General features: G+C 44.7%; 1 pseudogene; it reads left to right on the top strand.

Annotated features, from left to right (window-relative positions):
- Positions 1–48030: 48030 nt before the first annotated feature.
- On the top strand, positions 48031–62796 carry LOC126455751 (dual 3',5'-cyclic-AMP and -GMP phosphodiesterase 11-like; annotated as a pseudogene).
- Positions 62797–72089: the final 9293 nt, after the last annotated feature.

The raw sequence follows: 72089 nt of genomic DNA, 5'->3' as shown, positions 1-72089 counted from the left end.
TTCAAGCGTCGTGTATAGCAAAGACATCTGTCCGAAGGCTTATGTGCACATCTGCAGCACAGCACACTGGTACTGAGAACCTGGCCTCGCATCACTGGGGTTCAGATTCCTGCCTGATTATCCAGATTTGGCTTTCCTGTTGTCTCCCTCGATGTTCGTTGCATGGGGAAACAGTCCATTTCCTTTCCCATGTCTGTCCTATTAGAGCTTGTTCTCCGCCTCTTGTGACCTGGCCGTAGACTGGACTTTAAGTCCTAATAGTGGAACCTTCCTTCATTCTGAATTTCTCAAGTCTACCGCAGTGGGCTTTCGTGAGACGTGTGGCAGGAGTGACTCTTCCGGGGAAGAGCGCCTTGACATTTTTACAACAAACCTCTTGCCGACGCACGTTCTTTCTTGAAGAGTGTACCGTCTCGACCCCTGGATGCCTCAAATGACTATATAACATGACATGGTGCAAATTATGATTAGTTATACATAGGTGTATCATAATAAATATCGAAAATTGAGACATGTGATTAGTAAATATAATGGAAGTAAAAAGGTCCCGGTAAACACTCGGTCTCGTGATGTTTTATCCCGTAAATCATGGCAAAACAAAAATGGAATGCTAGACTGCACTGTGCCTCAGAATACTAATTGTGCCGCGGGGGGTAGGCGAACGGTCTGGGGCGTCTTGTCATGGTCCACGCGGCTTCCCCCGTTGGAGGTTCGAGTCCTCCCTCGGGCATGGGCGTGTGTGGCGTCCTTAGCGTAAGTTGATTTAAATAATGTGTAAGCTTAGGGACCGATGGCCTCAGCAGTTTGGTCCCATGAAACCTTACCACAAATTTCCTAAAATACTAATTGTTCTGAGTTGGGATGAATCACAGAGGCTGTAACGGGAGTGAAATTGATCATGTTTAGTTTGCAGTTAAGATAGGATTGAAACAAAACTTCCCGCTGAAGTTAATTCTGCGCGTTGTTAATGTATTTTGCCCTTTGTGATGAAACCAGGCTCACAAATCGCTGTAGGAGAGCGCTGTATTTGACCGTATTGAAATAACCGAACTTGGTATAACAAACAATGTAGACTGCAAGTTGTAAAAGAAATAATCCAAATATGTACATGGTAACAAATTGATGGCGCGTAATAATCACATTGTCCTACTTTTACCTTCCAACGGTATTCAACTGCTGAGACCTCTAAGAAACTTGTACAGACAGTTAGCGGTATTTAAGGTACATATTTAATAAATAGTAAGTCATTTTAACTCATCAGCAAGATTATTCCTCATAATAATTTACAGCTACAAACATGAAGGTCTGAAATGTATGTAGACAGATGAAACAATGTGAAGTAAGTCAGAAGGACACTAAGGAACTTCCCTTGTTTCATGTAAAAGAGGAACGAAATTATTCCGTTGACTCTAGTGCATCGAGTACAAGGATATACATATCTTTCTGCGTGATTCGCAATCAGACGATAAAATTTGGTTTGTAATAGTACACCAAAGACTCGTTTGCATGTGTGTGGTTGTCAGCCGCCACTGAATTCGGCGTGAAATTTTGTGACTCCAGATGTAGTTGAATCGTATATTTTACGATTAAGTCTTCATATAATGCGTCTGAAACTTCACCTGCGTTCGGGACTGTAGTAGGTGCATGGTGAGACACCGGCACAGTTTGGAGCTGATGTGACACGCGACAATGTGGTAAAAGATGGACGACAATGTGGTGAAAGATGGACAAGTCGAGAGTGGCCTGAGCCTTGTATTCCAAGGTCGCCTGGCCTCTGTCGTTTGCACCCTTCTGTGTGGAGACATCCCAAACGTAAAATGTACAGCATCCTCGTCGATAATGTTCAAGAACCAGACAACAGAGTGCACAGACAGTCTTATGATCTGCACGTGTCTGAAACAAGTCGTAAGCCACTGCAGAGACGAGAGCAGTACTGCATCAAAACACAGGGACGACTCGTGGAGCGGCTGCACTGGAAGGTACGAGTCTACAGGAAACTCAAACGTGTGACATGCTGAATGTAGCCCAGTTATGTGCACATGAATATTACAATATTATACTACGGTTTTTTGGAGGTAGGGGAGTTAATGTGGAGTACTCAGTTTCATATTATCTGTTGAAGTTAATTTCTGATACCTTTGCTGTGTTATCGATAGTTCCGATGCCACAGCGTAGGTGCACGCTCGCAGGTTGGCACTACGAGAGCGGACCAACTACGCCGACCACAGCGCCCTCTAGCCGACGCTGTGGAGCTCAATGAGCGCCACTCTACTTTCTGCCCAGTTGATGAAGAGCAGACGACCTAGCAAATTAGCTTCGACTTCATAGGGGGCTAGCCATTACAGACTTTGCCTTTGTTACTTCAATGATGCTACATGGACAACGGCTACTAACCTATGTGCTCATCCTTACGAAAAGTTACGTATATGTCATTGACTAATATTCTCTATTAAATGTGCTTTCACTTTACATGCAACCTCTTAGAATCCAACCTTACCCGGCGCATACATCACCACCTCCACCGATACCACCTCCTCCCCAACACCCAATGTGGCTTTAGACCTTCCTTCTCTGCCGATGACCCTCCTACGCCTCACTGATCTCCTCTCCCTCCAGCTTAGATCCCGTCTCTCGGCCACTTTTGTCTCCCTCGACCTGGAAAAGGCCTGCGACCGTGTCTGGCATCCCGGTATCCTGTTTAAACTCCAGACCTACGCCCTTCCTGTCAACTACGTCCGTCTGATTGCTTCCTTCCTCTCCCGCCACCCCTCCTATGTTACCATCCATAACGCCGATTCCCACACCTTCTACCCCTCTGCAGGTATGCCCCAGGGGTCTGTCCTCTCCCCTCTCCTCTACCTCCTGTACACGGCAGATATGCCCCAATCCCCCCCACGAGTACATCTCCTGCAGTATGCCGATGGCACCGCATTCCTTGCCCTCGCTCCTACCCTCCAACGGTCCCAACGTCTTCTACAGAATCACCTTGACCTTTCTGCCACATAGTGTAACCAGTGGCTCCTGGAAATCAATCCTTCCAAGATCCAGGCAATCATCATAGGTCGTACCACTCGCTCCTTCCTGCTCCTTGATTTCTCTCTTACCTTCTGCGCCTGTCCTGTCCGCCTCTGCCCCACCCTTACCTACCTTGGCCTCACCATCGACCGTCACCTCACCTGGATTCCTCATCGCCGCTCTATCCAATCCAAAGCCCACAACCACCTCTGACTACTCAAACTCCACTCTGGCTGAACATGGGGGTTGAACGCCTCTACCATCCTCCACATCTACAAATCCTTAATCCATCCCATCCTCTGTTATGCCAGTCCCGTCTGGATATCCACCCCCCCCCCCCCCAAATTCTGTAAGTCCCTGCAGATCCTCAAGCTCCATGCCTCCGTCTCGCTTTCTGTATATGCTCCCTGTCCCCCACACGGATCCTCTACGACCTGATTCCTTTCCCACATCTGCTCCTATTCCTCGAACATATCCACATACTCTACACCTCCCGCTGCCTTGATCCTCCACATGCCCTGGTTGCTCTTCTCCTCCCCAACCATTGCCCTCTCCCGTTCCTTCACTGTTGTGTCCCCCTACCCTCCATTTCTACACCCTTCATCTTCTATCCCAAGGTGACTTCTGTCAACTCCCCCTCCTGGACGATGCCCTCTCTCCCTCCATTTATCCCTCCTATCAACTCTGATCCTCACCTCCCCCTACCTTCCTCTGTCCTTTTCCTGGTCTCCATCTCCCCCCTTCCATACTGTTTTCCCTGCTTACCCTCTCTCTGCCTCACTTCTCTCCCCGGAGTCCTTTTGCCTTTCCCCATTCCCTCACACGTCTGCCCTGCACCCCGCCCCCCGCCCCTTATGAGTCCTCTGCCTCTTTCAGTTCTCCCACTTTAGTTTTTCCTCTCCTCCCCCTTTTTTCCCCTCATCTGTCCAGGTCCCCCTCCATCTGCCCTTGGCTGTGGTGTGTCATCTTCGTACCGACTTTTTAGTGGAGTGTCTCCAGTGATCGTTAAGTGTTGTGCGTCTTTTCTGAAGTGTTGCGAATGAACATCATACTGTCGCGCTGGGTGTGATTTTTATAACTCTTGCGAGCAGAAAGCAGACTGTCGCATTTTTTTTTTTTTTTGATTGTCTGTCTACTACTTTACCTATCTGCTTCCTGTGTATTTTATTAGCATCGCCCACCCTTTGTTTTATGTTTTAACTTTCTTAAATTTTCCTCCGTTTTACAATTTAAGTCACCGCTTTATCGCCTGCTTTTAGTGTTTCTTATCTGCTTATGTTTTAAAAATTTTGTAGGCTGAAGAGCAGCGTACAAAGCTGCTGCCAGCCCGTCCATTTCTGGGGCTATCGAAATTCAATAAAGGAAAAAAAAACCAGTTACATGTAGTACCGAAGTCCTTTACCTCTCCTGATCCTACTCGCTTCCTTCATTCGGTCTATTTTGCAGGTCACAGGAGCAGACCCACGCGCCGCCTTCCAAGTGGGATACAAAATTTTCTAAATATTCCTGATTGAAATTGACTTAATTCCCCAAAAGACATTTACTGATTGTTAAACAGTTAGTAATTAATATTATAAAACCTTTTATCGTGTCTGCTGGTGGAAAAGCTTCTGAAATGGTAAAACGGTGCATAGAAAATTTTTACTTACTTATTAATTCCACCATCTGACATCAGATTCCCATCAGACCAACGAGAACGCTGACCGACGGCATAAATAAAAGTTTGGTAAAGTAAATGTCAACTGGGCCGGCCGCTGTGGCCGAGCGGTTCTAGGCGCTCAGTCCGGAACCGCGCGGCCGCTACGGTCGCAGGTTCCAATCCTGCCTCGGGCGTGGATGTGTGTGATGTCCTCAGGTTTAAGGAGTTCTCAGTTCTAGGCGACTGATTACCACGGAAGTTGAGTGCCACAGTGCTCGGAGCCGTTTGAGCCAAATGTCGACTGAACACAAGTAGAGTTCGGCTGTGGCCACCGAACAGTTCGTCGGCAAGTCTCCTTTGCTCCAGCCTGAGAAACGTCTAAAATACAACATAATAAATTGAGATGTGGCCTTACTGGAAGATAAAAGTAGGTTTCTTGATCCAGACACTGCTGTTACCGTTAAATTAACGTAATTATTTAACCAAAAGTTACAGATACGAGAGCGATATTTACATTTTATGAGACAGCAATCAATAACAAAATAGAGAGAGAGGAAACAGCAGCACAGCTCCTGCTTTAATACAGTCGAAACTAATTTCGGCGACTGCCTTCACCTTGCTGCACGGACTGTCTTTTATAATGTTTCGGTATATAAACATTTCTCGAACATTCTTTATACGAACAGTAAGAAGTACGTTTTTTGTTTTAAATTATGACCTTTTCGCCTTAACTTTAAGATTTATTTACACATAGGAAATTTACTCTTAACATCTTCTAGCATTAATTAAACGTTTGGGGCATATTTTATTAATTATTCAAAAAGTAACATTTCTGGCACTAATATAAAAGTGGGCAAATACTTTTCAAATGCATATGTATTATCAACGACAGTACTTCGTACTGAAATAAAGTGTCAATTAGTAACCACACACACGCAGTTATCTCGCTAATGGCCCGTTTGTAGACTACATTTTCATATATTTTTACTTGCGTAAGTTTTTTTCTGTTCACTATCATAAGATACGAGTATAACTGATCCGGACAAGTGTGGGCGAGTCCCAGTAGAAATGTTTTTTGAAAACGTTATCTGAAGCTATAAAGTAGGAATGCAACACTAGTTTACATAATGATTAAATAAAAACTAGATGAACTCTCATTTTATTCGAAACACTGTACAGGTTCTTTACTTTACACCCAACTACTGCAATAATATCACAGTAATGGATAATAGGCGTTCAAAAATGGTTCAAATGGCTCTGAGCACTATGGGACTTAACATCTGAGGTCATCAGTCCCCTAGAACTTAGAACTACTTAAACCTAACTAACCTAAGGACATCACACACATCCATGCCCGAGGCAGGATTCGAACCTGCGGCCGTAGCGATCGCGTGGTTCCAGACTGTAGCGCCTGGAACCGCTCGGTCACCCTGGCCGGCAATAATAGGCGTTGACAAATTAAAATTGCAATACATATTCAAAGGTTACATTTAACAATCGTGAAATACGAGGAGCCTCTCCTAGGAGTCGTCAAGTGAATTTTATTTGGTGTTTCGGCGAATGTTTACTGTCTCATTTCTGGAGTGTGTTACTGCAGTCGGCCCAAACAAATGCTCCTCATCACATTTTTCATGCGGCGCTCAGTGTTTGTTACAAAAAAAAAAAAAGTTTTTTAAAGCGGAATTTTACTTGCCTATTCGATAGAATGGTTACAAATTAGTCTGGTGCCACATTCGTTTTGACGATACGTACAGCAAGACACGAAGAACAGCCAGCCTTGTGCTCCAGGAGCGAGTGAGCAGCGCTGCTGCATGGCTGCAGCAGTTGGCTCGGACCCCGGCGGTGCTGTCACTGCTGAAGTACTGCTTCTTCTTCGTGCTTTTATGTCCCTGTCAATACGTAAAATTAAAACGAATATCGCACTAAACTAATTCCGGACCGCTCTATCCAATGAGCATGTAAAATTCTGCATTGAAGAATTTTTTTTTTTTAATAGGAAATAAACTGACTCTCTCCGTCCACACAGGTCGTCTCACGGGAGACGAGATGAGCGGCATTTGCTGGGCCTAACTACTCAATGAAAAAGCGAAATTGCAAATATCCGTTGAAACACTACAGAAGACGACCCTGACGACGCTTAGGAGGGACATTCTGTGCATACTGAGCATATAAATTACAGCACGCGTTCAAAAGTAAATGTCTGAAATTTATATGCTAATCTTCCGTACAGTGTGACGCACTTTATCATTTATTTGCTGCCGTCATTCGAATCGAGAATGATGTGGTGCACAGCTGCCCAAGGGGCACTAATACGTGATGCTGATACCATGGCAATATGTTCATACGCAGTGTCTGTTGACAATGTATTAACGGAGGGACATATTATTCTTGAGACTCTTTTGTACACTATTCTTTTATCACTTGTTGCACCACTTTTAGCGTAAGATGATACATTTTATAGCATACATTAACGTCAATAAAGTTTGTAAGTATGTCCTATTTTCCTCTTACGTTTGACTTCTTAACGATTGATCTGCTGCCTGTACGTTAACTGATGTCACTGATCCTTGTTCTTTGTTGAAACTTCCTTGCACCTCGTCCATTCATCCGTCCTCACATTTTACTAAATGAACAAAAAGTGCTGCTCTTCTTTCGACCTCCTCTATTTCCTCTATCAGTCTTATCTCGCACCTATCCCAGATGACGAGCAATATTCAAGTATTGGTCGAACGAGAGTTTTGTAAGTGATCTCCGCCATCTCATCTCATGCACTAAATTTGCTGTACTGGGGAGAAGCACTGACGAAACAGCGGAGCGATAGTTTTTGTTGATTTCCTGTCGGAGAGATCACAGTTCGTAATAACTGACGGAAAGCCATCGAGTAAAACAGGATTTCCGGCGCCCAAAAGGCAGTATTATAGGCCATTTGCTGTTCCTTATGTATACAAACGACTTGGTAGACAATCTGACCAGCCGTCTTAGGTTGTTTGCAGCTGATGCTATCGTTTATCGACTAATAAACTCATCAGAAGATCAAAACAAATTGCATAACGATTTAGAAAATATATCTGTATCGTGAGAAAATTGGCAATCGAAAAGTCTGTCATCCACATGAGTGCTAAATGGAATCCGTTACACTTCGGCTACACAATAAATAAGTCAAATTTAAGGGCCGTAAATTCAAGTAAATACCTAGGACTTACAATTACGGACAACTGAAATTGTAAAGAACACATAGAAAATGGTGTGGGAAAGGGTAACCAAAGACTGCGTTTTATTGGCAGGACACTTGGAAAATGTAACAGATCTACGAAGGAGACTGCCTACACTACGATTGTGCGTCCTCTTTCAGAATACTGCTGCTCGGTGTGGGATCCTTAGCAGATAGGACTGACGGAGTACATCGAAAAAGTTCGAAGAATGGCAGCACGTTTTGTATTATCGCGACATAGGGGAGAGAGTGTCACTGAAATGATACAAGATTTGGGGTGGACATCATTTTCGTTGCGGCTGAATATTTTCACGAAATTTCAATCTCCAACTTTCTCCTCCGAATGCGAAAATATTTTGCTGACACCTACCTAGATAGGGAGAAACGATCACCTAGATAAAATAAGGGAAATCAGAGCTCATACGGAAAGATATAGGTGTTCGTTCTTTCCGCGCTACACGAGATTGGAGTAATAGAGAATTGTGAAGGTGGTTCAATGAACCCTCCGCCAGGCACTTGAATGCTATTTGCAGAGTATCCACGTAGATGTAGGCCGTGTGCTTGTTCTACTTTAAATCACTCTTCGTAGATACTGGAGCATGCTTTGCGGTTGTCTCTGCATCCTGTGATTGATCGAAAGTGATGCATTAGAAGAAGTAAATATTTGCAAAACTCTGTACACTCGTGTACACTATTTAGTCAAAAGTATCCGGATACCTCTATTTAATGCACCGGGTGTCACGAAAAGCGGGGAGTATTGAGTTGCGAATGTAGAAGCAGCCTGAGCAGAATGGGTCGGTCAGGGGAGCTGAATGTCTTCCTACGTGAACCAGTCATTGGATATTAGCAGAACAACAAATCGATCAGGACATTTCAGTCTCTCTAAAGCTGCCCAAGTCGACTGTAGATGATGCGATTTCGGTGTGAAAACGTGTGGTGGGGGAACAACCACACCTGAACAAAGATCACCTGGATCTCATGTACCGACGGACAGGGTCCGCCGAACATTGCGCAGGGTGGTGATAAAAAATCACACGGACTCAACGGAAGGAACAGCTCGTGAGTTACAGAATGCTTGAAGCATCCCGGTAAGACGACTGTGCGTAAGGTGTGAAGAATGGGGAACAGTTGTCCAGCAGCACATTTCTGTAGCCAGTTGTAAGCGACACTCCAGATGGTGTAAAGAGTGAAGCCACTGGACAGTGGAGGGCTGAATGATATGGAGTGATGAACTTGCTGTGCCATGTGGTAATCCGATAGAAGCTCTGGAGGACGTTAACTGCCATCATGTGAAGCTGGACAAGTGAAGTACGGCAGAGACTTTTTTTGTGCTTAAGTGTGATCCCCTAATTGCGCTCAGGATGATGCTAAATGTGGAAAGGTATGAACACGTTGCTCAGCATTGTATACTGAGTACAGTACGCGAACAGTTTGGAGGTGATGACTGTATCAGGTTGACAACGCCCACTGTCATAGAGCATCACTTGTGAGGCAACTATTTATGGACAACAACGTTCCTTAAATGGCCCGACCTGACCTGCCAAGAATGCTGATCTGACTCCAGTGGAATATATCTGGTGTGAATTAGGACGTCGACAGCGCTCCGGACCCCGGCGTACATCGCTACCGCGTGTGGTTTCGGTTCTTGAAGAAGAATCGGCTTCCATTCCTCCCCAGACATTCAGGCACCTGACTGAAAGTGTTTCCAGCAGAGGTGAGGCCATCGCAAAGCACAAAGGCCGAGGCTGGGCACACCAAATATTAATGTCCAACAGTAAGTGCCAGATGGGATATCAAACAGGGTGCCTATAATTAAAGTTACAATTCGAAAACGCTGTAGAAAGAGAACCACTGCCCACAATGACGTCAAATCAGAACGTTATATTATTGACGCTGGGGGAAACGTCGTGGAACATTACGCCTATAAACTCAATCAGAAGTAATAATCAGAAGTAATACGGATTAAGATCATGTGATCTGGAGCGCCAAGCTGTATGGCAGCCGCTTTACTGGCTGTGCAATGGGTGGATCAGTGCCATCTTGCAAAAAAATAATCCGACCAACACATCCACGTTGTTGAAGGCCTAGAATGACGGTGGTGAGGGAAATGCTCTCATAGCGTTTACGGTACGTCACCAAGCGCACGTAGCGTGACGGTAAAGATAACAGGACCTGCAGAATTTATCTCCTCGATAAAAATACAGCCCTATGTTAAATGGTGCCGTCAACCAGCACCACAGAGTAACCTTTGCAGATTGAACTGATACTCGTTGATGTGCGTGCTGATTTTCCGTTGCCCGTATTCTACAGTTCTCCGTATTGACATGTACTCGGAGATGGAGCAGTCACCATAAGTGCTTTACCCTTCAGCGTGTGATCCTTCAAGGAGACAGTGATGCTGGGCGTCTCGGAGGCAAACTGGAGAACAGTCGTGTGCCGTACGTTTGTTGGTGTGCGTATTCTGACGCTTATAGGTCACCTGTTGCTAAAAGTTTTCGTCGTTTCGTTTCATCCCCCGTCGTTTCCCCTTCGTCAATAATATGCTGCTCAAATTCGACGTCATTCTGAGCAGTGGTTCTCTTGATAGAGCGTTTTGAAAGTGAAACTCTAGTTGTGGACACATGTACACTACTGGTCATTAAAATTGCTACACCAAGAAGAAATGTACATGATAAACGGGTATTCATTGGAGAAATATATTACACTAGAACTGACATGTGATTACATTTTCACGCAATTTGGGTGCATAGATCATGAGAAATCAGTACCCAGAACAACCGCCTCTGGCCGTGATAATGGCCTTGATACTCCCGGGCTTTCAGTCAAACAGAGCTTGGATGGCGTGTACAGGTACAGCTGCCCATGCAACTTCAACACCATACCACAGTTCATCAATAGTAGTGACTGGCGTATTGTGACGAGCCAGTTGCTCGGCCACCATTGACTAGACGTTTTCAATTGGTGAGAGCTCTGAAGAGTGTGGTGGCCAGGGCAGCAGTCGAACATTTTCTGTATCCAGAAAGGCCCGTACAGGACCTGCAACATGCGGTCGTGCATTATCCTGCTGAAATGTAGTGCATTATCCTGCTGAAGTGTAGGGCTTCGCAGGGATCGAATGAAGGATAGAGCCACGGGTCTTACCACATCTGAAATGTAACGTCCACCGTTCAAAGTGCCGTCAATGCGAACAAGAGGACACCGAGACGTGTAACCAATGGGACCCCATACCATCACGCCGGGTGATGCGCCAGTATGGCGATGACGAATACACGCTTCCAATGTGCGCTCACCGAGATGTCGCCAAACACGGATGCGACCATCATGATGCTGTAAACAGAACCTGGATTCATCCGAAAAAATGACGTTTTGCCATTCGTGCACCCAGGTTCGTCGTTGAGTACACCATCGCAGGCGCTCCTGTATGTGATGCATCGTCAAGGGTAACCGCAACCGTGGTCTCCGAGCTGATAGTCCATGCTGCTGCAAACGTCGTCGAACTGTTCGTGTTGTTTTCTTGCAAACGTCCCCATCTGTTGACTCAGGCATCGAGACGTGGCTGCACGATCCGTTACAGCCATGCGGATAAGATGCCTGTCATCTCGACTGATAGTGATACGAGGCCGTTGGGATCCAGCACGGCGTTCCGTATTACCCTCCCGAACCTACCAATTCCATATTCCGCTAAAAGTCATTGGATCTCGACGCGAGCAGCAACGTCGCGATACGATAAACCTCAATCGCGATAGGCTACAATCCGACCTTTATCAAAGTCGGAAACGTGATGGTACGCATTTCTCCTCCTTACACGAGGCATCACAACAACGATTCACCAGGCAACGCCGGTCAACTGCTGTTTGTGTATGAGAAATCGGTTGGAAACTTTCCTCATGTCAGGACGTTGTAGGTGTCGCCACCGGCGCCAACCTTGTGTGAATGCTTTGAAAAGCTAATCATTTGCATATCACAGCATCTTCTTCCTGTCGTTTAAATTTCGCGTCTGTAGCACGTCATCTTCGTGGTGTAGCAATTTCAATGGCCAGAAGTGTATATGTAGGGACTAGTGTGAAGAGCCTTCGATCTCCGTCAGGTCTTCGCGCATATCGCTACAATTCTGCGGCGGTTATCGTCCGACTTTGCTATATCCTTCGACGCCCTCTGTGAACTGTCACACGGGACTTCGAGTGCTGGTCGTCAGATTATCAACACTGAAAAGTGAGAACACAACGTTGGGGCAAGCCGGCTGACAGTTACACATTTGTCGGTTCATCGTGTTGAGGACTCCGTCCCTCTATATCTCTCTCTCTCTTTCCCTTTCCCTCCCTCCCTCTCCCTCCCTCCCTCTCTCTCTCTCTCTCTCTCTCTCTCTCTCTCTCTCCCTCTCTCACTCTCACTCCCTCACAGACACACACACACACACACACACACAGAAACAGTTCCACCAGTTTGTTCTCAAACAGAGTGCAGTCCGCGAGACAGCGGCCACCGCCCCCCGTCCCCAGCGCCGGCCGCCGGCTTTTTCGCGGCCCCACCGCCGCCGCCGCCGCCGCCGCCGCCGCCCACCTGTCAGCAGCAGCAGCGGCCGCCGCCTCGCCGCCCCGCCTCCGGCGCCGGGCAGCGTGACTAATGAGGGCGGCGTGGCCGTGACGGGCTGCCAGCGGCTGGGGGCGGCGGGGGCGGCGTCGCCCACTAAATGCTTAATTACTGCTGCGGCCGCACGCGGCGCTGGCAGTCGTGCACGGTCGCCACTAACTGCTGGCGACAGCAGGCGCGAGTGTGTGTGTGTGTGTGTGTGTGTGTGTGTGTGTGTGTGTGTGTGTGTGTGTGTGTGCTCGCTCCTGTCTTCCACAGCACCATTCCAGCAAGAACGGCGAAGCGCAGAGGCTGTCCCAAATGGCCAAAACTGGTCCAGTGAGGAACATGCCGATCCAGGCTACATAAATACACAGTGAAACGACAAGCGCTTTCAAGGTCGTAGACTGTACTGACATTCATAATTTAAATAAGACCATTTACACTAAGATAGTTTCTGACATGTGTAGTTATGTGACTGAAATGCATTCACAGCAACCTATGTAGGCTGGGTGACAGCGGCCCTGGCGTCTGCCCATTCTGCACTGCATTTGCTGACGTTTACACTGTCACATCTCGTACTTCCTGAAGTCCACACATCAGTGGCAACACCTGTTGACTCCTTTGCTGTCAGGGGTGACACAGCCCTACAAGGAAGGTACAGTTTTCAACTCCTTTATTTGTCGTAGTATGACATTGAATCCAATGTTGTAACAGCACAATAAAAACTGTTACAGACAATAGCAGATAGTGACCTCGTTTAAATAATTCTAGTTCATTAACCAATATAGGCTGTAGCGGCCCTCGTTTCCAATAATTTTAAAACAAGGTTTGTAACCCTAGATAAAATCTGAAAGCTGAAGTTTTTTCACGGGATAGCCGCGCTGTTAGGTACCTAAAATTAAAGTCGCCTGGAAATATCGCCACCGCGCGGGATTAGCCGAGCGGTCTGAGGCGCTGCAGTCATGCACTGTGCGGCTGGTCCCGGCGGAGGTTCGAGTCCTCCCTCGGGCACGGGTGTGTGTGTTTGTCCTTAGGATAATTTAGGTTAAGTAGTGTGTCAGCTGAGGGGCTGATGACCTTAGCAGTTAGGTCCCATAAGATTTCACACACATTTGAACATTTTTTTTTTAATATCGCCTAACAAGTACAAATATAATTACTGGGCGCCTTGAACACGCATCTGACTAGGCGAGTAACGTCCTAAAGTTCCTGGCGTCACTTGACTCCAACGAACAGTCTACAAAGTAAGTTTTGAAACAAAGAATTATTAAATGCCATTGAAACCCACTGAAATCAGCAATAAAAAGAAACTCTACACTTTTCATATAATTGGAAATAAAAAATAAAATAATTACACTTTCACCTCGGGTAGTTGTAAAGAATATGACGAAATACTAAGCAAAGATAAAATCACATATTCTTTAAAGATAAATAGACACTACGCCTCGTAATATTGTCTCACTCTGACCGTTTTTGAGAAGTAATGAAAGGCACACGTCAGACAGTCCAGAGCCGCTACAGAACAACGACTGCCGAATACATTGGGCGGGGTGCCCGATGAGGGAGAGGGGGTTTGACGAAATACAATATCGCTTAACAAAAGGGGATTTGGGGTCCTCCACCGACAAATTGGTAAAACTTGGTGTTGCTTTTGTGGTTTTTGGTAACTGTTTTGGAGTTCAGGGTAAAATAAAACTTATTTTAACATGGGATATTTTATAAATTACATAAACCACAATAAAGATCAACTGACAACAAATAAGTTTTCTTCAATTTTCTCGATACAGAAGATGACGTGAATGTACAAACTTGAAGTTGACACGAATATAAAAAAAAATTCTGTAACAAAATTCACTGCATATTTCCGTCTTCAGTCCAATTTGTCATGCTCATTCATCTCTGTTTCTTTTTACTGTATATGTCAATGATATTTTCAGTGTCCATATCTATTTTTTATGGATATTTGCAAGAGCCAATCCATTTAGTCTCACCTGCCCCGTTGTGTTACGCAAATAAGTCTTTATTCGTCTCAAAGTAGAGAAGCTTTGTTCAGGCGTGCTTGTGGTGACAAGAAGAGCCACAAATATCTGAAGTGAAAAATATGCGTTTGGGGAAAACTGCTTGCCACAGTTCATTAAAGCTTCAGTTGCTGTTTCACGTCTTTTACTTTCATCAACCCATTTTTTCTTCCATACTTTCTGTTGTGACTTGGCAAGACAGCCAAGCCACTAGGAGAGGAAGCAGAAAGGCACGCGTCTAAGCTCACGCAGGCTGGCGTGAGGTCTGGAACAGGTAAGGGAATGTATAGTAGCAAAGAACGTAAGTAACTACTGGAACACTTAACTTTAATTCATAATTGGTGAACATCGGTCTGACGGTACATGTATCACAAGACAAATAGCAAATGATAATGGCGCCTTGCTAGGTAGTAGCAAATGACGTAGCTGAAGGCTATGCTAACTATCGTCTCGGCAAATGAGAGCGTAATTTGTCAGTGAACCATCGCTAGCAAAGTCGGCTGTACAACTGGGGCGAGTGCTAGGAAATCTCTCTAGACCTGCAGTGTGGCGGCGCTCGGTCTGCAATCACTGACAGTGGCGACACGCGGGTCCGACGCATACTAACGGACCGCGGCCGATTTAAAGGCTACCACCTAGCAAGTGTGGTGTCTGGCGGTGACAACACACTTTCAGCTCTCCTTTCATTAATATGCATCCAGTTCGTGTTAATAAATAAGAAGACCAGAATGAGATTTTTACTCTGCAGCGGAGTGTGCGCTGATATGAAACTTCCTGGCAGATTAAAACTGTGTGGCAGACCGAGACTCGAACATGGGACCTTTGCCTTTCGCGGGCAAGTGCTCTACCAACAGAGCTACCCAAGCACGACTCACGCCCCGTCCTCACAGCTGTACTTCTGCCAGTACCTCGTCTCCTACCTTCCAAACTTTACAGAAGCTCTCCTGCGAACCTTGCAGAACTAGGACTCCTGAAAGAAAGGATATTACGGAGACATGGATTAGCCACAGCCTGGGGGATGTTTCCAGAATGAGATTTTCAAAGGCAAAGGTCCCGAGTTCGAGTCTCGGTCCGGCACACAGTCTTTATCTGCCAGGAAGTTTGAAATAAGAAGACGCCCATTTTAAGTTAAATGATATTTCTTGGTTTGGATAGTAAGCTATTTGCCGCTCTTATTCTTTTGTTAAAATGTGTTTGAAATATAACACATTGCAACCTTTATTGCTACATAATTATAAAAAAATGATTGAATATGTTGAAGTAGTCATTTTATCCAATGTAATATAATACCCCACTGGGAGGGGGGGGGCAGGGGGTGTGGCTATAGCCTCCATAGCACCCCCCTTCCACGGCCCCTGGTTCTGGGGGTTGCCGGTTCATGTTCTTGAAACGATAGTGACAATGCCACCATGGACCAATACAATTTAGTGAGATTTTATATATCAGTTTAAAAATAAACAACACTTGGAACGAAACACGGACAACAGGTTGCTGCAATGAAGCCTGTTGCCATGGTACATTCTCCCAAATCTGACAGTCATTCTTAGATACTATTTGTGAAGATTGGAAAATCGAATGTGATCTTCTGAAGGTTTGAAAACATGCTCTTTCCAGCTATGATTAGGTTGAAATCACATGGTGTACATTCTTCCTGCACGTTATCACCCCCACTCCAAACGGGAAGCTGGTGATTTCTTTCCAGATCGTAACTAATTTGTGTACGAAATTTGGCTGAAATCGTTCCAGGGGTTTAAGAAGAGATTTTTTACACGTGGCTTTGCCCGTGTCCTCACATCTCAAATAAATTTCACATGTATTTAACCTCTTCCACACGTATTTGTAAACACATTTAAATTGTATCTCTAGCGAATTTCATCCTGCGCTTGCATTTTCACTCGGCTCGGTGTTTATGACGTCTCTCCTGAACCACTTGTCGGACAGTGATATAACTTTACAGGCCCATCCAGTCGTACATGTAGCTGCTGTTTGCGAAATGTGTTGTGGATAGAGTATGTAATTAAGAAGTAATAAATTGAAAGGTCGTGCACGATTTGATAGTTTTTCACTCAGTATTTCACGTCATATGTCGTACAGTATTTGGTGGTACATTCAGTGATATAGTGAAATACATTCAGCGAAATTTGTTGCGAATAATTAGTAGCATACAACTAATACATTTGAGCGTCATGCCCGATGCAGTAGTTTTACTGCACGAACAGCGAAAATGTAATGAGGGGTAAACTCTCTTCTTTTCTTTAAACCATTGTTAGACAAACACAAAACCTTAGCAAGCTATTAACTTCACTGTGAGTCTGATCAGGAATCTCTGCCTAGTCCGCAACCGTAGCGCGGCGGTAGCGTTACCGCCATCCATGCAAGGGGACCCGGGTTCGATTCCCGGCTGGGTGTTGTGTGTCCTTCATTATCATTTTCATCATCGTTGACATGAAAGCCTCCGAAGGGTCGTCAACTAAAAAGACTTGCAATACGGCGGCCTAAGCCCGAAGGGGATATCCCGGCCAATAAATGCCATACGATCATTTCATTTCATCTCTGTCAGGGGGAGTGACGAATTATTCGTACAGCTGCATTGAGTAAAATAAAGACAGTTACGTTTGTTGAAAGCAATAATATTTTTTAATCGGAAGTTTCAAAAGAAATTTTAGATTCCAGCACACAATAAATTTTTAGTTTACATCTTTATTCGATATATAGTATTATTACGTATACAGGGTGATTCACGAAGTTATGCAAATGTTTTAGTATGTTGTTCTACAAGTGAAACTAAGGAAAAAAGTTCATATAAACATAGGTTCGCAAATGTTTGGTTACGGAGTTATGGCTAATAAGATTTTGCCTGAAATTTAGCAATTTCGCTAACATGAAGCCATCGCAAAACTGTACGAGGTTAAAGTACCCATGATTTCCATTTATTTAGTTGTTACTGGTCTGGTGAACCTAACAAAACATGTAACAAATGTGTGTCTGCAGTAGTTTTCCAGAACATTCAGAGAAGAAAAGATTATTACACAAGTAAATTTGTTTACGTTCCATTAAGAATGTAGAAACGTTTATGTCATTGTTGGCAACCGTTAGTGAGTTAGTTTCAGTCGTTTCCTAACCTTCAAACGAGTTAGTTTTCTGTATTGTTCAGTGAAAGAACATAATAACAACAGTTTGATTAAGAACAATGCTGTCAAACTGAAACGAGTAACAAAATCTGTCCGTACATGTGCAGCTAAATGCACTGAACTCGGTGGAGACATTTATTGTGAATGAATTGTCAAAGTGGATATACACTGTACAACTTCCTCAACATTGAGCTTTGTTTTTTCCCGGTATATCATGAATTCACGAGTGCTGTGGTATTAATAAAAGCAGATTATCTGAACATTCATACATTTTCAGTGAACGTTTTACCATAATTTTTCCAAAATGAAGTTCTCTGAATCTTTGTGCAGTTGTCAGGAATTTAAAAAATAAATTGGGCCAGATAGTTAATAAATTAAAAATTTTACGAAATTACTTATTTGCTTCTCTGGATGTTCTGGAAAACTACTGTTTTATTAGATTCACCAGATAAATAACAACTAAATAAATGGAAATCGTGCTTTACTTTAACCTCGTGCAATTTTGCCATGGCTTCATATTAGCGAAGTTGCTAAATTTCAGGCAAGATTTTGTATTAGTCGCAACTCCGTAACTAAACATTTGTGGACTTATTTTTACATGAACTTTTTTCTTTAGTTTTACTTGTAGAATAACGGATTAAAATATTTGAATATCTTCGTGAATCACCCTGTGTGTGTACAAAGCTGCTTGTTTATTTTTATTTTTTCCGGACCGGAATCAGGATAAAATCCCACCATCATCGATCGTGTAATTTATTTTTGTGCCCTCATAGAAGTTCTGTAAATGTTCATGGAGATTTATTTACTTTTTAGCTGGATTTTAAGAATGTTCCCGTAGTTTTAGGGAAGGGCAGAGGTGCTGTATAGTCATCACAGGTGGTTGTGCTCACTCCTGAGCGTCGTGACCCCATGAACCAAGTGTATCCATGCCGGATGGTTACCAGCTTCTCTTAGAACCTGCTGAAGAGGTGGACCAAAATCATCTTGATTTGGTCAGCCCACCTGTTCGTTGCTCTTCCTCTCGGTATCTTGCCCTCATCTTCAATTCCCGGATCATTTTCTCCAGCGTTTTCCCATCTCGTTTCACAATATGGCCAAATACTTGGAGAAATTTTTGGGTGACACAAGAAGAAGTGCGCGCGGAGATATTGGGTTGCTTAATAATGGACACATTTGTTCCTCTTTCAGTCCCTTTTATGTGCTGCATACTGCACCAGAACCAAAGCTCAAATGCATCGATGCTCTGTTTGTCTCTGGCTTTAAGGTCCACGTCTCGCAACGCAAACGTAAAATAAGACGGAAAACATGAGTGTTTCAACAAGCCTGACTTTCGTGGTGTTGGTTATTGCTGTGTTCTGTCAAACCTTACTGAACTGCTTCATAGCCATTCGCCTTAGCGTGATCCATCTTCACAGCTTCCCGGGTCACACATGGTTGACCAAGGGTAGGTAATAATGTGCACAACTTCCAGTTCTTGTAATCGACATGGGTTGAATCTGTACTCATCGATCACTTATCAAATATTTGGACTTGCTGCTACTGAGGTGCAATTCATATGATAGAATAACGTCCTTTATTTTTGTTAATAGTCTTCCCTGCTGACTAAAAGCACACTATGTTGTGCTATACGGTGTGTCCGTAAAGTCTGGATACTTAGGGAATTCTAATAAATAATAATAAATCACAGTTTATTCACTTCAGTGTTAATAAGTAATATTTTCAATATGATCTCTGTGCTTTTCAATGAATAATTTGATGCGCTTTGCAAGATTATGATGAACTCGATTGAGTAGGTCTGAATTGCGTTCTATCTGGCGGATTAAACCTGTGATCTTCATCGAGTAAACTTTCTCTTTCAGCATACCCCAGAAAAAGAAACCAAGGGGAGAAAGGTCTGGCGAACGAGTGGATCGCTCCACATGATATTTTCTCCCAAAACCAATGAGGAAAATTATCATTCAACCAATCCCTAACAGCTGCAGCAAAATGGGTGGGGCCCCGTCCTGCTGAAACCTGTCTGTAGTCCATCACCCAAAGGCTCCAGTTTGTCTCTCAACATGTTCAGATAAGACTTACCCGTTACATGTTCATCAAAGAAGAAAGGTCCTAGCACATGAGCTTTCCATAAACCACAGCACACCATCACCTTCTGGCAGCCGTGCTGTTCGTTTGGACTCATACAATGTGGACTGCATTGAGACTAATGTCGAAGATTTTATCTGATCACTCCACCATTGATATAAAGTACAGCTTCATTACTGAACAACACACAGTCTTCAGTGAAATTGATGTTTTCATCCAATTTATCTGCAAACCGTTCACATATCTGCATGCGTCTATCATTGTCACTTTCATTTAAGTGATGCAGTCCTCTAACTTGTTTGCATGAAACCTCTCATCTCCAAGGAGGGAGAGGTAGAGGGAGAGGGAGAGGGAGAGGGAGAGGGAGAGGGAGAGGGAGAAGGAGAGGGAGAGGGAGAGGGAGAGGGAGGAGGAAGTGATGCATCAGGCAGGTGGAAGATGCTGAGGAATACTGGAGTGGGTAGGTGGAAAAGAAAAAGAATGAAGTGGAGATGGAAAGAGATAGGGGGAGAAGGTTATGTTCAGTGGGAGGGGAGAGGAAGATACGATCAGAGGTAGGAGTGAACGAAATGGACAAAGAAAGGAGGAGGAAGAGTTGAATAGGCGGAGAGAATGGAGAGGAAGAGAGAGACCGATAGAGGTGGGAGGGTTAGGAGGACAGACAGAGGGAGGAAGAAGAGGGAAGGCGGAGGTATGTTCAGTACATGTGTCGAATGCATACGTGGCCGAAGCTACCGGTAAAAGAGAGACAGAAAAAAAACTAAATTCTACAAAATTTACTTTTTGTGATGTGATACGTTTACAGACACATTGATGCAGTTACAGGAAAAGGGGAATAATTTTAGAATACTGCTTCTTGTCTCTTTTGATATCTATTTTTTAGGGTAAATTCATAAAAGCCTTTACAAAATTATTTTTATCTGAATTTCAGATTTTGCGTTGAGAAGAGGCCGCAGATAAGACCGAAAAAGTCTCATTAAGAACCGTGTACTCGTGTAGCAGATGATATCTGTGTGTGTATGTGTGTGCGTGAGTGTGTACATACAGTGAGAGAGAGAGAGAGAGAGAGAGAGAGAGAGAGAGAGAGAGAGGAGGGGCGGGGGCTTAGAAAATACAGTATCTGCGCATAAGTCTTAAATATATTAATCAATACTTAAGTTCTACATGTGGCAGTTTGTGAACTGTAGTATTTCTACATAACGAAATACTTAGTTTTTTTGAGAAAAAAGCACCATGAAACACACATGATTTTTTTCTTATTAGTTATAAGGGAAAGGAGCGACACTCTTAATTTATTTAAGGCTACGAACGTAACTATTATAATCAGATGTTGTACATAGAAGAATGGGAATATTTATAAAGAGTGAACTCCCATATACATACCTTATAGCTCCCACTCATCACAGGATACTTAAGCTGGGAATTCCTTACGCGTGTTCAATGTTGAAATAATTGTATTGCTCAACACAGTTAAAGGTTAACTTTCCTCAATTTCCGTGGTTGTCTCCCACTGCTACACAGAAGTTTGAAATTTGGCTCATACATGTGTACATCATGGCTTTGTAACTGTTCAAAAGCATGGCATCATGCAACGTCGCTATTGGCCTCGCCGACGCTTCAAACGGCAACGAGTCGACAAACTCGAAGAAAAGGTCACAAATTCACAAGTTCGTGTGAGCTGTGAGCTGCGTTGGTGACGCAACATTGACACAAATTTCACCATAGTCCTGCCCGACACCACTGTGATTGTATCACATAGTGGGAAGCTCGTCACACCCTGTCCCAGCTGCGTTTGACGCCTCTGCGATGGAGGTCAGAACCGTAACGCCAGCGTTGAAACTACGCAGGTGTCTAACCGCTGGCCAAGGAAAACATTTGAGACATACCGCAGCTCAGAACCGACACGAAAAGGCCCCTTTCGGAACCAGATATGGCGTCAATAGAACCACACCTTCCATAGAGGCGTTCGTTCCACACATTTCGAACTCTAAAACGACAGTTTGCAGTGCGATGTACAACAGAATGACGTTCTTGACAAATTCTAGCACTGTTCAGAACGATTCAAAGCTTTTCTAAGGCCGTCATAGGGATGCAACCCCATTGAATGTGATTTGACCCTTTGGACTGTAGCACGACTGCAAGTGTTTCTTTGGTATACAGGGTGGAATCATCAGGGAGCTTTCAAAACTATTCAACGGAATCTCAAAGTGACCCGAAGCAGAAAAGGAAGTCCATGCTTTTTCTTCCCTTTTTCTTCGCACCCCTCTTTGGTTGTTATAAGGGGGTACAAAAAATGTCACGTTACTTAAGCCCACAGCACCTTATTTATTTTACAGTCGGATTGTTTTGACAAAGTACCAAATTTCATTACAATACATTAATATTTACCCATAATGTACCAGACCTACATAAATAAATACAGTTTGTTTGTTGCCATATGCGTTTCGCTTCTTTTATTTGGGAAGCACCATCACTGGCGATTTCCAGCGCTGCTAACCCATGTGTGTGTTCCTGGAGATATTTTCGTTAGTTTCCATACTCCAGCGGGCCGATTTCTGACGTTCTTTCACCCACATTTGCCACATTGCATACATATCTTTAAACAAATATTTAATGTTTTTTGCATATCTGAACTGCTCTTGATATCTTTGAGTCGAACTACAATGAAGTGGTATTTCATCAACACTATGATCCAAGGGCTCAGCTGTAGCCTCAAGGACGAACATTGCATCCCTCGGACTTAACTGCTACCTGTCTAAAACGGAGGGCAGTGTTTATGTTGTAAAACACCTTCTTCCACGTTTGTGTTCCTTACTTGAATTTACCTTATTTTCATCTACGAAATTGAAGCTGAACTCGGCGAGGGTCCTGTAAGAATGGTACCACCATCAGAATCACTTAAACAGTTTCTTCATACGAATCATCAGCAGTTGCAAAGAACTCTGACTGTTATCCCCCTTAATTTACCTTAGTTCCTCTTTCGTCGTCCTAATCATCTCCCTTTTCTTCTTTGCTGCCAACTTCCATTCAAAACCCTCCAAGAACCTTTATAGTTTAAGAAGTGAACACACAGTTGTTTTCTTAGTTGGTGAAGTTAAGCAGCAAATCAGTGGACATAAATTAGTGTGCTGACTTACGCCTTCGCCAGCTCACCGGTAGGGACTAGGAAACATTGTATAGCAGGCGCTGAACTAGGCGCACCTATGACAAGAGAAGATGAAGACACGCCCCCAGGCTACGCGCCGATGACGTCCACTGGGCAGCGTGCACTTAGGTCGTCGCCGACGACCGAGCTGCCCCAGTCTTTCAAGCTCAGTACCTCAGTACGTCGATCGGAACTCAGTTCCCATTGAACCTCAACACGTCCCATTGTGTTCTAGTCCTTCACAACGAGAGTTGTCGCCTTGCACTTTAGCTACCTATGTGGTAACGTTAGTCACTGTATATAGCTGTGATATGGACACGGACAAGATTCAAGAATTAGTACATGTTATGTGATTGCTGTTAACCACATAACTTCAGATTGGACATCACTGAAGTACTCAATAGTTTCCTGTAATAAAGTGTATTTGAACCACGTGTGCATTTTGTGCTGTAGTGAGAGGAAACCGGCCACCCACCTTACATACCATCCTCTCCGACAGGTTTAGTCGCTTTTGCTGTGTGACATACATGAAATGAAACTGACTACCAGTTAAAGCGTTAATTTAGTCAGCCGGCCGGTGTGGCTGTGCGGTTCTAGGCGGTTCAGTCTGGAACCGCGTGACCGCTACGGTCGCAGGTTCGAATCCTGCCTCGGGCATGGATGTGCTTGATGTCCTTAGGTTAGTTAGGTTTAAGTAGTTCTAAGTTTTAGGGGACTGATGACCACAGATGTTAAGTCCCATAGTGCTCAGAGCCATTTGAACCATTTGTTAATTTAGTCACCCATAGTAAAAAGAGTTTATCATCTTCTATTTTTATCATGTTCAAAGTGTTACCGTCGAAGAGATTATTTACAGTTGTGGAACTCTTACGATCTCGTCTGTGTGACTGTTTGTCTTTCCATAAGCACTTTATTACACATTGCACCACTTTGAACGCAGGTTTGTGTTTCTTAGTACAATGAGATAGGTCTCTTATCGTAATGCCAGCCTTCTCCCAGAATACTACACAGTCATAGGTGACTAAATTAGCACCTTATCTGATAGTTTCACTTGATGTAAGTTATACAACAAGATCCACTAAACCTGTCGATTAGATGGTAATTATGTCCACTGATTTTGTGCTTAACTTCACCGACTAAACAAATTACCATGTCTCTACTTCTGAAACTACTGTCCATGATGTAAACCAATAGTCACAATGTCGCCGAATGGAAATCCACGCTCCACTGATTGTGGACAGTATGATGACAGTATGACGACAGTATGACGACAGTCGATCAGTTGCACAAGCAATAATAAACCAACACACAACTTCTGGGCCATTACAGTATGGCTTCTTCGTTTTCACTTTCAACAAAATAGGTCTTCAAATTTTTCGTAAAACAAAAGGGATAGTGCTAGCTGGGTGCCAGCGAGGAAATACGAAATTAGTAAAACAAGGACCATTCTAGCGCGCCCAGAGTGGTGCAGCATTAGCACACACATGAATAAAGTGGCGAAGGGTCCCCTAAGACCCCCCCAGTTCGGCAACACTCCTGGTGCCTCTCGAGCACCTTTGTTGGTCACTTTAAAAAATGTCCCTGTACAGAGGCATTCCTTCGTAGATCTCTACCCACAGGCAAGACAGGCAACCCGCTCCATACTAGCGCCTGCTGGCCACCTGCGAAAGCGGAAGGGTGTCGAAAGAGTCGCGTATCTGGACGGCGGTTACAGATCAGTAGATAGATGTCTCTGTACAGAGTCTTTTGTCGAGTGCCCAACAAAGGTGAGAAGCCGTTGTCGAACTGGGGTCTTAGAGGACTCTCTGCTGTTTTACTGAATGCGTTTAGATGTTGCATCCCCCCTCCCCCCTCATACACACATAAACACCACAAGAGGCATGAGAAAGGAGGGATGAAAAAGCATCAAGTTCCCTTACCTGATTCCGATCACCTTCAAATTTCGCTGATTGTTTTGGGTTGCAGCCCCATTATGGCTTTAGAAAAGCGTTGATTCGATCCGGAAGTGTCAGCAGTGGCAAAATTTGTCGAGATCGCCGTCCTGTTCTACAGCACACTATAAGCTGTCGTTTTAGAGCGCGAAATGTGTGAAAACGAGCGCCTCTATGGAAGGGGTGGTTTCATTGACTTCCTTTATGCTATCTCCTGGGGCCTTTTCTTGCCTGTTCTGAATGGCGGTGTGTCTCAGACATTTTCCTAGGCTACCTATAAGAAACTCGCGTGATTGCAACGCTGGGCATAACGGTTCTGACCTCCATCACAGAGGCGTCAAACGAAGGACTGAAACGTGGATAAGAGGGATTGTGACGACCTTCCCACAGCGTTACACGCCCACGCAAACGTTGGACAGAATTGTGCTGAAACTTGGTGCCGATGTGACGTCACTAACGTAAGTGACAGGTCACATACACTTGTGAGTTTCTTCCGTTTACTCGCACGTGTCGACACCTTGCTGTCAGAAGCATCACAGAGGCCGAAAATGACGACGCGGGACGCCTCGCTTTCGCACCATGACAGAGGAATGAGGAATGTTGTAAGCACCTATAAGCCAAATTTCAAACCTCTTCGTTGCAATGGCAGACAGTTATGTGATTTGGAAAAGTGATCCTTTAATTCTATTGCGCAGTGTATTTTATTTGAAAAGAAAAAGCAGTTGCAACGTGGACAGCATAAATTTAGCAATATCTTGGAATTGCCTTTTCAGGCAATTCCGTGCAAAGTAGGTACTGTTGCAGTATGGTTCGTGAAATTATTACTTTTGTAGTGGTGCGGGCCTTCCATTGTTAATAGAAGTGAGTAGGACGACTGCCTTTTCGTTACGCAGAGGACTTCGAGGGAAAAGTCGAGCAGTAACAATTTCACTTAGCCCTGACTTCCCATTGGCAGACTTTTTTCAAGCAGTGTTTATACTTGACGCTGTATGTGGACGACTATCCTCAGTGCATAAACTTTTGATAGTACTGGTTTTGAGAGGCGAGTTCAAAACCGTGCAGTGGATTCAATGGAAAACTTCCAGGTAAGGAGGCCTAGTCTATTTCTATACTACACAGCCGCCACCACCTGTCATATAAAGAAACTTTGTAATAACTGATTTGATTTGCCTGTCAATTTTTGGCGCACGTGTTCATTGCATGGTGGTGTGTTGTGACAGCTCCGATAACCTCTGGTGAAATGGTACGCGCAAGAACTACAGTTAGGATATAACTGTCCGGAGAGTGTTCACCATCCAGAGTTCCGCTAAACAACAAACACGATGTGGTCAGTTAAAATACGTATATACACTTTACACTGAGAAGAATTTAAACTGATATCGATATCCCAGACATCTAGTTAGCCGATGGTAGTTGTCAACCGCTGGTTGTTAGGCTGAAGGAGGAACAGCTCACAGTGGCCTACAACTAAGATATAGGCGACTGGACTCCTAATTACAGAAGAAATTTTGTTTGGGTCTCCCACTAACTCGCCATTAAGGTAGTTGATGGTTTATATGAAGTCACCATATCGGCATTTGGTTTCTCCAGATGACAGAAGATACCGCTAGGACTCTCTTTGTGCACGCAGAGTCTTGTACCTATCAATATACAGGGTGGTCCATTGATAGTGACTGGGCCAAATATCTCACGAAATAAGCATCAAACGAAAAAACTACAAAGAACGAAACTCGTCTACCTTGAAGGAGGAAACCAGATGGTGCTATGGTTGGCCCGCTAGATGGCGCTGCTGTAGGTCAAACGGATATCAACTGCGTTTATTTTTAAATAGGAACCCCCATTTTTGGTTACATATTCGTGTAGTACGTAAAGAAATATGAATGTTTTAGTAGGACCACATTTTTCGCTTTGTGATAGATGGCGCTGTAATATAACGTATAAGTACGTGATATCACGTAACATTCCGCCAGTGCGGACGGTATTTGCTTCGTGATACATTACCCGTGTTAAAATGGACCGTTTACCAATTGCGGAAAAGGTCGATATCGTGTTGATGTATGGCTATTGTGATCAAAACGCCCAACCGGCAAGTGCAATGTATACTACTCGGTATCCTGGACGACATCATCCAAGTGTCCGGACCGTTCGCCGGATAGTTACATTATTTAAGGATACAGGAAGTGTTCAGCCACATGTGAAACGTCAGCCACGACCTGCAACAAATGATGATGCCCAAGTAGGTGTTTTAGCTGCTGTAGCGGCTAATCCGCACACCGCTAGCAGACAAATTGCGGGAGAATCGGGAATCTCAAAAACGTCGGTGCTGATAACGCTTCATCAATATCGATTGCACCCGTATCATATTTCTATGCACGAAGAATTGCACGGCGACGACTTTGAACGTCGTGTTCAGTTCTGTCACTGGGCACAAGAGAAATTACGGGACGGTAGCAGAATTTTTGCACACGTTCTATTTTGTGACGAAGCGTCATTCACCAACAGCGGTAACGTAAACCGGCATAATATGCACTATTGAGCAACGGAAAATCCACGATGGCTGCGACAAGTGCAACATCAGCGACCTTGGCGGGTTAATGTATAGTGCGGCATTATGGGAGGGAGGATAATGGGCCCCCATTTTATCAATGGAAATCTAAATGGTGCAATGTATGCTGATTTCCTACGTAATGTTCTACCGATGTTACTACAAGATGCTTCACTGCATGACAGAATGGCGATGTACTTCCAACATGATGGATGTCGGGCTCATAGCTCGCTTGCGGTTGAAGCGGTATTGAATAGCATATTTCATGACAGGTGGATTGGTCGTCGAAGCACCATACCATGGCCCGCACGTTCACCGGATCTGACGTCCCCGGATTTCTTTCTGTGGGGAAAGTTGAAGGAAAGGACATTTGATATCGTGATCCACCGACAACGCCTGACAACAGGCGTCAGCGCATTGTCAATGCATGTGCGAACCTTACAGAAGGCGAACTACTGGCTGTTGAGAGGAATGTCGTTACACGTATTGCCAAATGCATTGAGGTTGACGGACATCACTTTGAGCATTTATTGCATTAATGTGGTATTTACGCTGTAACAGCATGCGTTCTCAGAAATGATAAGTTCACAAAGGTACATGTATCACATTGGAACAACCGAAATAAAATGTTCGAACGTACCTACGTTCTGTATTTTAATTTAAAAAACTTATGTGTTACCAACTGTTGGTCTAAAATTGTGAGCCATGTGTTTGTGACTTTTACAGTGCCATCTATCACAAATCGAAAAATGTGGTCCAACTAAAACATTCATATTTCTTTACGTACTACACGAATATGTAATAAAAGAATGTGGGTTACAATTTAAAAAAAACGCAGTTGATATCTGTTTGACCTATGGCAGTGCCATCTGTCGGGCTAACGATAGCGCCATCTGGTTTCCCCCTTCAAGCTAGACAAGTTTCGTTCTTTGTAGTTTTTTCGTTTGACGCTTATTTCGTGATATATTTGGCCCGGTCACGATCAATGGACCACCCTGTATACTCGTTGACTCAGATTTTTTAAACCCAGTCACTGAATGGCTAATTACATCTGTGAATTTACTACGGAATATTTTGCGTTAGAAACTTTATACACGACTAGGGACAGCAACATTTCTGTAATTGCCTACAGACAGACGCTCTTACCTAGCTTTACCTTACGCTCCCTGCCATAAATCCGGCTAGCAGCCACGAATGAACAGCAGATATAAAAGCATACAGACTGAGTCCAAATGGAGTCGGTCAATATATACAAGTACCTGTATGTAACTATTTATAGGGATATGAAATGGAACGGTCACATGCGCCAAATTGTAAGTAAAGAATGTGGTAGACTTCGGTTTGTGAGCAGGAGACTGGTAAATTGCTGTCTACGCAGGACATTGCTTACAAAGCAAGCGAGCGACCCGTCCTAGAATGAATGTGTGTGAAATATTATGGGACTCAACTGCTAAGGTCATCAGTCCCTTACCTATGGACAAACACACACACCCATGACCCATCCTAGAAAACTGCTGTCGTTTGTGGGACCCACACCAAATAGGACTAACGGGACATATTAAAGATATACGAGAAGGCCATTACGAATTCTCGCGAGGTTTGAATGACGAGAGAGCGCCACGGAAACGCTGAAAAAGCTGGAAAAGCAGAGGCCTGAAGATGAAACTCAACCATCGCGTGGCGAGCGACATATAAAATTACAGGAACCAATAATAATTGAAGGAATGAAGGAATTAAGGAAGACTGAGTGAATTTTAATTAACGATCGAGAACGAGGTCATTAGAGAACGAACACAATCTCGGACTACGGAAGGATGGGGAAGGAAATTGTCTGCGCCGTTTTAAAAGCAACCATTCCGCTATTCGACTCAAGAGATTTGCGGAAACCCGGTAAAGCATAGCTGTTGACGGTCGAACAAGCATTTGAACCGCCTTACTGCCGAGTGCCTGCGATGCCAGAAAGTGTGGTTGTGAGTGTGTGAGATCTGTTTGCGTAACTCTGCGTGTGTGTATGTTGTTTAATTCCGATGAAGGCCTCTTTCTCCGAAAGCTAATTTGTTCGATAGTTTTTTTTGTTGTGCGTATCTGCGACTCAGCATCTCCGCTATGTTGTGAGCAGCAACTATCCCTTTCGTGATACTGTCATTAATCCATTCTGGTCCTTCCATTGACTAAGGAAAATTCACTACTTTGCGCCGTTTCCGATTTATTTAGCATTGAAATAAGCCAATCAGGTCGCTTTGCACACGCAAATTCAAAACATTCTTCCTGTCACTGTGCAGACATCACTGCGGCGTTGAATCGCCGTCGGTTTCGAAATAACGCATCCGGAAGCGACTCGCCCGATTTTACGGTCGTAATGTTGACAAATGAAATTTGTACCTCTGAGAATTAAAAGATTAAAATATGTATCCAGTTCTGCCTCTGTTTTTTCGACGATCAGTTGTAATCTATTAATATACATTGCCAATGTTTGAGACGCGACCCTATTTTTTTTACGTTTTTATTCAGTTTACAGCTAAGAATTTTTGACCTTTATTTTACAGGTTCGTCTAGATCACAGAAACTATTACACTTCACCATTACAGGTTTAGACTACTGTCATCTTCAGATCTGGTAGCACAAAAACAGGGAGTAACCAACTGAGTTCAACTAGCTGCAGTTAAATCTATGACAGGCCTGGTGATACATAAGAAAAATAAAAAATATTTACACGATTAACAACCATGCATACCAGCCATGCATACCATGAAATATTCTGATGTTGGTATATAAGCCAAACTACATGTGTACGTATATAGTAAGTGATGGTGATGACCTGGGTGCATGTGGTATTTATACAAAGAACCGAGGCCAGTAGAAGGCACTAAGGCCAGGGTACGTGACTAACCGGTATCGAAAATTTAAGTTAAAATGTACTATGCATGGTCTTTAATTAAAATCACTTAATATGGCAAAATAAGCGTCTGACAATAAAACATGTACTGATGTACAATATGTGGAATTAGATCAGTACTTAAAATCCACATAGAAAGTGCAAATAGTTATAATGGGAAGCTCCTAGCCTAGCGAAGTAAAACACACAATTGTGTAAAATTCAGTACAAAGAGTTTAAAAATAAAATCTCATCTATAAATGGAAACCCTCCATCGTGCCAACACAACTGAGCCATAACCGTAAGTTTAAGATAATAACGAAACAATGACTGTTAATTAAAAGTCGATAGTCGATAATACACGCGGAGTGGGATCTCATGAGTAGCGCCGCCTCGTGGCTTCTCAGATGGCGCTCTTGTTTTCCAGCGGCCAGAGAGCCTGTATACAGAGAGAGTGGCCATAGGTGAAGATGCCCGTGATTGGTTGATTAGCTTTGGCGCCATTTTTCTGCCAAACGTCTCTCGCGCTTCCTATGTTCGCCGTGCTTTTGAGTTGAAATTCAGAGGACTTTTGGAAACGATTAAAAGCTATTTGAATTATTGAGAGACTTCTTATGCGTTGTGCATGCATGTTCGATTTAGTTGTATATAGTTTTTAATACGTAATTAGCGTTTGCATGCATACTGGTAGCATCACAAGCTTTTCTGAAGCCAATATCTGACAGTCCTTGCTGGAAACGGAAAGTTCCTGTAATTGTTGTTTATTTTATTTTTATTTATTTATTTAATGTTCCGTGGGACCAAATTAAGGAGAAGTCTCCATGGTCATGGAACGATTCAATACATGAAATTATAACACGATATTAGAAACAGATAAAATGAAATATAAAAAAAAAAACATATTCAGGTGACAAGTCGTAAGTTTAAATAAAGAAAATCAACAATGTAACACTGGCATTTGCTTAATTTTTTAGCTCTTTCAGGAGCTCCTCGACAGAATAGAAGGAGTGAGCCATGAGGAAACTCTTCAGTTTAGACTTAAAAGAGTTTGGGCTACTGCTAAGATTTTTGAGTTCTTGTGGTAGCTTATTGAAAATGGATGCAGCAGAATACTGCACTCCTTCTGCACAAGAGTCAAGGAAGTGCATTCCACATGCAGATTGGATTTATGCCTAGTATTAATTGAGTGAAAGCTGCTAACTTTTGGGAACAGACTAATATTGCTAACAACAAACGACATTAAAGAAAATATATACTGTGAGGGCAACGTCAGAATTCTCAGATTATTGAATAGGGGTCGACAAGAAGTTCTCGAACTTACACCACATATAGCTCGAACAGCCCGTTTTTGAGCCACAAATACCCTTTTTGAATCAGAAGAATTACCCCAAAAAATAATACCATGCGACATAAGCGTATGAAAATATGCGAAGTAGACTACTTTTCGTGTTGAAGTATCACTTATTTCAGATACTGTTCTAATGGTAAATAAAGCAGCATTTAATTTCTGAACAAGATCCTGGACATGGGCTTTCCACAACAGCTTACTATCTATCCGAACGCCTAGGAACTTGAACTCTTCCGTCTCGCTTATAATATGCCCATTCTGTCTGATCAAAATATCGGTTTTTGTTGAATTGTGAGTTAGAAACTGTAAAAACTGAGTCTTACTGTGATATAGCATCAAATTATTTTCCACAAGCCACGAAATTATTTCATGAACTACATTATTTGATACTTTTTCAATATTACACACAAGATCCTTCACTATCAAGCTGGTGTCATCAGCAAACAGAAATATTTTTGAATCACCTGTAACACTAGAAGGCATATCATTTATATAAATAAGAAACAGCAGTGGCCCAGCACCGAACCTTGGGGAACGCCCCACTTAACAGTGCCCCATTGGGACTGAACATCACTACCACTCGCAATATTGCGGAGAATTACCTTCTGCTTTCTGTTCTTAAAGTAAGAGGCGAACCATTTGTAAGCTACTCCCCTTACTCAATAATGGTCCAACTTCTGCAGTAATATTTTGTGGTCAACACAGTCAAAAGGCTTCGTTAAATCAAAGAAAACACCTAGCGTTCGCAACCTTTTACTTAATCCGTCCAAAACCTCACACAGAAAAGAGAATATAGCATTTTCAGTTGTTAAACCATTTCTAAAACCAAACTGAACATTTGACAGCAAATTATGTGAATTTAAATGCTCCAGTAACCTTGTATATACAACCTTCTCGATAACTTTAGCAAACACCGATGGCATAGAAATAGGTCTAAAATTGTCAACATTATCAATGTCTCCCTTTTTATAAAGTGGCTTCAGTACCGAGTACTTTAATCGGTCAGGAAACCGACCACTCCTAAAGGAAAAGTTACAGATATGGCTAAGTACTGGGCTAACATTCATAGAACAATACTTCAGTATTCTGCTAGATACCCCGTCATATCTATGAGAGTTCTTGGTCTTTAGTGATTTAATTATTAACTCAATCTCCCTCTTGTCAGTGTCATGGAGGAGCATTTCAGGTAACAGTCTCGGAACACGTTTTTCTAAGAGCGCTATATGATTCCCTGTTGGGACTAGGTTTCTATTTAGTTCACCTGCTATATTCAGTAAGTGATTATTAAATACTGTACATATATGCGACTTATCAGTAACACGGACATTCCCACTACACACTGATTCTATATCCTCGACCTGTCTCTGCAGACCAGCCACTTCTTTTACGACTGACCATATGGTTTTAATTTTATCCTGCGACTTGGCTATTCTATCTGCATATTACATACTTTTAGCCTTCCTAATAACGTTTTTAAGCACCTAACAATACTGTTTGCAAAGGGCTCCTGCATTTAGATTTTGACTGTTTCTAACGTTTTAATATAATTGCCACTTTTTTCTACAAGATATTCTTATCCCTCTAGTCAGCCACCCAGGCTGCCTGTTTGTGCTAGTACCCTGTTTTGAACGTTCTAACGGAAAGTAACTTTCAAAGAGCACAAGAAAAGTCTTGAGAAAAGCATTATATTTATCGTCTACTGTATCAGCGCTATAAACATCTTGCCACTCTTGTTCCTTGATAAGGTTTACAAAGGTCTCTACAGCAACTGGATCGGCTTTACTAAACAGCTGATCACTGTATTTAACACGTGTTGCAGCACTAAAATCTTTTAGAGTTAAAATTTGTGCATCATGATCTGAAAGGCCATTCATCTTTTTGCTAACAGAATGCCCTTCTAGTAATGAGGAATGAACAAAAATGTTGTCTATGGTTGTTCTACTGTTCCCTTGCACTTTCGTTGGAAAGAATACGGTTTGCATAAGATTATATGAATTAAGGAGGTCTACCAGCATCCTCTTCCTTGCACAATCACTTATACAATTAATATTGAAGTCACCACATATAACTAACTTTTTGTATTTCCTATAAAGTGAACCAAGAACCTCCTCTAGCTTTAGCAAAAATGTTGTGAAATCGGAGTCTGGGGATCTATAAATAACAACAGTTAGAAGTTTAGCTCCGTTAAATTTAACCACACCTGCACAACATTCAAACACCTTTTCAGTGCAGTACTTTGAAACATCAATTGACTCAAATGGGATGCCGTTTTTCACATACATGGCTACTCCCCCACAATGCAAAGAGCTCCTCGAAAAGCTGCCAGCCAACCTGTATCCTGGTAAAGGAAACCTCTGAATTATCTCCTTATTTAAGAAGTGTTCAGATATACCAATAATTTTAGCTATAAGCAGCTCAATAACTTTATTACGTTGTATATTTTGATGAAATATACTAATTCCCTCATTACTCGGGTACCTAAGCTTTGTCGAAAGTGGTTCCTTTGTTAGAGAGACTTCACTTAGGCAGGAATACCTATCAGCTGACTTCAATCTAAAGAAGGTGCAGCTCTAACACCCACTACTGCAGGAATTTTCCCATGAGTGATCCCACCCACCCCACCTATGCTGTCGCCTATAAGTTTTGCCAACCTCCCCTTCCCATACCTGTTGAGGTGCAGGCCAAGTCTAGTGAAACCCGTCCTGCTGATAGACTCCACCGACACCACTGAAATGTGACCCATGCTTTCTGTCATCAGCGCACCCCCAAGTTTCATGTTATTACGCCTGACGGCTGTATTAAGATGAGGCCGATCGTGACGCTGAAACAGTTCCACGAAATGCACATTCGTGTTGCCAGTCTGAGTGGCTATCTTTTCCAGGTCACCATCTACGTCATACTCCCCATCCCTATCAATACTATTACCAGCCCCACCCACAATCACTACCTGATCCTCTTTAGTAAAATCCCTACATAACCCCCCTATGTTAACAGTCACCGGAGCCAATCCTGCATTAGGCTTCACAATGCTGGTGACCTGGTACACACTCCCCAGCACTTTCTGCAACTACTGGCCTACACCTCTGCCATGAGAACTACCTAACAGCAGAATCTTCTTCTTCGACTTTGCAACTGTTCTAGCCACCGTAACTACTGAGGTCTGCTGCATACTTCCTACATCTACAGCTACTAGGGATTCCTCTCCACTAGACTCTGACAGTTGGTCATATCTATTGTAAACACCAATAGTAAAGCTATCTGAAAGTCTTCTTCTCCTAGCAGATCTCTTGCCAACAGCCAGCTCACATTCCCCAACCCCCTTCTCCCTCCTCATCCTATCTAGCTCCTCGTATGCGTTTTTCAACTACACCTGAAGGGCACAGATCTTACGCTCCTGTTCCTCTATCAACTTACTCTTGCTACATAACCTGCAGTTCCAGGAGAGGATCACACCAGAATGCCCACTGGCTTCCCCACTGCATTCCCCCCAGTGAAAATACTTCAAACAAGTCTCACACCGCAATCCACTACTCACGAACCTACGGCAAAGCCCATACTTCTCACTCATGGTAAAATTTTACTTTTACTAAGTTCCGCTACTACAATAAGAAGATGTTAAAAACCTAACTACAATAATCACAAACTTACTCTACAAGGGAAGGAACTACTATTATTAACAGTATTAATAAACAACAAATGTGAATATAACAAAAGACTAATACAGAAAGAGAATCAAACGTCTAATGACACAGTAATGAAGCTGAAAACAGTTCCCAAAAGGTTCTTCTGAAATTATTTCACCACAAAAAACAAAAAGCTCCGGTTGAGGACTACTAAAGTTCCTAAATAAACCACTATACACAAGCAATTAATTAGTGCTTAGCTTTCGATGCGCCGCTACAGCTGCAACTGGTCAGCGCGGAATGTAAACACAGGTAAGAGGTTAGTTGCTCGATACGAAACTCTCACAAATATCAGGTCAAAACACAAGAAAGGGAGAGGTGAATGAAGAAACCACTAATACGTCACTTATATAGTAAATATTATCACAAAAACCGTTAAAATATGTATCTGAAGCCTAAAAGTATATAAAAACTTGGAGAGCGATCTCACACGCAGTCACTCGTTGTGCCATGCTTTATAGCGTCAAACTTTATTTCGTTCCGAATCAGAACGCTAGGCATTATTTTGGTTTGAGTATTATTGCCTGACTGTTGACGCAGGCAAGATGTAGGAACGTTTTCCGCAGTTGTCGTGGTTGCTGAAACGTTATTCGTAGTCAGTAATTGTAGGTACTCTTGAAGACAGTTTTTAATAGGCCTACTTACTGTGGGGTAGAAGGGATACGGTAGTTTTCTTGTTATATTTGGTCGTTATTAAAGTAGCCTACATTTAACATTACCTGATTTTTGTAATCTTTTTCGTTTGTTATCTACGAGAGATGAAAGGAAGTCGTAAGCAGTTGTTTACTTGTGACATGCAAAAAGTTTGAAGACGTGACAAGAAGTACTAATACGTCTCACACTTTTTGCATGTCACAAGTAAACAACTGCTTACAACTTTCATTCATCTGACGTAATACAGGTACGTTAAATCTTTAGCGTTATGCACTTCCGATACAAAGCAAATGTTATACCCTATTTTTTTTATTTACGTTGCTTTGATTTCAATATGTCTAGTAAACGAACTTTAAAGGAGATAAATGCAATTACCGAATAATTTTTACAGCCACTGTATCAAATTTTCCTGTGCTGTACGTAGTAGGCTACTATGAGTATATTATAGCTGTAAAGAAAGGCATTTAACGAATGATTTCGCATTATTGTCTTGTGCTTTTGATTCGGTGAGCGTGTACTCCACTACTCCACTACTGGCTATTCAAAAGTCACGCCCGCAGTTTGGCAGAAAAATGACCGCCGTATCGTCCGGTTGGCCACTCTCTCCCTATACAGGCTCTCTGCCAGCGGCGAAGCTGGCGGAGGAAGGTCCACTGTCCTCGCCGCTGGTTGCCGGCGCTCGACGCTGCTGACAGTAGCAAGTTTCTAAATACATCAAAATAAGTAATTCCGTTTTCCGTTTTCTGTGTACATAAGTCTCCATTTTTGCTCATGTTGCCATGCGAAGTAATTTGAATTAATGACTACTCATACTGCATTTTAACTGTTAAATGTGTAATACTGGCTACTCATGTACCCTAGCTGTAGTACCACATGCATCCAGGTCATCAACAGCACCCACAATGCACCTACATGTATAATTTGACGTTGATACCAACATCATAATATTTCATTATATGTATGGCAGGTATGCACGGCTGTTAATCATGTAAATATTTTTTTATTTTTCTTGTGATCTAAATGGTTCTGAGCACTATGGGACTTAACATCTGTGGTCATCAGTCCCCCATAACGTAGAACTACTTAAACCTAACTAACCTAAGGACATCACACACATCCATGCCCGAGGCAGGATTCGAACCTGCGACCGTTGCAGTCACGCGGTTCCGGACTGAGCGCCTGATCTTGTGGTCTGTTATAGAGTTAGCGTCAGCTAATTGAAATTCGTTTGGTACCCCAATGTTTTGTTCATAACAAATGTGAAGAAGGCAGTAGCCGAAACTGGTAACAGTGAAGTGAAAAAGTTTCTGTGATCAAGACGGTCCTGTAAGATGAACTGCCACGATGTAATCATGGACTCATTTTCTGACTTTGCCTTCAATTGATACAATTTTGATATGTTATCCGGAAACTCTAAACATACCAGTCATATTCGTTAATCATGGTGACACACAATACTTTATAACGTGTATGAAGTAATAAATCATGTTTACAGCAACCACTGATAATATTAATGTAGAAATGAAAAATAGGAATGAATTAAAAGGTACATAAAATAAAGGTTATTAATCAAAGTTCCAAGTGAGTATCTTTGTCTTACATTACTAGATGTATTACTGGCAGCCTCAGAAAAACTCGAGGTTTGTTGGCTAACTACAGCTACACCCATTTCTAAACCTATTGTTGCTACACTATTCTACATCACCCACATTGGAGCTATAGCATTCTTTGTCCGCAGCTCGTGGTCGTGCGGTAGCATTCTCGCTTTCAGCGCCCGGGTTCCCGGGTTCGATTCCCGGCGGGGTCAGGGATTTTCTCTGCCTCGTGATGACTGGGTGTTGTGTGCTGTCCTTACGTTAGTTAGGTTTAAGTAGTTCTAAGTTCTAGGGGACTGATGACCATCGATGTTAAGTCCCATAGTGCTCAGAGCCATTTGAACCGTTTTTTTATAGCATTCTTTCTTTTATTTTAATATATATATATATATATATATATATATATATATATATATATATATATTCTTGTGACTTGTTGACATTATTTTGATATTCAGAGCGTCCTCTTGATCTTATACACTGAAATTTAACCAGTTGCCTTTGAGATATCTGATGTATTATAATATTGACTTTAGTCCACAAGTCTTGATCGCTTACAATTGTTTTCAGATCGCAGTCTAATTGTGTGCAGTCTCTTACTGCCTGCAAAAGGGCGCATCTGAGAGTGACATGATCAGCGGAACCTTCCTCTGCACATTCGCAGACTGATGTGTTGCTACATCCCACTCGATGCAGATGTGTGGGAAATGGATCGTGACCTATTAACAGAAGCACTATGCCTCGAGTAGGGGCAATGTCGCCCTGTTTGAGCGTGTTCCTGATGCTGGGGAATATGCTGCCAACAAGTCTTGCAGTGCTCCTAGTATCTCAGTCAGATCGCCATTCATTTAACATCCAGGATCGTAAATGTCTTTTATCTGTAATATGCGCTCCTATGATATAGTACACACGATCGTATTGCTCATGGCTCAACCGGTACAGCGCTGCCCTGCGACGTAACACGATATCGATCGGACATAACTCGAGAATCACCAGTAAACCCTCTAAAGGCGTAGTGCGAAAGCCATCGATGAGCTTGTGGAGTACTCTCCGCTGAATTCCTCGCAGTATTGTTTTGTAGCTACCTAGTCTAAAGTGATGATCCCAGACGCTGGCAGCGAAGCCCATAATGCCACTGAAGACAGCTTCCTGATACGGCCACACCACATGCAACGGTAGTGTTTAGTCAGTAGTGCCAGAACGAGCAATCTTATAAATAATTTTGGCCGCTTTTGGAGTAACAGATTTTATGTGTTCTAGAAAGTTTGTTTTCTCGTCTAGAAGAGTGCCTAAATATCTGCAATTAGTACTGCATTTTACAGGTATTCCGTCAGGCCCCAGAGAAAGATTTCTGGCAAGAGAAAGTCTTCCCTGCAGAAGAATGTGTGTGGTTTTATGAACAGCTATAGTTTGTTGCTCTCGCATTTGAACAAGCACATCATTCGCGTTTTCAAGTCTTGCCCTGGAAGCTACAGACACAACTACTAGGATGTCATCTACGTATGCAACATCACCTTCAGTAGCATCTGCCTCGTGTAACAGGTGTAATAGAGGTTCTGTACTAAGGTCCCAGAACAGTGGACCACTTATGGGTCCTTGAGGACAGCCTTTGGTAACCTTTCTGATTACCTTGCTGTTACCCGCAAGTCACTGGACGCTACGTCTACTACAGTAATCTTCAAAGCTCTTACACAGACATGTGGGGACCATGAGATCTCGAATGTGTGCGAACAGTGCAGACTACCGAAGATTCCACCCAAGGGGCTCGCACTCTTTGGCGGGTTCGTGCTTGGCTACCAGGAGCTCTAGCCTTTGCAGTATCTTTCCCCTTCCGTGCTGCATGTCTATCCTCTTGCTGTTCTTTTTCCCATCAGTTGGTAAAAATGTCTGGGGTGTTTTTCGGAACCAGCCGAGGTGGCCGAGCGGTTCTAGGCGCTACAGTCTGGAACCACGCGACCACCACGGTCGCAGGTTCGAATCCTGCCTCGGGCATGGATGTGTGTGATGTCCTTAGGTTAGTTAGGTTTAAGTAGTTCTAAGTTCTAGGGAACTGATGAACTAAGAAGTTAAGTTCCATAGTGCTCAATGCCATTTGAACCATATTTTTGTTTTTGTTTTTCGGAATGTGTTCCGCATTTTCAGTGGTTGACATCGGAACAGTCTCACTACTGTCTTTTCGTTCCTTTTTCTTTCTTTGTTCACCTTCTCCTATCCTTCTTCCGCTTCGGCATTTCAGGTTCCTCTTTTACTTCTTCCACCCTGTGCGCTCCTGAAGGCCTGTCACGCTCTGACGTGTAACAGGTGACTTGGTAATGCGTAATTCCCAGTCCCCTGGTACTGGCCCTGCGATGCACTTTTAGCTTTCCTGACTCGCTACCCTTGGCGTTAGCTGACAGTGCCTCAGTGGCTGATCTAGTTTTACGATTTCTTCGTGATGGGTTTTTTTATCGCTTTATTTAAGGGTGGGACCTTCAATCACATCGGTGGGTGGAGGGGATGGCAGGCTGTCTTGCTGCCCCCTTCGTCCCGATGGGGCTTTGACTGGGCTTGGTGTTCACCCCTGCCCTTTGCCTTCCCACTACTTTCTTTAAGGGGTATGTTTTATCTTGAGTATCTTGTCTACCTATGGTTCTTCCTTCATGCCCCTGTCATTGATCACTTTCTTTCCCTCCTCTCTTCTTCCACCTTCTTCCTTCCTTCTCTGTCAATAATTTGTAGTTTTATGGCCATTGTAGTTCCCTCTTATAGTGTGATGTTTTATCTGTTTTAGTTACTCCGATGTCAGAGGGACTGATGACCATGTAGTTTGGTCCCTTTCTCCAATCCAACCAACCAACCAACAACCTTGCCTGGCCTACCTCCGTATCGCTGGTCCACACTACCAGCCGTTTTGCTGCACTGGACTCTGATGGCCATCAGCAGAAGAATGCTGGCCATCAGCAGAAGACCTAATGGAGCAGGATCCTTTCAATTCTGTGCCCTGCGGCAGCTAGTCTTCGCAGACTGTCACTCGCCAGCCGCTGAGGTGACACCCCTTCATTTCGTCCCCATCATAACTCTCCTCCAATTGAACATTGGTGGCCTTGGATCCACCAAAGAAGATTTACAGCTGTTCTTAGAATCACAGCTTTCACTTGTTCTCTGCCTTCAGGAAACAACATTGCATCCTTATGACCGCTTTATGCTCTTACATTCCTTCCCAGTCTGTTTTGAACCCCCCCCCCCCCCAAAGGTCGGCACTCCATCTAATGCTGCTCATACAGGATGACGTTCATAGCCAGAACCTGTCCGAGAGGTGCCCTCTTGGTTGACCTTCTCAATCAACTTAACCTCCTCTGACTTGACACAGGAGCACCCACGTTCCTTTCAGACTCCACACACACCTATTCCCATTTGGGCCCATCCTTCTGCACTGCCCAACTTGCCCATCGACTCGAGTGGCCCATTCTCTCTGACACATATTCGACAGACCACTTGCCATGTGCTATTCGTTTGCTGACTCCTACCTCATCTGTGAGCACACCCAAATGGCTGCTTACTCAGGCCAACTGGAGGTTTTACTCCTACCTGGCTACCTTTGCCAAACAACATTTCCCCAGTTGTGGTGACCAGGTAGAATATCTTACAAACATTATGCTTACCACCACAGAATGTCCCATTCTTTGCACTTCCACTTAACCACGACATGTACCAGTCGCTTGGTGAACTGAGGCGTGCTGCGACGCAATTTGCGCCCGGAGATGTGCTGTCTACGTTTTTAACCATCAGCCTACAATGGCAAACTGCATTCATTATAAACAGTTTCCTGCACAGTGTAGTCGTGTTCTTCGAGATTGCAAAACAGCTAGCTGGATTTCATTCACAAGTTCTTTTAACAGTTCCACTCCCTCTTCTATCATGTGGGCCAACCTCTGACGGCTCTCTGGGATTCGTTCCCCAATTTCCGTCCTGACAGTAGCAGATGATGTCATCGTGGACCCTACTGCTATCTTCAACACCTTGTGCCCCATTTTGCGGAGATTTCGAGCTCCGTCCACTATCACTATGCCTTCCTCCATCTGAAACGAGTGGAGGAGGCTCATGTGATAGGCTTGTCTTCTCAAGATCATGAGTGTTAAAATACCTCCTTTCCTATAAGGGAGCTAGTTCATGCTCTCACTTCAACCTAGTCCTCTGTCCCAGGGACAGACGCTGTTCACATTCAAATGTTGCAGCATCTTTATCTTGTGGACAAGCAGTGTACCTGATCGGAGGGGACCTTTTACAGGTGCTGCCGTGAAGCCACTATCATACCCATGATGTTTCAGTTTTGTGTTGACTGTAGCAGAGGACACATGGTAGCCCCTAGTGGCTTGCACCTCTGTTGCATTTTAATTTAATTATGGCTATATGACGCTGTCGGGTATGACCGCAGCTTTGTATTTTTTGGTACGTTACGCTGTAACATTTAGTTTTAATTTTATCCGAAGAAGGTGTCCCTTGTGACACCGGAACCTAGGTCACAAATTAATTGTGTTCGCAGCTGAGGGCTGTGTTTTTCAAAATTTTGTATTATACAACAGTCGTTGATTGACAGGCATGTTAAAAACCTTAAGATGTCACTGTTGCCGTGTGTCAGCCGGTGGTATCACTTTGGCATCACCACTGGTCTTTCATTGACGAGAACCAGCTTTGGGCTATTAAGCCTCTCCTAGCTGCTTAGATGGCCTCCTCTCGGTCCTAGGAGATTTTAACTAGGTTGCATATTGGGCACCCTCTTCAGCCATCGCCATTAGTTATGTGATGTTTCCCAACCCACCTGTGCCCATTGCACCCGACTTTAAACTTTCTGCCATTTCCTGACTGAATGCACTTTTTTTAACCGCTTACGTTCCCGTTTGTGTTTGCTGTCTGAGTTATCGGACATCTTAGCGAATGTCGCGCAGGCTGTTGACCGTGTTTTACTTTTTATCTGTCGTAGCAGTATGGCAGAAGCCATTTAATTTTTAGTTCAAAAAATGGTTCAAATGGCTCTGAGCACTATGCGACTTAACTTCTGAGGTCATCAGTCGCCTAGAACTTAGAACTAATTAAACCTAACTAACCTAAGGACATCACACACATCCATGCCCGAGGCAGGATTCGAACCTGTGACCGTAGCGGTCTCTCGGTTCCAGACTGTAGCGCCTAGAACCGCTCGGCCACTCCAACCGACTAATTTTTAGTTCTGGACCTCCGTTTCCCTATGGTGTATTTTATAGATCTTTCTCCACATCCCTGTTTTTAGCTGTCTTGTCTTCCGTTGTTTGTTATTGACACGTAGTCGTTTTTGACTCATCGCTTTGTCTTCGTGTTCTACACTTTTCACATGGGCGCGTATGACTCTCGTTGTCTTTGCGCCCTAAAACAAAACAAAATAAACTACCAAAGATTGCAGAATGCCCCCTATGATGTAAATCATGAGGCGCGACTGGATACTACGTTGTTGAATTTCTGAAGAGCGTTATTTGCCACATCGTCTGTATATTTCCCTTTCCTGAATCAATACTTACGCTAGTTTAGACCCAACACCTCCTTGTGCGCCTGCAACTGATCACACAGCAGATGTCTCTTAAGTTTTTCCAACACGTTTAATAATCAAATAGGTCTACAGCTTTTCGGTGATTCCGGGTCTTTATCGTTTCCCTTTTTAATCACTATTGTTCTAGTTGTTTTCCATATCATCTGGATCGCAACACCTCGTTTAGTATTGCTGTCAAATATGGGAATATCAGTGGTACGAGCTCTGGGTAGACACCATATGGATTGATTACTACGTTAGAAATACGAAATTGTAATGGTGTTAGAAACTTCCTTGACGGCACAGTCTCTCTCTTTCTCTCTCTCTGCCTCTCTCTCTCTCTCTGTCTCTTTCCTCGTTATGTTTAAACCATCCAACGGAATAAAACTATTAACTACAGAAACTTCGCTAGCGTCAGCCGAGATATTAGCGCATCCCTCTCCTCCTATATACTGAAAACAAATACCGCCTTCGTGCTGACATCGAACATCTGTGGCGATCCTATGAAATGGACAGGTAATGGCCCATTGCAGCAGGTGTCCAGTGATCGAAGTCGCTTGCACAGACCAATGTAAAGTTCTATGATCTGGACCATAGGAGGACCATATCCCACAGGCTATCAATGAATGTGTTCTTCTTTCATAAGAAATTTGACACATTGTTTTTCTACTGTAACACATCCGAGTAGCGAACATTTTGCTTTTCCTCTATCACTTATAGGTCTGTATCAAGTGCTACGCCGACATTCAAAGGTTTCGATCCATTGTTTCTCAAAGAAAGCGGGACATTGCATGGTGTAAACTATGCTGCTCCTACAACACACAGGGTGGTTGAAATAAAAGGCAGAGGCGGTGTTTCTTACTAACTAAAATGTGGAGAACACCGCAACATATGGAAATTGGAAGAGTTTGCGGCATTGTGGAGCGTTTCCAAACAGCTGTATCAAGGTGATGACCTCTACAATTAATCTCATCTTTCACAATGACAAAGTAGGAGATATGCCGGTGTTCCGTTTCGAAGGCACCCTGAGCGTTCATTCCTCATACAGGTAACAAAACGGGATCCCTACACTTTCAACTACCTAGTTTCAACAACTTTTCCAGGTCACCAACGACCCACTGCTTTGCAAGAACACCTTGTCAAGCGAAAAATCCATAAATGATCTTCTATTTACAACAATCCATACGCATCTTTTGCACGGTTCCAGTACAAAGCAGCAGAAATTTTTGTGGTTCTACCTTGAGGTGGTGTTTCTTTCATCAATCGTCTGATGGGTAGATATGGCCTGTCACGAATCCACACTTATGCCAATATTTTCATCTGAATAGCACCTGCAGCCTATGTACTCAATTATTTGTTGTATGTATTCCAATCTCTGTCTTCTTCTACAGGTTTTACCCTCTATCGGTCTACCTAGTACCTTAGAAGTTACTCCCTGACGTCTGATGTGTCTAACTTCTCCTTGTCAGTGTTTTCCGTATATTCCATTCCATACCGATTCTTTGGAGAACCTCCTCATTTCTTATCTTATCAGTCTATCTAATTTTGAAGTTAATTGGTAGCACCAAATCTCAAATGCATGGATTCTCTTTTGTTCCAGTGTTTCACTACCATACAATGCTGTGCTCCAAAAGCACAATCTGAGAAATTTCTTCCTCAAATTAAGATCTATGTTTGACACTAGTAGATTTCTCTTGCCCAGGAGTGGCCTTTTTGCCAGAGCTAGTCTGCTTTTAATATCTTCCTTGCTCCATACGTCATGGGTTATTTTGCTGCCTACGTAACAGAATTACTGAACTTCATCAACTTCGTGCTCACCAATTTTGATGTTAAGTTTCTACATGTTCTCATTTCCGCTACATATCATTACTTTCGTGTTTCTTGGACTTTCAATCCACATTCTGTACTGATTAGGCTGTTCATTCCGTTCAGCAGCTCCTGTAATTCATCTTCACTTTCACTGAGGATAGCAATGTCGTCAGCAAATCTTATCATTAATATTTTTTCACCTCGAATTTTAATTCCACACTTCAATCCTTTTACTTCCGTCAGTGCTTCTTCGATTTACAGATTGAGCGGTAGCGTCGAAAGACTACATCATTGTCTTGCACCTTTCTTAATCCAAGCACTTCGTTCCTAGTCTTCCAGTCTTACTGTTCCCTCTTGGTTTTTGTTCATCTCTTATATCACCCGTATTTCCTGATAGCTTACTCCTATTTTTCTCAGGATTTGGAACATATCGTGAGATTTTACTTTGTAGAACGCTTTATCTAGTTTTCTCTTCAGTCTTGCTTTCGTTATCAACCGCATTGTATAGATTTAGATATTCACGAGTTTCACATAACACGATTTCACGGTGAAACGCAGTGTGAGACAGACGGTAGGACCAGATTTGTACGACACGCCCGCAGTCGGTCTGGGCGGCCTGTGCTGCTCGTGTGCTGAAAGCGGCACGACCGGACCAGCGGCTGTTTATAACTGTGTGGCGGTCCATCCGCTGCCACTGCCCGTGCGCGGCGAGGAAAGACTGCCGAAGAGGATGGCAGCGGCTGCTGGCTGGGGGTGGGGGCGGACGCGCCACCGGCCACCGGAGCTGCCAGCGGCGGCAACAATCAATAGCCGGCGGGTGGCGATGGATATCGACAGCTTGAAAGCATATCGACACGCCGCCATTGTCTGCGCGGAAACAGGTGTCATTTGGCGACCGCTCGTCAACTCGACACTCCGACACTCGGCGGCCTTCCGCTGGCCCAGCACTGCGGGGCTGCGTGATGCGACGACAGCGCTCTGTCGTCTCCTTCGCAAACACGCGCGGCCTTTCGTTACTATACTCCAGTCTTCCGGATCTAGGAAGTTCGTCTCTCATATAACTCTTCCTTTGGCTACTGTGACTGAGACCGGCAGAAGAAATTTTCTCACTGCTTTGCGTCTGCTTCTTCGTTCCTTAACATAAATATAAAATGATTAAGTATGAGACGCTATTGAGGTAGACCACATCAATTATTTTGACACTCGTCTTTCAGTTAACAAATATGGTATAGATATCAGCACGCCTCTTTTTGCGTTCGTTCATTTCTACAGCTATCAGGAGGACATAAACTTGATCTACGTTTCTCCACCTACCACTTCACATCCAGGGTTTCAACCGTCTGCAGCCCTGGTTACTGCAGAATCCGGTGCAGTACAGGAGAGATTGCACTTCTTCTCTTTCTCATGCGATATTTTCCGACATTTTATATCAGCATCATAGCAATGTATATATCTTTATAGATTGGTCCAAACAGGGTGCATCAGTTCTTTGTTCTGTAGTTTTCTCGGATTGTGTCCTCAAGGTCCTACTGCCTCAAGACTTTAGTGTGTCTGACGCAAAATTATATACGATTTTGCGGGCAGCGAAGCAGACGAAATGTTCTTCCTGTGCTAAATTTCTTGTCCCGATTCTCTGAGTGCCCTTCACTCTCTACACCTTCTGTACCCAGCAGCGAAAGTAGTGCAGAATATCCCGGATATCCTCGTAAAATACAACTACTGTGGAAGGAGGTGTCTTTCTGTGGGAACGAGGGCACATGGCTAGTGCCGAGAATGTCGTCGTGTGACGAGGGCCTCCCGTCGGGTAGACCGTTCGCCGGGTGCAAATCTTTCGATTTGACGCCACTTCGACGACTTGCGCGTCGATGGGGATGAAATGATGATGATTAGGACAACACAGCACCCAGTCCCTGAGCGGAGAAAATTTCCAACCCAGCCGGGAATCAGCTACAGGGGGCAAACAGTGCAGAGAATAAAAGTGCGGGTCTAGCAGACAAGAAGATGTGTCGTTGTCCTCTTTTATTTCAATGTGCCATCCCTGAAAAGGCATTCCTGTTGTTCGACAGGTTGTGTTAAAAGGACGTTTGTTGGAGAATCTGGAGAACAGTCAAAAGAATGTGACTGACAAGCTGCCAACACTGGAAACAATGACTCCACTCGTGTCTAGATGTCAAAGGTAATTACTTTGAAGAGGACAATTTATTTGAAAAATAATTAAATAAATGAATACTTTGAAAGATAAAAAACAATGATATTACTTTTCTCACATACCTCGTATGCTTGATAGCTCCTTTTGTATCTGCACAGATGTGAAAAGCTGCAAAAAACGTCCAGTCAGCAGCTCGAGCTGGCTGTGGCTGAACTATGTGAAACAGGGAGCCGTAATCCAGAAGAGAACAACATTCTCTACGTGCACGACAATCTACAAGGGAGCAGAGAGTCTGGAACTGTAGAGATAAGGCCATGTAGAAGGGCACAACATGCAACCAATGAGAATAACTGCACGACTAGCACGGAGACTAAGAACACTGCATGCTGCAAATGCGAGGTCCGAGTTGGATGATGTCAGTGTAAAAACCGATGGGCTCGCGCTATCGCCACCAACAGCTACTCACCTGGGTCAGTTGGCCTGTTCGTGCAATGCCTTGGCCATGCCATTCCTGACAGCTTGCTGCACTTTTCTGCTGCGAATCCCACGCTAGCTCATGTGCATCCATGTCCGATGGCAGGGATACTAAATCCCTCCCTCCAGGAAAAGCCACGTCAGGTCGAAAGTGTCCATGTGTGTACTGCAACCACTGTTGCAAACCCACAGAGGACACGAGATTCCCCTGGAGTACACCTAACGCCGAAGTAGACAACGCCGCAGCAGCTGGCGCCGCCGCTGTGTCTGCAGGTTGCTGAGACTTATAACGGCTGGGGCTGGCCCGCCTTCATCAGCAGGTGTGTGGAATCGCCATTGGGCGAGGGGGGCGGAGGGCACTTGCACCAATTCCTTGAGGTCCACAGCTGGAGATTCGTGAGTTACCAAAGCCAGCGCCATGTTCCACTGGTGGAAGAAGGTTGGCGGAAGTTGCAGCGGAGTCAGCAATGAGTGTGCATGATGCCGCATCTGGGAGCCTTGTGCCAGGAAAATTCTGTGATGAAATCTGTCTCCTGTCTAGCGAGGAGACAGCAGCATCGCAGGTGCAACTGATTGGAGTAGAAATTCAGCGGCTCCTGTCATCTACCATAAACTATGACGTCCTTTGAGGCCGACCGTGACACGTGCCTGCCACATCAGCTGCTGGCGAAGAGAACAGGTCCAATTGGCAGCTCCATGAGTAAAACGTGGCAGGGCTGCGACGGCCCGGGGCATGTGATATGGTAGTAACAAACCTAAAGGTCCTGTGGCTGAAACCCATGCAAACGCGTCACCAGCTTATCAGTTAACTAGTATCACCTGGCTAGAAAATTAAAGAGACATCACTGAGAGTGACGCAGATACGGACTTCTTCATTTAGGTCTTTAATGTTCACACGAAACACTCCACCTAGCAGTTAGAAGCAGGTGAGATGGAGTGGTACCCACACGCTGTATATCATTCCGAATGCAAAAGCTGACAAACTTCCTCAACGCAAATTGCCACCCATTATCATATACCAGAGTCCAGAAGAGACAGACAATACAAAAATTTTAGCTTTTGGCGTGACTGAAAACAATTTGGCAACGTTCAGCAAACTATATAACACATCCACCACTAACAGCCACTTGCTTTCCAAAAAGGGTCTCGCACAGTGAACATGCACCCTATCCCTTGGGTGCTCCAGTGCTGGTCAGTGGAAAATTTATGTGGTAGTGCAGCCTGGTTCTATTCACAGGCTCCAAAAGACCACACAAGATGTTCAATATCACGGTAGATCGTCGGCCAACAGACGCGATGCCGTTCCACAATCTTCATGCAAGACGCAACCCAGTGCGACGCATTCAGAAGATGGAGTAAGCAAGGACACGAGGCTGGAGGGACGATCACTCGACAGTTTTGCTCCTTCGTGCCAAGTGTGAGGGCCCCCAGACCACAATGATACAATAACATAGGAGGAAAAATGTCCACCACAGAAACTCTGATCCTGAAAGGCCGCTTGGGCCATTCTGTCCGGACTGCTGGAGCTATTTTTAAGAATGTGAGGCGGCGACGGCGGCGGTAGCAGTCTCCAACACTTTCAGAGTGAATGGGATCCGTGTTCGCTGCAAGGTGTGCAGAACGAGAGCCTCCTGTCGCACAGACTCCGGATCTGACCCCATAAGCAACAAAACAAATGTCACAGTAATAATTACTGAAAAAAGAGCTCAGTCTTGCAATCGGTGGGCTGTTCTCTCTGGTAACTTGGATCAAGAGTCGAACAAGGAAACGAGTCGCTTGGGGTCGACACTAAGCAGGAACCTCGTTTAATATAAAAAAAATGAAACATTATTCAAAATTTCTGTCAAAGTTGCGTTTATTTTATACTGGTAACTAGTTTAGAACGTAGCCGTCCATTTTCAAACCAGACGTGCACTGATGTGCTTATGTAAGAAAATGGTCACCGACATTCTCGGGTAACACACGGTCTTACAACTGATGTGTTGGTAAACATTGCAGCGTGATGATTTCAACAGTTGAATCATTACAGCTTCGATAATAACATCAGTGTAGGTCTGGTCTGAAAATGAACAGCTACGTTCGAAACTAGTCACCAAGAGAAAATACTCTCCAATGTGGCAAATATTGGATAAAGAATTATCGAGCCTCACAGGGGAACATTTCCAAGTGTCAAACGATCTTTATGAAACTTGTTCCATGTGTAGAGCGTGCCTGATTAATTTTTAAAATACATCCTGAAATGTAATTTGGCTTTTTAGGTTTGGAAGGAATATCTTCGAAACGATGATATATGAAAAGGTTTCTCATATAATAATTGATACGTAACTAACGTTCTTTAAAACTGTATAATCGAATTCAGTACTAATCTGTAATTCTGCAAAATGCTCCATCACCATCAATTGATTTTGAGAAGTGAGAACTTCCATTACAACATAAATTAAATAAGCTTCCAAGCTACATACATACATGCATAATAAATGCAGTTTCTGAAATACCAGTATTGGAATATATGTTTCTAGGCACACTTCCCGTTTAAGACGTCGGCATTTCCTACGTTTTTTTGCCACTGCCTCATTCCTTTCGTCATACTCGAAAAGATCGAGGCCGAGTTACAGCGTTAGCAGGAGCTCGGCGTCGTTTCAGTTATTTCGTCCAGCCAGTGGACCAATCCTTCGGTGGTGATTCCGAAGGCAAACAGCGCCGTACGTCTTTACGGCGATTGTAAATAGTCAGTCAATGTACATTGTATAGCGGACTAGTTTCCCATGCAGCGTTGGGTAGACTTATTGGTGAAGTTGTCAGTGAGGCAGCGTTTCTCTTACATCGATCTGTGCGATACATATCTGGAGTTGCCGTTCGAGGCCGCTTCTCAGCGTTTCATAGTGCTCAACACCCCAATTGCCATTTTAATCTCTGGCCCTTTGAAATTTCATCTGTCTCAGGAATTTATGAACGATGTCAGAATCACTAGATTAAGGACATTACCTATTGTTTCGGCTATCTCGATGATATCTGGTTCACGGCCTCCACGTAAGAGGAACATTTGCAACCCCTTCTGGTGAACAGTCTTCAGTCTAAATTGGAAAAATTTAGTTCTTTTTCTCAAAGGTGAATTTTTTTTGGGTATTTTACCTGTAGTTAGCAAAGATGGCCTTGTCATTATGGTCGAGCATGTGAAAGCCATCGTCAACCTGACGGCGCCCAAGAACCTGAAGGCGCCCCAGACCATTTTGGACAAGATTTCTGCTACGTTCATCCCTCGGGCTGCGCTCATCTGCCATTGTATTAACCAGATTCGCCAAAAGGGCTTCAAACTCGCATGGTCTACATGCTTTCGACCCAAGGTATTCTTAAACAGGTGAGCCGTATCACCATAGTAGCGAGTCCGAACCTTAAAATGAGACTGACTGGAGAGTAAATGTACGTTGTCAACTATCTGGAAGCCAAAAACAGAAAAGTCTTCTACCTAACAAATATTTTGCGGCAATGGTGAATTAAACTCTAACAACGTCAGTTGCCGTTCCACATTCTTACACCGTGCTGAGGCAGCTAACTGCTCCATCAGTGGAACACAGTGTTAAATATAAGACATTGCTTGATGTGGCGGCCATTGCAATGCAGGGCAGCCGAAGAGCCTACACGTGTCCAGAATAATTACGCTGACTATTGCTCGCACATCTCCCCATTCGGTCGCACATTCACGATCAACGGCAACAGAACACGCTGAAGCGACGCTTGGGGGGCGCAGAGGCATCTTCCAATTCCAGAGAAAACACTGCTGTCTCCAACAGTCCTTCTGAGGTTCGTTGACTGTCGCAAACTGAAACATATAGGTCTACGCTACCAAAGGCGTCTATGTACGGACAATCCTTTGTAATATACAGCACATTGTAATCGGGGCAGGACTGCTAGCTCACCCACTGAGCGGATAGACGAACTATGCGATCAAAAGTATCCGGATACCCCCAAGAACGTTTTTCATATTAGGTGCATTGTGCTGCCACCAACTGCCAGGTACTCCTTATCAGGGACCTCAGTAGCCATTAGACATCGTGAGAGATCAAAATGGGGTGCTCCGCGGAACTCACAGACTTCAAATGTGGTTTTTCGTGGAGGGGGCTTGCACACCTTGTTGTTTTGCGTGGCACCATCACAGCACAGGCGTACATTGATGTTTTAAACGCCTTCTTTCTTCCCACTGTTGAAGAGCAATTCGGGGATGGAGACTGCATCTTTCAACACGATCGAGCACCTGTTCATAATGCACGGCCTGTGGCGGAGTGGTTACACGACAATAACATCGCTGTAATGGACTGGCTTGCACAGAGTGCTGACCTGAATTCTATAGAACACCTTTGGGATGTTTCGGAATGCCGACTTCGTGACAGGCCTCACCGACTGACATCGATACCTCTCCTCAGTGCACCACTCCGTGAAGAATGGGCTGCCATTCCCCAAGAAATCTTCCAGCACCTGACTGAACGTACGCCTGCGAGAGTGGAAGCTGTCATAAGTATTGAATTCCAGCATTTCCGGTGGAGGACGTCACAAACTTGTAAGTCATTTTCAGCTAGGTGTCCGGATATTTTTGATCACATATTTGGTTTTTCAGTGCCTATAATACACACATCAAAAAAAGTTTTGCATGACCTCGGTTCCGAGAGTTTCGGAACCTTTACAGAAAATTGGAGTAGAGTTCAACATAAACATCATTTCCGCCCTTTATATTCTTCATGAAAACCACACATTGCATGTTGTACCACCTTCAGAGGTGGTGGTCCAGATTGCTGTACAAACCGGTACCTCTAATACCCAGCAGCACGTCCTATTGCATTGATGCATGCCTGTATTCGTCATGGCATACAACCCAAAAGTTCATCAAGACACTATTGGTCCAGATTGTCCCACTCCTCAACAGCGATTCGGCGTAGATCCCTCAGAGTTGTTGGTGGGTCACGTCGTCCTTAAGAGCCCTTTTCAATCTATCCCAGGCATGATCGGTAGGGTTCATGTGTGCAGAACGTGTTGACCACCATCGAGCGATGTTGTTATCCTGAAGGAATTCATTCACAAGATGTTCACGATGGTGGCGCGAATTGTCGTCCATGAAGACGAATGCCTCGCCAATATGCTGCCGATATGGTTGCACTATCGGCCGGAGGATGGCATTTACGTTTCATACAGCCGTTACGGCGTCTTCCATGACCTCCAGCGGCGTACGTCGGCCCCACATAATGCCACCCCAAAACATCAGGGAACCTCCACCTTACTGCACTCGCTGGACTGTGTGTCTAAGGCGTTCAGCATGACCGGGTTTCCTCCAAACACGTCTCCGACGAATGCCTGGTTGAAGGCATATGCGACACTCATCGGTGAAGAGAACGTGATGTCAATCCTGAGTGGTCCATGCGGCATGTTGTTGGGCCCATCTGTACCGCACTGCATGGCGTCGTGGTAGCAAAGTTGGACCTCGCCATGGACGTCGGGAGTGAAGTTGCGCATCATGCAGCCTACTGCACACAGTTTGAGTCGTAACACGACGTAAAATGCGTTTTAGACAGGTACGTGCCGAGTAAAACTGTGAGGGACGGGAAAAACCCACCGTGGTACAACAACAATGTTAGGAAACTACTGCGAAAGCAAACAGAGCTCCACTCCAAGTTTAAACGCAGCCAAAACCTCTCAGACAAACAGAAGCTAAACGATGTCAAAGTTAGCGTAAGGAGGGGTATGCGTGAAGCGTTCATTGAATTCGAAAGTAAAATTCTATGTACCGACTTGACAGAAAATCCTAGGAAGTTCTGGTCTTACGTTAAATCAGTAAGTGGCTCGAAACAGCATGTCCAGACACTACGGGATGATGATGGCATTGAAACAGAGGATGACACGCGTAAAGCTGAAATACTAAACACCTTTTTCCAAAGCTGTTTCACAGAGGAAGACCGCACTGCAGTTCCTTCTCTAAATCCTCGCACAAACGAAAAAATGGCTGACATCGAAATAAGTGTCCAAGGAATAGAAAAGCAACTGGAATCACTCAATAGAGGAAAGTCCACTGGACCTGACGGGATACCAATTCGATTCTACACAGAGTACGCGAAAGAACTTGCCCCCCTTCTAACAGCCGTGTACCGCAAGTCTCTAGAGGAACGGAGAGTTCCAAATGATTGGAAAAGAGCACAGGTAGTCCCAGTCTTCAAGAAGGGTCGTCGAGCAGATGCGCAAAACTATAGACCTATATCTCTTACGTCGATCTCTTGTAGAATTTTAGAACATGTTTTTTGCTCGCGTATCATGTCATTTCTGGAAACCCAGAATCTACTATGTAGGAATCAACATGGATTCCGGAAACAGCGATCGTGTGAGACCCAACTCGCCTTATTCGTTCATGAGACCCAGAAAATATTAGATACAGGCTCCCAGGTAGATGCTATTTTTCTCGACTTCCGGAAGGCGTTCGATACAGTTCCGCACTGTCGCCTGATAAACAAAGTAAGAGCCTACGGAATATCAGACCAGCTGTGTGGCTGGATTGAAGAGTTTTTAGCAAACAGAACACAGCATGTTGTTATCAATGGAGAGACGTCTACAGACGTTAAAGTAACCTCTGGCGTGCCACAGGGGAGTGTTATGGGACCATTGCTTTTCACGATATATATGAATGACTTAGTAGATAGTGTCGGAAGTTCCATGCGGCTTTTCGCGGATGATGCTGTAGTATACAGAGAAGTTGCAGCATTAGAAAATTGTAGCGAAATGCAGGAAGATCTGCAGCGGATAGGCACTTGGTGCAGGGAGTGGCAACTGACCCTTAACATAGACAAATGTAATGTATTGCGAATACATAGAAAGAAGGATCCTTTATTGTATGATTATATGATAGCGGAACAAACACTGGTAGCAGTTACTTCTGTAAAATATCTGGGAGTATGCGTGCGGAACGATTTGAAGTGGAATGATCATATAAAATGAATTGTTGGTAAGGCGGGTGCCAGGTTGAGATTCATTGGGAGAGTGCTTAGAAAATGTAGTCCATCAACAAAGGAGGTGGCTTACAAAACACTCGTTCGACCTATACTTGAGTATTGCTCATCAGTGTGGGATCCGTACCAGATCGGTCTGACGGAGGAGATAGAGAAGATCCAAAGAAGAGCGGCGCGTTTCGTCACAGGGTTATTTGGTAACCGTGATAGCGTTACGGAGATGTTTAATAAACTCAAGTGGCAGACTCTGCAAGAGAGGCGCTCTGCATCGCGGTGTAGCTTGCTCGCCAGGTTTCGAGAGGGTGCGTTTCTGGATGAGGTATCGAATATATTGCTTCCCCCTACTTATACCTCCCGAGGAGATCACGAATGTAAAATTAGAGAGATTAGAGCGCGCACGGAGGCTTTCAGACAGTCGTTCTTCCCGCGAACCATACGCGACTGGAACAGGAGAGGGAGGTAATGACAGTGGCACGTAAAGTGCCCTCCACCAACACCGTTGGGTGGCTTGCGGAGTATCAATGTAGATGTAGATGTAGATGTAGACGTCCTGTGACTTCACGAGAAGCATTATTCAACGTGGAGGCGTTGCTGTCAGGGTTCCTCTGAGTCATAATCTGTAGGTAGCGGTCATCCTCTGCAGTCAGTAGTAGCCCTTGGGCGGCCTGAGCGAGGCATGTCATCGAGTTCCGAACAACTGCACTTTGGTTCACTCCGAGACGCCTGGATTTTTCCCTTGTTGAGAGCCCTTCCTGGCCCGAAGTAACAATGCGGAGGTGATCGAACCGCGGTATTGACCGTGTAGGCGTGGCTGAACTACGGACAACACACACGTGTACCTGGTGGAATGACTGGAACCGATCGGCTGTCGGATCCCCACCGTCTAATAAGCGCTGCTCGTGCATGGTTCTTTACATATTTTGGCGCGTTTAGTGACATCTCCGAACAGTCAAACGGACTGTGTCTGTGATACAATATCCACAGTCAACGTCTATCTTCAGGAGTTCCGGGAACCGGCGAGATGCAAAACTTTTTTGATGAGTGAACGGTATATTATCGCACATCTGCAGATATATGTTAAAGGATAGCCAGTTTCACGATAAGTTCCACGACACACTGTTTCTTAACGGGTTGCATGCCATCACATTCCATCACTTCTCATCACCCTGTTAAAGCAATATGATTCTCTACATGCATTCTTTAAGAGTGGATACCTGGGTGAGCGTCATGCGCTGTTGTAAGTTGCAAGGAGTTCGCCTTCTATCTTGTTGGTGCGAACATTTGCGATCACTGTGGCGCGTCTTTCTTCATTCGGCGTTCACGGTGCAAGTTAACGGTTTGTTATGAAGATTTATTGAATGCCGACGATGTCCACTTTGTAAAGGGCAATAGGTACGTCCACTAGGAGGCTGATTTCTGCAACTCATGGACACTCATTTTCTGTCGCCCCCTGACGCACATGGTGAGACATTATCAGCTAATATATTTCCCGTCACAACTGTTAACATTTTCAAATGAGCTATACGAAAGACTCTACTTGCGACCTCGCACCGAGGGTTCCTTCTAAGAGCCACATTTATCCTAGGTGGTGAAGAAAAAAAAGTGGTTAGAGCGTCCATAATTGATAACTTCTACACAAAGACTTGCACTTGGAAAAAAATTATGAAACATGAAGGCTACGCACGAATCAGGAAATATATTCAACTGTTCTTTTACATATGCGTGCAACTAATCCAGACGATTACTTAACTCACCACCAGTTCAGTGACAAACGACAAGAAACAGATTTATTTATGTGGTTGCTTGTATTTTTCGTCTTGATTTTCACTCACCAGCTGTCCTTCGGCTCAATTCGATATACGAGTTTGTTTCCGGCGGTGTTGGCTCCACTGTCAGGAGCCGTTCAAATCCTACTTCAGTGCCTTGAATTTATATTGTGTCACTGCAGCGGTGAACACCACTGGAACTATTGTGGACAGGAAAGGGAGGATCGAGGAAAGAAGTAGGTTACAAGTCGGAAGTCGTCAAGACTCACATTAACGGTTGGCACGTACACAGGAAGTGTCGGAATGGAAGGCAGCTCACTTGTAATAGTCGCACCTGAGACTTATGGGAAACAGGGGATATTGTAGAGCAATTAGCAGCGTTTAGTGTGAATGTTTTCGTGTACATTTTTTTACGGTTAACAGTTTTCGCTAGTGGCGCGTTCATTGTGAGATTCCATCTATATTGAACTGTCCTTTCAGTATCCGCTTTGGTAGATTTCTGTTCACAGGTTGGGTATCTAAACGGATATCTCCGTTCGAATGTTAGTAAATGAATGAATGAATGAATGAGAGTGGTCGATAAGGGAACGGACCAAGTAGCTCTCGCCGTACGTCACGATTTTTTGTGGCAGCCAAAAAAGCCATCGCGTGGTCCAGGGGTTGGGTCGCGATAACATCGTTCCGGAAACAAATTGCCGGCCGGGGAGAAATGTGAAGCGGGCAGATTGCCGCCGTGTTTATATTTGGACTGGGGCTGGGGTGGGAGGGAGTTGCACAGCGCGCTATTAAAGCCGCGTGGCCGGCCGTTCTGAGGGCATCCACGGCAGACCCCGCCACTAGAGGGAAAGGAGAGGGGATCTGTCGCAAGTGGTTTCTCCTTTACACGCTGCGGCGGAGAGTCCACACTGCCGTTACTTAAAATACCGCATCCCACTGGGAAAAGGCCTCTCTTTTAACGAATGACTCCTGGCCTGATGTCTTCTGACATTTAATCCATACATACTATACAAGAGGAAGTATTTATGTCGTATGTTATACATCTTCTCGTGAACCACTGTATCGATTTCAGCCAAACATGGTACACACATTACTATCTGCCGAGAACTACTGTGGGGGTAAGAACCAGCAACCTCCTCCTGAGGTGGGGGTGATGACGTAGAGAGAGAAGTGGGAGAGGGCGTGAGAAGAACACAGAGAATAGTGAGAAGGGGACAGATAGGGCGGGAGGTGGAAACCGACAGAGAGCTAGGGGGAGGAAAGATAGGGGCAAGATATGGACAGGGAGAGGGGCAAGAGTAGGAGCAGATGGACAGAGAATGGGGCAGGAGGGAGGAGAGGAGATGGACAGGCAGAAATGGCCAGCGTGAGAGGTGGAGGAGGTGGATGGCGTGCCGGTGGAAAGGTACAGGGGAGAGGGGGAGAAGGGCAGATAAGGGGGTGGGGGAGGTTGATCTGACGATTGCTGGGTACTCAGCCACTGTAAGAATAAACGTATCCGCTTCTGCTGGTTCACTGTCCACTCTTTTTATCGTATATTGCACGGTGTAATGGAGTCATCTCTATGTTACCCACTTCAGTGACAACAGTGTTGCAGGAAGGTCACTTCTGACTTCAGAATGGCGTGTTCCATCAATACTGTGGCGAGCACGAAGAAAGGAGTGCTGCCTCAATAACATATTCTTCATTATAGATTGTTTGCTTATACGAGGGACATTCAATAAGTAATATCCCACATTTTTTTCTCAGAACATATTTATGGTTAAGAGAAAGAATTTGGTGGCAATATACATCAACAAGTCTTGTGCATCTCCTATTTTACTACGTAGTCTGCATCACGTTCTGTGAGCGAACGCCAGCGTTGCGGATGAGTCTGTATTCCCTGCTGGCGAAAGCTCTTGTCCTGTAAGCGAAGCCACGTTTTCGCTGCATGAGTGGCATTCTCGTCATCTCCAAAGTGTGTTCCCCGTAGAGAATCTTTAAGCTGCCCATAGAGATGCAAGTCCGAGGGTGCCAGGTCTGAACTGTAGGGTGCATGAGGCAATGATGTCCAACCCAATTTGGCGGTGTGTCCCCGGGTTCTCACACTTGTGTGTGGGCGTGCATTATAATGTTGGAGCAAGATTTCTGCTGGATTATTGTCCGATCGAACACGTTGGATACGGTTCCTGACTTTACTCAGAGTCTTCACGTATGCCTCTCAATTGATGATTGTCCGCCCCTCGTAGCTGAGTGGTTAACCCAACGGAATGTCATACCTAACGGCCCGGATTCGATTCCCGGGATTTTCTCCGCTCAGGGACTGGGTGTTGTGTTGTCCTTACCATCGTAATTTCATCCCCATCGACACGCAAGTCGCCGAGGTGGCGTCAAATTGAAAGACTTGCACCAGGCGAACGGTCTACACGACGGGAGGCTCTAGCCACACGGCTTTTCCAATTGATGGTTGACCCCATTGGCATCACACGCACGAGAATGACGCCATCACAAACGCAGCAGACTGTAACCATGACTTTTCTGACAGAGGGGGTTGTCTTGAATTTCTTCTTTTGTGTCGAATGAGGATTACGCCACTCCATGGACTTCCTTTTTGTTTCCGGTGCAGAGTGGGCAACCCAGATTTCGTCCCCTGTAACGATTCGTGACAGAAAGGCCTCTCCGTCGGTCTCAAAACGCTGCAACTATTCAGATGAAATAGCCTTTCTTTGAATCTTGTGATACGCTGTGAGCATTCGTGGAACCCACCGTGAGCACCTCTTTGAATATCCAAGAGTCTCGGTCATTGGAGACGCACTGCAGGCGCGTATGACCCCAGTTGTTTTCCGCGCCCTAAAACCAACCAACCAAATAAACAAGCAGACGCACTGTCAATGCTGACCGACAACTGTAGAGCCAATTGTATAGTTGTGATGCGCTGGTCGATACGAATAATGGCATCCGCACGATTCAGCATGTCTGGAGCAGTGGCTGTGACAGGACGTCCGAACGTGGCTGATCATGGAGCTCTGTTTCTACATTTTCTGAGGCTGTAACTTTCTTTACCCACCACCCAACTGTACTTTTATCCAGCATCGCCTTGAACTGCAAAAAAAGGTTTATGGATGTTCACCACCGTTTCTTATTCTGCACACAAGAATTCAGCAACTGCACGCTGCTTCTAACGTGAGTCGTATGTAACCGCCATTTTTCGCTGTACTATGGCTCCGCCATCTTCCAGAACTGTACTGTACTTCACTGGTGCACAGAATAAACATCAAATATGAAGCACCAACAAGGAAGTTTATCTATGTAGATTAATGGCTTTTTTTTTAAAAAAAAAGTGGGGTATTGTTTATTGAACAATCCTCATAGATTAAGCAGACGGATTCAGCCCAGGTGTGCAGCCCATGTATGAAACGGATGAAGCCTGCTTTCGAGACATTGATCGTCGAAACGCGGAGTGTGAAAGAGCTCGGCAGCTTCGATATTACTGGATTCTGCACGCTTCACAAGCCACTACCGAAGCCACCGACGATGATCGATTCACTGTGGTGGTCCTCCGCTCGACACTCGTCCGACCTCTGTGTTGCTGGCACCAGTCCTGTGTGAGGGGACTGTCTCGGTGTCGGGCGGAGTGCAGTGGCTGACCACTGGAGGGCGCTGCGGTGGAGCGGGAGGGTCAGCCAGTGAGCCTGATAGTAACGGCGCTGGCGAGTGCCTCGCGGGCTGCCGCAGGGGCGCTGAGCGCGGGCGAGGGCGCGGCGGCGGTGGTGGTGCGCTACCGGGCGGGCGACGGGGTGCGGGTGGCGGCGTCCCAAACGTTGCGGCAGCGTCGCCACCAGCACCAGCATCAACATGCGGCTGCCCGCTCGTCGCGCATGCGCACTTGCAGCACGGGGCTGGTCAGCATAGTGGCCGCGACGACCGCCTCGCTCTCCATCAGGCACATGGGGCAGAAGCACAGCATGTGCCCCACGAACGGATGCAACAGACATTCCTACAAAAGCCTGCACCTGCGAACGGCGGCCGAGGAGGCGAGGATGACGGTGGACTCGGCGCCCAGAGCCGGTGAGACATTGGCAAGAATTTGGTTACCCGGGCTGTTGAGCATCGTGAGGCAGTGCTCAAAGTGGCGACCCTCAATGGTCGATGTAGAGTAGAGCTGGGCACCCCGAGGCGGCCAAGCAGCAGTACTACGACAGCGAGTGCGCTCATATCGAGTCCTGGCCCGACGAGCACCCGGACTTGGCGCACGGCAGCTTCCTGCGGAAGGCGATGCGGCAGGTGGTGGACGCGTGGCTCGAGGCGCACGCGACTCCCACGCCGAGCAGCGCCGAGTCGCTGACGTCGCCGACGCACGGGGCGACGTCGCTCGCCGGCTCGGGTTCCACCACGCCCGTGCGCAAGGTCTCGGCGCACGCGTTCGAGCGCGGCGGCCTGCTCAAGCCCCTCGTCAACACCATCGACGGCACGCCCACCTTTCTGTCTGCAGAAGGCAGTGGCACCAGCGTCGACGTCTCCGGCGGCTGCATCGCCAGCACCTGCGGCCGCTCACAGCGCCGCTCGCGCCACGAGCTCAGGCACCTCGAACTCGTGAAGGACATCTGCAACGAGCTGGACGTGCGATCGTTGTGCCTCAAGATCCTGCATAATGTGAGCATTCTACTGCACGCGCACCGTGGCTCGCTGTTCCTGGTGCAGGGCTGCGCCAGAGAGTGCTAACCCGCCTCCAAGCTGTTCGACGTGTGCTCGCACTCCACGCTGCAGGAGATCCGCATCCCCTGGGGTGCCGGCATCGTGGGCTTCGTCGCCGAGAGCGGCGAGCTCGGCAACATCCCCGACGCCTACATGGATGATCACTTCAACCACGACATTGCTCTACTGATGGGCTACAAGACGAGGGCATTGTTCTGCATGCCGATTGAGGACTTCACTGGCGATGTTATAGGAGTAGCACAGGTTATAAACAAGCAGACAGATACCTGTTTTACAGCCAGTAATGAAAAAGCTTTTGCAAGTTACCTTCAGTTCTGTGGAATTGGCCTGCGGAATGCTCAGCTTTAAGACAAAAGTCAGCTGGAAGTCAAGAGAAACCAGGTATTATTAGACCTGGCACGAATTATCTTCGAAGATCAGAGCACCATTGAACATAGGATGTTTCGTATCCTCACCCACACGTAGTCCCTCATACAGTGTCAAAGGGTTAAGTTAAGGTGGTGCTCGTTCAGAGAGCATCAAAAGGAAGTTTTTCAAGGCTATTTGATTTTGAAGCAAATTACTTAAATGGAGAATATAATGATTCAAGAACAAGTCCATTTGAAACCAGATTTCCTATACACATTGGCGTTACGGGTTATGTTGCTACTACAGGTGATACTGTCAATATTGCAAATGCTTATGAGGATGACATTCTCGACCCTTCTGTTGATGAAGGCACAAATTTACAACATAAAAGAATTCACTGTATGGCAATTGAAAATTCTTCGGGTCAAATTATTGAAGTTATATAGCTCATCAATAAATTCAGTGACCTCTCATTTACCAAAAACGATGAAAATTTTGTGGTGGCATTTGCAATTTTTTGTGGAGTGGGTATACATAATACCCACATCTATGAGAAGACTGTCATAGCTATGGCTAAACAAAGCATAACACTAGAAGTTCTGAGTTACCATGCTTCTGCTTCACTTGAGGATGCACAGAGACTGAAGAGCTTGTGGGTACCATCTGCACAACGTTTCCAGCTACATGATTTCAAGTTTGATGATATCAGCATGTATGATGATGATACACTGCAGCCCTGTATTAGAATGTTCCTAGATTAGGATTTCATTTAGATATTTCACGTTGACTATGAAGTGCTATGCAGGTGGTTACTGAGTGTCAAGAAGAACTATCGCAATGACACGTACCACAACTGGAGGCATGCATTCAATGTCGCACAGATAATGTTTTCCATTATTACAGCTACATAGTGGAAGAAAATATTTGGGGAAATAGCGTGTCTCTCTTTGATAATCGCACGCCTTTGCCATGATCTTGATCACCAAAGGACTAATAACACATTTCAGATAAAAGCGTCGTCACGTCTTATCCAACTCTGTTCTACAGTGACCATGGAGTATCACCATTTTGACAAGTGCATCATGATACTCAACAGCCCAGGTAACCAAATACTTGCCAATGTCTACCGGAGTTTAAACTTTTAGAGGATGCTATACTGTCTTTAGATCTGGCAGTGTATTTTAGGAAGCGAGGCACTTTTTTCAGTTTGGTTCAGTCTGGAACCTATAACTGGATGCGTGACGATCACCGAGAACTACTGAGAGGATCTTGCAGCCATCAAAGAGCCATGGGAGGTAGAGAAGAGGGTATCAGATTTGGTATCAAGTGAATTCTTTGAACGGAGTGATATGGAACGTCAGGAACTGAATATCACACCTACTGCTCTAATGAGCCTAGGAAAGGAAGACCAGTTGCCACTAATGCAAGTTGGATTTATAGATTCCATATGCCTTCCAACATATGAGGCTTTTCCAGCCCTGTCAGATAAACTGGAACCTTTGATGGAAGGTTTACCACAGAACAGAGTAAACTAGCTGCGACTTGCTGGTGTGTCACAGGATGAAGACCACAATGAACTGGAAGAACTGTAGTCGACACAGGTAACACCTTTTTTGTATTGCCAGGGCCATGGAGAGCCTTTAAGGAAGACGTAAATGCATCAGTGGAAGCGTGCTGGGCGCATAACCTAGAGGTCCGTGGATCTAAACCACGCTCTGTTACCATTGTGTTACAGGGCATTAAGTGGAAGAACTGGGAGTGACGAGGTAGGCGTAATACAGCAGTTCTAAGCATAATTTTTTAAACACGAACTTTTATACAGCACGAAATAATTGATTTAAAACAATATGCCAAAAAAAAGTTTACAATGAAACGACTGCTGTCTTTGCCAGAGCACAGAGGTTCCCCTAAGGTGTCCACCATACAGGCCACTCCCGCCTCGTATGAAAGCACTACGGGAAACTATTCGGAAAATGATGCAGGACGGAGTGTGCTTTTTTTTTTTTTTTTTTTTTTTTTTTTTTTTTTTTTTTTTTTTTTTTTTTTTTTTTTTTTTTTGGTTACCAGGGCTGGTTTGATGCGGCCCGCCACGAATTCCTTTTCATCTCAGAGTAGCACTTGCAACCTACGTCCTCAATTATTTGCTTGACGTTTTCCAATCTCTGTCTTCCTCTACAGTTTTTGCCCTCTACAACTCCCTCTAGTACCATAGAAGTCATTCCCTCATGTCTTAGCAGATGTCCTATCATCCTGTCCCTTCTCCTTATCAGTGTTTTCCACATATTCCTTTCCTCTCCGAGTCTGCGTAGAACCTCCTCATTCCTTACCTTATCAGTCCACCTAATTTTCAACATTCGTCTATAGCACCACATCTCAAATGCTTCGATTCTCTTCTTTTCCGGTTTTCCCACAGTCCATGTTTCACTACCATACAATTCTGTACTCCAGACGTACATCCTCAGAAATTTCTTCCTCAAACTAAGGCCGGTATTTGATGTTAGTAGACTTCTCTTGGCCAGAAATGCCTTTTTTGCCATAGCGAGTCTGCTTTTGATGTCCTCCTTGCTCCGTCCGTCATTGGTTATTTTACTGCCTAGGTAGCAGAATTCCTCAACTTCATTGACTTCGTGACCATCAATCCTGATGTTAAGTTTCTCGCTGTTCTCATTTCTACTACTTCTCATTACCTTCGTCTTTCTCCGATTTACTCTCAAACCATACTGTGTACTCATTAGACTGTTCATTCCGTTCAGCAAATCATTTAATTCATCTTCACTTTCACTCAGGATAGCAATGTCATCAGCGAATCGTATCATTGATATCCTTTCACCTTGTATGTTAATTCCACTCCTGAACCTTTCTTTTATTTCCATCATTGCTTCCTCAATGTACAGATTGAAGAGTAGGGGCGAAAGGCTACAGCCTTGTCTTACACCCTTCTTAATACGAGCACTTCGTTCTTGATCGTCCACTCTTATTATTCCCTCTTGGTTGTTCTACATATTGTATATGACCCGTCTCTCCCTATAGCTTACCCCTACTTTTTTCAGAATCTCGAACAGCTTGCACCATTTTATATTGTCGAACGCTTTTTCCAGGTCGACAAATCCTATGAAAGTGTCTTGATTTTTCTTTAGCCTTGCTTCCATTATTAGCCGTAACGTCAGAATTGCCTCTCTCGTCCCTTTACTTTTCCTAAAGCCAAACTAATCGTCACCTAGCGCATTCTCAATTTTCTTTTCCATTCTTCTGTATATTATTCTTGTAAGCAGCTTCGATGCATGAGCTGTTAAGCTGATTGTGCGATAATTCTCGCACTTGTCAGCTCTTGCCGTCTTCGGAATTGTGTGGATGACGCTTTTCCGAAAGTCAGATGGTATGTCGCCAGACTCATATATTCTACACACCAACGTGAATAACCGTTTTGTTGCCATTTCCCCCAATGATTTTAGAAATTCTGATAGAATGTTATCTATCTCTTCTGCCTTATTTGACCGTAAGTCCTCCAAAACTCTTTTAAATTCCGATTCTAATACTGGATCCCCTATCTCTTCTAAATCGACTCCTGTTTCTTCTTCTATCACATCAGACAAATCTTCACCCTCATAGAGGCTTTCAATGTATTCTTTCCACCTATCTGCTCTCTCCTCTGCATTTGACAGTGGAATTCCCGTTGCACTCTTAATGTTACCATCGTTGCTTTTAACGTCACCAAAGGTTGTTTTGACTTTTCTGTATGCTGAGTCTGTCCTTCCGACAATCATATCTTTTTCGATGTCTTCACATTTTTCCTGCAGCCATTTTGTCTTAGCTTCCCTGCACTTCCTATTTATTTCATTCCTCAGCGACTTGTATTTCTGTATTCCTGATTTTCCCGGAACATGTTTGTACTTCCTCCTTTCGTCAATCAACTGAAGCATTTCTTCTGTTACCCATGGTTTCTTCGCAGCTATCTTCTTTGTACCTATGTTTTCCTTCCCAACTTCTGTGATGGCCCTTTTTAGAGATGTCCATTCCTCTTCAACTGTACTGCCTACTGCGCTATTCCTTATTGCTGTATCTATAGCGTTAGAGAACTTCAAACGTATCTCGTCATTCCTTAGTACTTCCGTATCCCACTTCTTTCCGTATTGATACTTCCTGACTAATGTCTTGAACTTCAGCCTACTCTTCATCACTACTATATTGTGATCTGAGTCTATATCTGCTCCTGGGTACGCCTTACAATCCAGTATCTGATTTCGGAATCTCTGTCTGACCATGATGTAATCTAATTGAAATCTTCCCGTATCTCCAGGCCTTTTCCAAGTATACCTCCTACTCTGGTATTTCTTGAACAGGGTATTCGCTATTACTAGCTGAAACTTGTTACAGAACTCAATTAGTCTTTCTCCTCTTTCATTCCTTGTCCCAAGCCCATATTCTCCCGTAACCCTTTCTTCTACTCCTTCCCCTACAACTGCATTCCAGTCGCCCATGACTATTAGATTTTCGTCCCCCTTTACATACTGCATTACCCTTTCAATATCCTCATACACTTTCTCTATCTGTTCATCTTCAACTTGCGACGTCGGCATGTATACCTTAACTATCGTTGTCGGTGTTGGTCTGCTGTCGATTCTGATTAGAACAACCCGGTCACTGAACTGTTCACAGTAACACACCCTCTGCCCTACCTTCCTATTCATAACGAATCCTACACCTGTTATACTATTTTCTGCTGCTGTTGATATTACCCGATACTCATCTGACCAGAAATCCTTGTCTTTCTTCCACTTCACTTCACTGACCCCTACTATATCTAGATTGAGCCATTGCATTTCCCTTTTCAGATTTTCTGTTTCCCTACCACGTTCAAGCTTCTGACATTCCACGCCCCGACTCGTAGAACGTTATCCTTTCGTTGATTATTCAATCTTTTTCTCATGGTAACCTCCCCCTTGGCAGTCCCCTCCCGGAGATTCGAATGGGGGACTATTCCGGAATCTTTTGCCAATGGAGAGATCATCATGATACTTCTTCAATTACAGGCCACATGTCCTGTGGATACACGTTACGTGTCTTTAATGCAGTGGTTTCCATTGCCTTCTGCATCCTCATGTCGTTGATCATTGCTGATTCTTCCGCCTTTAGGAGCAATTTCCCACCCCTAGGACAAGACAGTGCCCTGAACCTCATCCGCTACTCCGCCCTCCTTGACAAGGTCGCTGGCAGAATGAGGCTGACTTCTTATGCCGGAAGTCTTCGGACGCCAATGCTGATTATTTATCAAAATTAAGGCAGTGGCGGGGATCGAACCCGGGACCGAAGCCGTTTGGATTATGAATCAAATACACTACCCCTACACCATCTAAATCTCCGTACTCTTCATCTATATTTGTAGTGGTCAAACCGCAGGGGAGAGTGCGTACGGTGGTGGATTATAGGGCGCTTAGTACAAAAATTGTTCCACAGTGTATACCTTCCCCCTGATTTGCATTCGTGTTTCTCTTGGTTTCAGAAGGCAAAGGTTTTAACTTCCTTCGACTTAAACCAGGCTTATTATCAAGTGCCTCTAGCAGAAGAATTTAAAGCCGGCCGGTGTGGCCGAGCGGTTGTGGGCGCTACAGTCTGGAACCGCGCGACCGGGACGGTCGCAGGTTCGAATCCTGCCTCGAGCATGGATGTGTGTGATGTCCTTAGGTTAGCTGGTTTAAGTAGTTCTAGCGGGCTGATGACCTCAGAAGTTAACTCCCATAGTGCTCAGAGCCATTTGAACCATGTTTTGAAGAATTTAAACGTGTGACAGCCTTTGCGACGTACTGGTCACTTTATGAGTACAATAGAGTTCCGTTTGGGTTACCGACATGTGAAGCCGTTTTATCCGGTATCCTCGCCAGAATTTTTTCGGATCTTAAGTTTGACTGTGTGTATCATTATTTGGATGGAAATTTTTTTGGAAATTTGTGGTAATGTCTTATGGGACCAAAACTGCTGAGGTCTTCGGTCCCTAAGCTTACGCACTACTTCATCTCACTTAACTAAGTTACACTAAGGACAACACACACAGCCATGCCAGAGGAAGGACTGGGAACCTCCGTCGGGGGGAGCCGCGCGGACCGTGACAAGGCGCCTCAGATCGTTCGGCTACGGCGCGCGTCTCCTATTTGGACGATTTGGCGATTTTTAGTGAGAGTTTTGAAGAGCATGTTGTGCATGTCCGCGAGGTGCTCCAAAGGTTGCGAAAAGCTGGATGTAGTGTCAAACCATCTAAAGTTAAATTCGCGCATATTGTCTCCCAGAATGGAGTGCGAATTGACCAAAGTCTTACTGAGGCCATTTATTCGTTCGCAACCACTAGAAATGTGAAGGCCGTGGCTCGTTTTATAGCTATGATTAGTTTATTTCGAAAGTTCATTCCTAGTTTTGCCCAGCTACCTTCCTCCTTAAACGAGCTTCGCAGCAGGCATCATTCGAGGCTTTAAAGAAAGTGTTGACTGCCACCATCCCCATGTTAGCGATGGCCAATTTCAACAAGGAGTTTATAGTTCAGACTGATGCCTCCATGTCGGGAATTGCTGCAGTTCTGTTGCAAGAAGAGGAGTCGGGAAGACGCCCAATCGCTTACGCTTCTCGTTGTCTTTCACTGTTAGTAATAAAGTATTCCGTATACGAACTTGAGGCACTATCATTCCGCGCTCGAAAAATTTAAATGATATCTCCAACACCAACCATTTCTGTTGGAAACCGACAATCAAGCGTTTAATTGGATACTTGTAAGACGGACGCGGACAGGCAGAATAGCGAAGTGGGCGATACGAACTTCTGCGTTCAACTTCAGGGTTAAGCATATTAGGGGGTCTGAGAATGTTGTGGCTGACAGGTTAAGCCGAATGTTCCAGCCGGAGTTTGAGGAGCAGCAGGAGGAAGAGGGAGGTTTCGGAGAGGCCAGAGGTCGGGATAATTGCAACTGTGTGGTTCTGGGAGATGGGGTTCTGTCGCGAGAGTTCAATGAGCGCAGTTGTGCTATTTTAAGCGGGTTGCTATTGCTGTTCAAAGAAGTCGCTCTGCAGCAGGAAGAAGATCTCTTACTGCACAAGTTTAAACAGAGGTTACAGCGCGGGGAGGCCCTATTGCCTAAAGGGAAACGTTTTGTGTTGTGTGACGCGTGGGAAGGGTGTCCCCAAGGTAGTGCTGCCTCAGACTTTGACCCCTATGGTCTTCAAATACTATCATGAAACACCAGTAGGTGGACATTTATGGATTCTTAAGACTCGCATGAAAATTAAGGAGCTTTATACCTGGAAAGGCATGGAGCGACGGATTAAGTAAATGGTATCAGAGTGTAAAACGTGTGAGTTTAGCAAGCCATTGGGGAACGCCAAGCAGGAGTTTTTAGCTTCGGAAGGAGCGAGGGTGCCCATGGAGAGGTTGTATATTTATTATGTAGGACCCCTTCCGCGTTCGTAAGATGGGAACCGTTATATCTTTGCGTGGATGCGTGAGGAGGGGGCTCCGTAACCAGCAAGTGCTGAAAGGTGGAGGGAGACACTTCTCTAGCCAGATAGGGGAAGCAGCAAGTGGAGAGAATGGTATGGGGTTTGCAGGGGAGGGAAAGAGGAGAGGCAGACAGAACTGATGTAAAGAGGATGGAGGAGCGGCGAAAGGATGTGACAAAGTTAGATAGACAAAGGGTGAAGAGGGTCATATTCCTGACGAGCCTCGGTGTAGGATAAACGATCAAGGGACTTATGCTCCTGTCTCTTCTTCCTTTTCTTGTAAACCGGACTGTCTGGGGAGCTTGGAGAGTGATGGTCGTGACAACTAACACACATGGCTGGCAGAACACAGGAGCTCCCTCATGGCGTGGGCGTCTACATTACCCTGCACAGTGGAAAGACATGTGCGCAAAATTTGAGCACTGAAAACACCTCATGGGTGGCAGGATGTATGGCTTCATGATGTCACAGCGATGGCACACAGCCCTGAATATCTCTGGGAGGGTGTCCCCCTCAAATGCCGGAATAAAGGCGCTGGTATAAAAGTGATTGACCCCATGGCCTTTGTGAACACACTGAATAAAATGAATGCCCAGCATTTGCAGATTGGTATAGAGTTTCTCATCGGTTTGAAGGGTGAGGTCCCTATGAAAAATGACTCCTTGAACCATATTCAAAGGCTGGTGAGGAGTAATGGACACGGGGAGGCCGCCAAGATGGTCATGGGTACAGAGGGCCACAGATTGAGCGGCAGATGTAGTTTTGATCAACAGCGAAGTCGACCACATATTACTCAGATAGTCGACCAAACTTTTTGTTCAATAGTTTCCAGGAAAAATAACGTCTTCATGGCGGTCAAAGTGCCCCAATCAGTCCTCGTGCAGACGATGTTGTGGGGAAAGGGTTTCATCTTGAGCCAGGAAGCCCGGCCCTCCTCGTAGGGTGTAGCTAGGGAGAGGAAGGCTGCAGGTTTATAAGAAGTGGCATTCAAAGATCCTTTGTCATCCAAAGATATTGTCCTAGAGGGATGGTCAGTCTGAAGTTTAATGCGTTTCATACGTAAAGCGTCCGCCCTGATTCAACCAACCCCAATCAGGGGCTCTCCCCGAGGGTACCACCCAGGCACAGGAAGGGCTGTCTGAGAAAGCGGCAGTTTTTGGGAGTTATGACGAGCAACCATTCCTAGGCGCACATGGGAAGACAACAGAGCCCAAATATCAGAAGTGTCATCTGTGTGTTGTCAGGAGGCTCAACAGAAAGGCTGCATAACGACCGCACCACACAGAGCTGCTACGGTGCGGGCTATGAAGCGTCAAACGACAACAGTGTCGAAGAAAATGGGCGGTAAGCCTAAAGCTGAATACGTTATGTAAGGTGTTCTTTCTCACTTGCGTAACACTACATGGAGAAAATTCGGAAGGGCACCTGAAAGAGGGACCAAAACGCAGAAAACTAAGGAGGAAACGGAAAAGCAAGAGGAAAAAAAAAAACAAGAAGGAATACTAGAAACCAGGAGGGTAGCTTGGTCGGCATAAGCCATGACACCGAGAGAAGGGAAAAGTGGGGCAGAGGGGAAGGAGCGAGGAAGGGCAGCAATAGCTTGGGGGACCCGTGTGCACGACGCAGAAACTCACGAAAGAGTAGTGAGGCCCGTGGGCGGCTGACGAAATTTAAAATAAGTCGCTTCTTGCGGGAATCTGTGTCAATTGACAGTAATCTGATGCGCTGCTGTTGCTGTGAGAGGTGAGGGATATGATTACTACAAGCGGCTCTTGAAACACAAAACAAGTGCCTGGCAAACGGGGGTTCTATGAATGAGATTTTCACTCTGCAGCGGAGTGTGCGCTGATATGAAACTTCCTGGCAGATTACAACTGTGTGCCGGACCGAGACTCGAGCTTCTGTAAAGTTTGGAAGGTAGGAGACGAGGTACTGGCAGAAATAAAGCTGTGAGGACGGGGCGTGAGTCGTGCTTGGGTGGCTCAGTTGACCGTGTGTCCTATGTCAACATCTATGTCGCCCCTAAACTGGTACACGTCGCCCAGATCCTCCCAATGCCTTTACTCCTTGGCCGCCGCATCCAATCAGCCTTTGGATATTTCGTGTCAACTGGGGCACTTTTCAAAGTCCGCTACAACACTCTAACACTGCCTCCTGCAAAAGGTGGCCTCGGACTCGTCAACGTGCGTGCACGCTCTTCTGCACTCTTTGTCCACATTCTGTTGCGGCACTGGCAGGGCCGGTCCCGTCTTTAACACGCAGTCTCTTAGATATCCTCCGACCAGCTTCTCTCGATCCACCGATCAATGTGGCACCTATTTCTCCATTATTGTACTACGTCGCCAATTGTTTCATAGAACTCAGCTTCGTTCGGGCCGATCTTCCAGTCACCCGTCCTCCCCGTACAAAAGATTATTATCGTTTGTTTATGCTGTCCAACCCTTGCGACCCCATGGTGCTACAGCATCCTGACATTAACTGGCGCACGGTTTGGGGGTGTGTGCATGCACCCTTTTTACCGTCGTCTTTGTCTGCACTCTGGTATGTTTTAGTCTATGGAAAATTTCCGACTAATAGTCGACTTTATCGCATAGGACTGGCCACCTCCCTACTCTGCCCTGACTGTCAGCTCGAAGACACCGACGAGCACCGTCTTACGTGCCCCCTGAAACAAAACGTATGGCTCTTCATCCAACGTATCGTGGGCTTTTACCTCCGTGCCCCGCCAACGACGGTAACCCCGGATTTCCTGTTGTTGCCCCAGACATTTCACTACCCTCTTGCTAAGCACCATACCCTAATGTGGTTTCGAGGACAGGCTTTAGAATATCTCTTTCAGAGTGGTCCGCATACAGTCCTTGACTTCTGGTACAAAGTTGTGACCGCGCATAGCACCCTCACCCGAAAACCATCTTACCGACAAACTTTTGCCGGTTATCTCCGCAGCGTCTTCCTTGACCCCCCTCAAAGTTGGGGTGTACCATGCCTACCTGTCACATGATGCAACACCCTTATCCACGTTCTCATGCATCGTCCAAAAACAAACACAAATTTGTTTTTTTTAAAAAAAGGAAGAAGACAGAATATGTTATATTTTGTTGTATTTAATGTTTTTCTTTTTTTTAATATTTTTTTTGTTTAACTAACAGTCATTTGTATATTTTTAAATGGTACCTTGAAGAACTCTTGCATAGTGAATATATATGTAGTTTTAGTTTGTTCAATACAAATTTTTAAACAAAAACAAAAAAAAAGAACAAAAAAAAAACAAAAAAAGGAAAACAGGGTATGTTCTATTTTGTTGTATTTAATGTTATTCTAATAATTTGTTTACCTAACACTCATTTGTATATGTTTAACTGGTACCTTGAAGAACTTTTGCTTTGTGTATATATATATGTACTCTC

The sequence above is a fragment of the Schistocerca serialis genome, chromosome 2 (assembly GCF_023864345.2).
Source record: "Schistocerca serialis cubense isolate TAMUIC-IGC-003099 chromosome 2, iqSchSeri2.2, whole genome shotgun sequence".
Lineage (NCBI taxonomy): Eukaryota > Metazoa > Arthropoda > Insecta > Orthoptera > Acrididae > Schistocerca > Schistocerca serialis.
This window is presented reverse-complemented; position numbering and strand designations above follow the sequence as displayed.